Below are 72,089 nucleotides of genomic sequence, written 5' to 3'. Positions count from 1 at the left end.
TGTCAACATTCCTATTTTTGTTCCTTCTCCGAGGAAGGAAAAAAGATTTTGTAATATTTCAGGGCTTCCAAGTAAGAGCTTCCTATTCAGAAACAGAGCCCTTTCAAATCAGCAGGACTCCAAACTCATCATCGTCTGGAACCCTGTTGGCCCCTTTTATCTCAAGGACTTACTGGCCATCCAAGCTAAACTAGACAAAAGTAGGATATTTGAAAATGAAAGTTCTTAACTTAGTGCATGAAATGCAGGGTTGCTTATGATAAATAAATAAGTAAATAAATATTCGAGGAAAGAGTCTCTTTGTAGCTCAGTCTCCCCATAGCACAATGGAGTGCCCGCTGCTGTTCAGTCTGAATGCACAAAACCCTGCCGGAGGGTACAGAGAATTTTTATCTTGCTTCTTTTTGTTGTGTTTTACAAATTGTTCCAGGCCCTGTGGGCCTAATTTTTGATAGAAGAGGGGGACTTTGGAGTCCTCTCCAAATTTTCATTGTGGGGCACAGAAGGCAACCTGGAGACATTTCTTTCCTATGTGACTAAGGGAGGGCATTCAGTCCCCGGGCTCTGGCAATCCATGCTTATGAGGCTGCTTGTGGCATTGAAGGTTCAAATACAAAGATGTGGGTAGAAAAATATCCCAAAGTTTCAAAGGCGAAAGCTGCTGTCTGAAGTTCGCTAACGTTTCTGTGGGAAGTAGTGAGGGAGCAAAGCTGAACTCCCTGCAAATTACACAAAGGGGACTTGAGAAGCTGCCGTGTGGCAGCCCTCAGAAGTCCTCATCTATGTTGATTTATGCAGTGATTTTCTTTGACCCCAGGGAAAGCTGCTTTATGTTTGGACATCTATGCCTTCCTACCCATCTGTGAGATCCTCCAAGTGACAGTGCAGAGAAATGAGTGGAGAAAAGAAGACAGTCAGGAAAAATAAATAAATTACTCATTCACAAGTGAAGATGGATTTTTCTTTGTCTCTATTGGAACATTCTACACATACTGTGTCATAAATTCTACCCTAAACTTTATTTTAAGCTGGTTTTTATGTGTGGCCACTGTAGATAATTCCATCTTAAAACAAAGAAAAAAAGAAAAGCTAGAAAAAGTAATGGACATATTTTCATTAGGAATTAAGAAGGGCATTCTGCCTAAATGTGCACACACACACACACACACACACACACACACACACACACACACACACACACACACTTCTGGGCAGTATTTCCAGATTTAATACACCTGCTTTCTTGAATTATTTTCTAACCATAATGGTCCACAATTTGGCTGTGTTGAAAGTCTCTGTAAAACCTATTATCTGAAACACAGTTTGATAATTAGTCAAATTTGACTACTGCACTATATATTTGTTTCTGTTTATTTTAAACTTTTGGCTGTGATTTATAGTGACAATTATACTTTAATGCTTTTGGAAAAAAGAATTCAATAGTGTGTAATAAATAGCTTAATTTTGTTTTTTGATCGTTGACTAATGACAGCTTTTAAACCTCAGCCTCTTTCTTCTTTCTTCGATCCTACATCTGGGTAAACTGATAAGCATGACTTGGTGTTCTCTCTGTTGACACAGGAGAGATTTAAGCCGTCCAAACTGCTACCTCTATGTGGGGGTCTTCCCAGCTACTTAATTGCTAAAATTCACCCTTTTTTCTGTTGCTCACCCAGTCAGCTTTCCCACTAGCTTGGAACATCTACTCTCTCACAGAAGCCTTCCCATATAAAATAAACCTGCGCCTGACAGCCCAAAGACCTCAGTATTAACACTGAAAACTCATCAGGTTGAGAGTAGGCCATCTAACCAGTTGTCTACTGTGCCATACCGAAAGACCCCAGGAGTGGGGAGACCCTTACTCAAGGCTCGGGATGACGCAACCCCCCCAAGAACCCATGTAAGACCATCCTTGCTGTAAAAACATGAGGTTTATTGATAGGAACCAGTGCACTGGGGTCGAGACTCATATCCCACGCAGAGGCAGAGGAGTTCGACCCTGAGTGGCTGAGAGTAGAGGTATTTAAAGAAAAAAACAACAACCCAAGGGGGTAGGGAGGGTGTCATTGGAAAATGTCGATAATACCAGTGAAAAAATCACAAGGAGAAGATTCCTGTTTCTCAAGATTGTTTAACTTTATGGCCAGCCAGCTCCTGGGAGAAGCTTCCTGTTTCTCAAGATTGTTTTTTAAGATTTTAATCTAACTTTATGGTCAGTTAGTTCCTGGGAGAGAGTTTCCGAACCAGCTGGTATAATTGCAGTTCCAGGGCCCGACCAGTTTCTTTCTTCTGCTCTAAACTTTTGTCTAGGGGGGGCAACCTTAAAACTTCTATCTTTCAATACAAAGAGACTCTCACCTTCTCTCCACAATGAAGAAGTTCTTATTTTCAATTTTCTCTAACAAAATGAAATGCAAACCTGAGTTCGGGATGGATCAACTACTGTCTTATCAAGTCATAAGCTTCCCTATTGCTAAATTGGGAACATAGTATGCCTTGGTTTTATGTTTGAAAAGTCTACTTGGATTGATTGGACAATCTAAGTCTGCAGAGAAAATGGACATGGCAGGAGAGGGGAAGGAGGGAAAGAAAAGAGAACTGGGAGAAAAAGGGAGAAGGTGGAGAAGACAAAAGTGGAAAGGAGAGAGAAATGGAACAGAGTGAAGAAAAGAGTCGGGAAAGAGGAAGAAAATACAAGGGACAAGAGGAGAGATCCTGTTTCAAAACCAAATGCCACTGACTGAGTAAGAACGATGCAGATGGAAATACAGAGAGAAGAATAAAGATGGGCATCTTTATTTCCCATCAGATTTTACCAAACTATTTCCTCTTTAGTTATGTCTATGAATGATTCTCTTCAAGAACTAGTACCCTCTAAGCCAAAGCTTAAACAACAAACAAACCACTATAGCAAAGCACACAGGCATTTGTGATCCTGGACATTGCAGATATCTTTACAAATACAATTTAAATTGAGCAATGGATACTTAATTCATGTTATAGAGACACAGTTACCTTAATACCTAAATCACATAAAGACTCCACAAAGAAAGAGCATTACAGAGCAATTTCCCTTGTGAACATAGATGCCAAAAGTACTTGAAAACAAAGTTTAAAAATATATCAAAAAGATTATTTACCATGACCAAGTTTGCATCATCCCAGGAATGCAGAGATGATTCATTATACATAAATTAATAAATGTAATTTATGCTAAAAGCAAACTGAAAGGCCAAAACCACATGATTATCTCAGTGTTAAACATATTTAGTTATCAGTGAAATGCAAATAAAAACTACTTTGGGTTTTTATCTTACACCCATGAGAATGTCTACATACAATAAAATAAGTAACAGTTCTTGTGGAGTAAGGAAACATTTGTTCATTGAAGATGGGGCTGCAAACTCATGCAGCCACTAAGAAAACCTTAAAAAGATGGGAATCAATCTACCTGAAGATCCAGCCAAACTTCTCTTAGGCATATCCTCAAAATATGCATCCCACAAGGAGATGACCAACAGAAAATGGAATCAAGGGCATCTTTGGAAATTTACAATGCCGTGTCAGGGAATTTCCTTTAAAAAAAAAATCTCACTTCAATTTAAATTTAATTTTATTTATATATGTCTTCTTCTCTCCTTTGACCTTACAGGTCCTTTTTCTACATATTATGGCTTCCAGTTTAGTAGTTTTAGGGATTTCTTGGGTATACAATTGAGTGAGTTCTCAGTGTATATCTGGATCTTGTATCTCTTCATAGGCTTTTTTTCTTTTGTTTGTTTTGTCTTATTTTTAACTTTTATCTTTGTCTTTGTTATTATTATCACTTAAGAGGCTGTTTCCTAGTGATGAGTCCAAATGAGAGGGGAGTTGGGCAGACACTGGAAGAAGAGGGAGTGGATATAATTAGGATATATTATGTAATTTTAAAACTATTTTCAAAAAAGGAGGGACAAAAAATACATTGAGCAATGAAGACATGTACCTTCTTTATTTAAGGAGTAAGAACTCATTTGATTGGTGTATTTTTTGGCATGCTACAACTATCCTAGGACAGATAAATCAACTTCAAATGATTGATATTTTCTCACAATTAACTAACACAAAGTTTGGGTAGATAATATTCTTAAATGTGTGCCAAGTCCTTAGGAGTACAAACTAAAGACGCAGATGCCTCCCCGTCTTGGCTCACAGCTGTCTTGCCCTTCTTTTCGTGGAGCTCATCTGGCTACTGGCCACCACCCATGACTAGCAGCTATTCACGGTTCATTGTCTGCACTGGACTAGTTCAGACTTTGAGCAGTTGGTTAATGATGATGATTATGGTTTAGATTCTAGTGGGTAGTAAATATAAAATATTAGATCATTATGTGGCTTCATGAATGTAAGTGATTGTTTACAAACCCTGTAGGGAGGATCAAGTGATTGAAGCATGCTAAAAAGTACAAGCAAGAACACAATGATGTAAGATAAAGATAAGGCAAGGAGTGCTTCGATTTACGGTGTGATAAAAGTGAACCAATAGATAAAAATATTCAAAAACTATTTAAAGGAAATCTTCATTACACAAGGGTAAGTTACATGTGCACATAAATACGAGAAAACTGACATGCTTTCAATATGCTCTGAAACTCAAACAACCAATGCTTTTTTTGGATACTCTTTTCCACAGTAATATTAAGGCATCAAGTTAGCTGAGTAGATTAGCCACACATTATGTTTTATTTTTATAAAGAAAAATATACAGCTTTAAATGTTACTACAATATCTTTCTTTACTGTGTGACAGGGAGATGAAGAGATGTGTGTGTGCCCCAGTGTGAGTATTGAGGTCAAAGGACCACTTACTGGAATCTCTTGTCTCCTTCCATCGTGTGGATTCAGGGGCACAAACTCAGATAATCAGACTTGGCAGCAGGTGTCTTTATCATCTGAGCAATCTCACAGACCAGGAGAAAGATCAGTGTGTTACCGCAGTTATATGAGTTCCATAGGTGAGAGGATGTTTAATCAAGTGAGAGGTCAAGTATGGTTCATGCAAAACGAATATAATAGTGGGATAAGCAAGTTTCTTAACATTTGTTTCTATATCTGAAATGGGAAAACAGAAAGTTAGAAATGTTACATTTTCATATTTATTGATTTGGGCTTTGTTTTTCAGTATGACTAATATATTTTAGGACACAATTGTGTTTCATACACATGGTATGTGCTAGTCATTCTCCAAGAGCTACATCTAGGCTCTACAAAACACACATTTGTAAGTTACAGTGGAGCAGACACAGCTCTAAGCTTGGAGACACAGGTACTATGTGTCTGACAGAGAATTTATTCATTATGTATTAAAGATACTGCAGCATTAGGAAAAATTTTTTGTAGCTAAGGAAATCAGACTTTGCTAAGGACATGACCTCCATACCTAGTGTTACCATCACAGGTTCACAGAGTACAACTTTATGATAACATGTTTATTTTTCACATTTTTTTGGTTACTTTTGAAATAGACTGGTCTCAAACTGAAGATCCTCCTGCGAGGATCTTGTGATCCCCCTGCCTTTATTTCCACACACAACAAGTGTAGCTTATACAGTACTGGTGATTAAATCTAGTGTGCTGTACACTCTAGGCTAGCACTCTATCAAATAAGTAATTTGGAAAGCATGTTATTTTGTGGATAAATCCCTTACCTGACTGAGTACCACCTATGAAATTCATGTCCACCTTCAGTAGTTTTCAGAACAGAGTACTTTTCAGAAATGTAGATTTTTGTGCTCTCCTCGGATCCTGAGTAATTTGCCTTCCTGACCAATTTCAGTGTAAAAAGGATGAGAAAAGTTCCAGGTAGAGAATATGAACCTAGATTCTTTGTGTACACTTTGAATCACCAGCATAATTTAAAAAAAAAAATAGTATGACGTCATCTCAAGTCCAAGACTCTGATTTCATGGTTTAGGAAAGATTAACCAGGCTTTGCTCTAAATCTCTGAAGAGATATGGAGGTGTAGTTAGGGAGGAGAATAAATTTGATTCCCCAGAATCCTCAGTACTGTGGCACTAAGATCTGTCTCTAGGAAAGATTTTTACTAGCTTTAGTTTCCCGTATCTATTTCTGTGGACTCAACATCTTCAATTAAATCTGTGCTTGACTAATGGTCAACAATGTCAAAAAGAGGGGTGGGAAAGCTGAATTTAGAAGCCAGTTTCTACTGACACAAATTAAGACTGGACATGTATGTGATAGTTATATCTAACTATGTCCTAACCCCCTTTCTGATATCACTGAATTTTTCTGGCCTTGGCCCTTCACCTAGGATTTTGTATTTCCTGTTCTTGGAAGCATGGCATATAGCTCAGAGATCTTTTTGTCCTTTAGTTCTGGAGAGTTCTCTTAGACAATAGACTTTTTCTGACTCTCATTTTCAACCTTAGATATGGAATTCCTTTGATATGGAATTCTGACCTCATAACAGCATTCAGTAAGGCTAATAAGTCTTAGTTCAAGTTCTACTGAGAGAGGCATAGTCTGGATGTGTTCTGCATTCCAGTTATTTGATGATATCTCTAACTATACTCTTTTCCCATCTATTAGACTCTGTGTACTCATATCAAACCACTATCCAAGTGACCAGCAGTGTTTTGACTTTTAACTCCTTCCTGCCCAATTAATCAAGCTTACTTGACCACTACCCTTTTAAACTTGTTAATTTTTCTGAAAAATAATGAGGGACACTATATATAAAGACACACATTTTGTGTTGTGACTGCCAACATTCCTTTCAGGGAGCTTCATTTAATATTTCTATGCAGGACTTCCCTAGTAGAATTGCATAATTCCAAGAGAAACTCATGGTTTTCATCACTTAAATTAAGGTTGTCTTACTTCCATGTAACCAAGCAAGTAAAAGATCTGTATGATAAGAACTTCAAGCCTCTGAAGAAAGAAATTGAAGAAGACCTCAGAACATGGAAAGATCTCCCATGCTAATGGATTGGCAGGATTAATATAGTAAAAATGGCCATTTTACCAAAAGTGATCTACAGATTCAATGCAATCCCCATCAAAATACCAATCCAATTCTTCAAAGAGTGAGACAGAACAATTTGCAAATTCATCTAGAATAACAAAAAACCCAGGATAGCTAAAACTATCCTCAACAATAAAAGGACTTCTGGGGGAAATCACTATCCCTGAACTCAAGCAGTATTACAGAGCAATAGTGATAAAAACTGCATGGTATTGGTACAGAGACAGACAGATAGACCAGTGGAATAGAATTGAAGACCCAGAAATGAACCCACACAACTATGGTCATTGATTTTTGATAAAGGAGCCAAAACCATCCAATGGAAAAAAGATAGCATTTTCAGCAAATGGTGCTGGTTCAACTGGAGGTCAGCATGTAGAAGAATGCAGATCAATCCATGCTTATCACCCTGTACAAAGCTTAAGTCCAAGTGGATCAAGGACCTCCAATTCAAACCAGATACACTCAAACTAATATAAGAAAAAGTGGTGAAGCATCTTGAACACATGGACACTGAAGAAAATTTCCTGAACAAAACACCAATGGGTTATGCTCTAAGATCAAGAATTGACAAATGGGATCTCATAAAACTGCAAAGCTTCTGTAAGGCAAAGGACACTGTTGTTAGGACAAAGCAACAAGCAACAGATTGGGAAAAGATCTTTACCAATCCTACAACAGATAGAGCCCTTATTTCCAAAATATACAAAGAACTCAAGAAGTTAGACCGCAGGGAGACAAATAACCCTATTAAAAAATGGGGTTCAGAGCTAAACAAAGAATTCACAGCTGAGGAATGCTGAATGGCTGAGAAACACCTAAAGAAATGTTCAACATCTTTAGTCATAAAAATGCAAATCAAAACAACCCTGAGATTTCACCTCACACCAGCAGAATGGCTAAGAACAAAAACTCAGGTGACAGCAAATGCTGGTGAGGATATGGAGAAAGAGGAACACCATCCTTTGTTGGTGGGATTGAGACTTTACAACCATTCCAGAAATCAGTCTGAGGTTCCTCAGAAAATTGGACATTGAACTACCTGAGGATCCAGCTATACCTCTCTGGGCATATACCAAAGATGCCCCAACATATAAAAAGACACGTGCTCACTATATTTCATAGCAGCCTTATTTATAATTGCCAGAAGCTGGAAAGAACCCAGATGCCCTTCAACAGAGGAATGGATACAGAAAATGTGGTACATCTACACAATGGAATATTACTCAGCTATCAAAAACAATGACGATTAAATTCATAGGCAAATGGATAGAACTGGAAAATATCATCCTGAGTGAGGTAACCCAATCACAGAAAAACACACATAGTATGCACTCATTGATAAGTGGCTATTAGCCCAAATGCTTGAATTGCCCTAGATGCACAGAACACATGAAACTCAAGAAGGGTGACCAAAATTCGAATGCTTCACTCCTTTAAAGGGAAACAAGTATACCCTTGGCTGGGAATAGGGAGGTAAAGTTTAGAACAGAGGCAGAAGAAACACCCATTCAGCGCCTGTCCCACATGTGGCCCATATATATATATATATATATATATATATATATATATATATATATATATATATAGCCACCAAACTAGATAAGATGGATGAAGCAAAGACGTGCAGGCCGACAGGAACTGGATGTAAATTTCTCCTGAGAGACACAGCCAGAATACAACAAATACATAGGCAAATGCCATCAGCAAACCACTGAACGGAGAACTGGACCCCTGTTGAAGGAATCAGAGAAAGGACTGGAAGAGCTTGAAGGGGCTCGAAACCCCATATGAACAACAATGCCAACCAACCAGAGCTTCCAGGGACTAAGCCACTACCCAAAGAATATACATGGACTAACCCTGGGCTCCAACCTCATAGGTAGCAATGAATAGACTAGTAAGACAACCAGTGGAAGGGGAAGCCCTTGGTCCTGCCCAGACTGAACCCCCAGTGAACGGGATTGTTGGGGGGAGGGTGGGAATGGGGGGAGGATGGGGAGGAGAAGCCCATAAAGAAGGGGGGGGGGAGGGGTTAGGGGGATGTTGTCCTGGAAACCAGGAAGGGGAATAACAATCGAAATGTAAATAAGAAATACTCAAGTTAATAAAGATGGGGAAAAAAATAGAGAAGGAACTAGCTGGAAATGGAAGAGAGAGGGAGGCAGAGGAGAGTCCTGGTCTACTTAGGGAATACGATCAAAGTACCATATGTCCTTGTATAAAAAAATGGCAAAAATTATATTTGTACTAAACCTGTAAAAAATTGAGAGAGGATATTATAAAATTTATATTGTTACCTATTGTACAATATGTATATTTCTAAGATATTAATGTTCAAATATTGTCCTACAAGATCTTCTCAGATTCCTTTGAAATAGAATAAACTGAGTTTTCCACTAAAAAACAAAAGAAAGAAAAGAAAATCGGCCTGCCAGAGAGTCAGCTGTCTCCTTTGTGTCTGGTAGAGTGATACTTGCACTTTTTGACTCTGTACCTGACTACTTTGTCTGTCTACAATGTTGTTAATCTTATTGTTCTAATAGACCTTATCTCTTACAATGTCTATTTAGGATTGTGTTTGTTTGTTTGTTTGTGTTCTGTGCTCAAGTTTTAGGATGTGTCTTCGGTCATTTGCTGAATACTGAGCTGTGTTCACATCAATATATCTTCATACAACCCTGGCTCCTCCAAAGGAGCTCTCCAGCATGCTACAGAAAAGACATTCTCTCTGTGAAACCTTACTTCTTATCTGTATAATAGCAAGATCATAATTTCTAGATTTAATTTTCAAAATTGAAAACTAGGCATACCACATAGGACTTTATGACTATAAGAAGTGACAGATATGACTGCTCCATGCACTGATTGTTTATTGTGAAATGAAATGTGCTGATTTCCCAGATCCACATACAGAAAGGCAATGCTTAAGTTTACTTCCTTTCATGAAGACCAACAAGAGGAGGAAGAGGGCACCTTGACAAACCTGTCTGCCATCAAAGCTCTTTGCACAAGGCACAGTGCTCTCTTTGGTCACTATTATACTATGACGAATGACCAGACTGTCACTCTCTGAAACACAAAATGCATGTGATTAGAACTTTCCTGATGCTGTCAGAAAATATCTGGGATTGAACACGACAGTAAAGACATATATTCAGAATGGAAGAAGTACACGTGAAGAAAATGAGGATGTATCTGTGACATTTTTCCTAAATCGACTTGGACGACCTTTAGATTCTTAAAGTAGTCCTTTCATTAAAAAAAAAATCGTTGAGTGTATTTGTATGTGTATATGAAGTGCATATGTGTATTTGATATGAATCAGTGTCATATAGACATGCTTATGACATACATGTTCATGACCTGTGTGTACAATATATTTATGAGAACCATCTTGTGTATGAATATGCAGGCATACTCATGCCAAATGCATGTTTACGGGTCTGAGGCCAACCTGAATATCAATCATTACCCTCTATCTTCAGGGAAAGCAAGACTTCTTGTTGGTGATCACTGTATACACCAGGCTAGCTAGTCCAAGAGCTCCCAAGGAGCAGCCTTCCCCCACCTCCTGTCTAGGCTTAGCCACACTAGAGTTGCAAGTGTATTCACTACCACGTCAGTGTTTCCACGGGGTTTGGGGGTACTGAGTCAACTCCCTAGCCAAAGATACTATTTCTGATCTAAAATAAATGCTAAGTGACCCGTTTTTCATAAAAATATAATTAAAAATATTAAGCAGCCAATATGCAATGTAGATTCTAAATGTGGACTGTAAAAGAGGAGGCTTAAATTTATCTTCAGTAAATAAGCAGAATTAAGTCAGCAGATTGGAGTCTTGCACAGGACGTAATCAAGACATGCACATGCACAGCATGGCACTGCAGTGATGGAGTCAACACACATATCAATATAAGCTGAAGCTGCCTGTGCAAACTTTGCATTCCTAATTGTATGGCTTTGTCTATATAAAGTACCACACTACTGTACAATATTAATAATTTTCTGTTTGTCTCAGAAACATGCTTATTACTGATGAATAGTGCCAGAAACTTCATATTTGAATTCTTAATGAAAAGCTTTCTACAAACATGAAGCTTAACTCTTGCCACTATCTCTCTTTGCACATAGGGAACTCACCACGGGAGTCATATTTTCCACGCATCTACCTTTTAGATTTTGACTTCCAAGCTTCTAATTCCCAGGACCAGGAAGCAAGTGGCAAGGCCCTTTTCCATGTTTCTAAAATAAAGTCATCCACAATGAAAATGGCTTACTGGTAACAGATGGACTTCCTGCAGAGATTAACCCAATTATCTTTGTTTTAAGAGCCAGAAAAAGCCATAAGATCATTATCTTACAAGACAAGAATTTTATCAGGATGCCAATCTCATTATATGAGTGAATGGAGGTGTTTAGTGATAGCTCTCCTGCATAAATATCCTTAATAGATTTAGTTTTTCAAACTCTTCACTGCTCATTATTTTCAAATGAAAGAGTTTGACAGATGAACAGTGCTGTGTGGCAGAGGCCACAGGCTCCTGCTCCACGCTGTTCCTCAGCAATGCCAGCGGGAAGCTTTTCACGTTTACACACTCCTGGATGAGTGGCCTGCTGTCGTCCATGTTGAACTCAGAAATGAAACACAAAGAGTTCAGATAGTTTACAAAAACAAGGTTTATCTAAAGATTCAACATGTTTATAAGTCAAACACAGAGTTTTCCCAGCTTCAAATGACCTGTGATTTTTTTTCCATCGATGAATGTTTTTTAGAATCATGAAGGGTTTTTTTTTTTTAAGAAGTTTTGCTTCCATTTTTTCATATGTGTGTGTGTGGGGGGCAGTGGATAGAGAAATGAAATTCAAATGAGATATTCAGAAAAAAATGGTTAACACTCTGTTAGTTGTGATTGCTTTTCATTTATTCAACATGATACTTGTGTTTATTAAAATGTCTGCATGTGCAAGAGAAATAATTGATTTTTTTTCTTCATGGTGGTACACTGAGATAGTCAAACATTAAACAGAAACAAGCCTGAACCTAACACTGATCTAAAAATGGGATAAAACAAGTGGATTTCCAAATAAGAGACTGATTTCTGGTCACATCAAGCCATTCCTGTACAGCTACGTCAGTACCCCAGGTGGTAGGGTTATAATCTCAGTCTCTAAGCATAGTGTTGTGCATCTCTATTAAATAGAATTTTAAATAGTACTGAATGGAATGATACCTAAGTATTTCACAAAATTTATGTTATTGGTACAAATAATAGGTGTTGTTTATGTCTATAAATGGCTCACCAACCTCTCCCCCTAACCTTGCTGACTTGGTAATTAAAGTATTGGAGGGACCGAACACTGACAACATTCTTACCGGGAAAAATATTTTATTGTTTTTATAAAATCACAAGTTTGTAACCATAATACATGTATTATAAAGTATCCAGACTAGATTACATTACATTGCCTTTTGCCATAGACAGGGAAAGTACAATGCATATGGTAGGTTAGTCATTATTTAATCGGAGAAGAAGTTGATTCAGAGAAAAAGGTCCTAAGGGACAGAAAAGTTGTAGGGACAGTTCTCTGTTGTAAACTGAGGTGAGAAAAATGCATTTACTTAAAGCAAATTCACTCTGATATTATCAGATCTGTGGTATTTGTTTCAGCCAAGTGGAGTGGGGCTCTTCAGAAATGAACACTACCATCTCTCTATGAAGAACAATCAAACACATGCCTGTCTGCATGAAAGCACAGAGGAGAAGGTTCTGGGCTGGCAGTGATGCTCATCATTACTAAGAGTGGGTCCAGAGAATAGCAGAATAGCATGCTCAGTGCTTCATGACAGTTTTAACTCAATGACCTTTGTAGACAAAGGTTATCTATTTACTATTTGTCTGTTTGAAGTTTAAGATGAGAACTGCACATCTGAAAGAGAGTTCTTGGATTAATTGATTTCTTCTCCCATGCTGGCTCGACTGCAGCTTTGAAAATGAATCTGGGGATCACAGTTTGCTGATATGGTTTCTTCGCTCATAGTTGGGATACAGTGTATATTTTTCTAATGGCTTAATGTACGGTATTGTGTAGGAAATATACTACGAAGTATTGTGCAATATTTTATGCAACTAAAAATAAATCTCATATATCTACAGATAACATTTTATAATTTAGCAGATGCATACATTTTACGTCTATAGGGCCATGCAGAGCATAACATTGGGTAATTATGGGGAAGATGAAAGAGAAAAGAGAAATGGAAATAAAAACAAGTAAAATATAACAAGGTCAGGTCTGCATCTTGAGCTATAAATAAGTCAACCTGGCATAATAAGTTTCAGCGTCTACATGAGGTATTGAGAATAATAGACAGCAGTTCAAAGGGAGGCAAAGCCTGAGCCAGGCTGGGTGAGGCTTCCTTCAGAGAGAATGGGCAATTTGAAGTATGTCTGAAGAACTAAAATATGTGAAGATGAAAGGAGGGACCAAGTCTTATTTATGAAAGGGAAACCTGGAGGAGATCTTGGGGGTGGAACAGTACAAGGAGATCCAAGTCCCATAAGTACATGTTACCCTTCCATAGATGAACACAGCACCTGGGTACACGGCAGATAGGAAGCGTAATACCGATCTGGACTCAGTCACCAGTGCTGAGTCAATCAGCCTTACAAACACAGCTTCCGTGCGCATTACCCACATCATAGGAAGTGTAAATATGCCAAGTTCCCTCTCTGAATTGTTCCTTTTCTCCTGTAAAAATCAAACAAAAGATATTTATCATGAATCTTATCTCAAGAATAAAAGATAGGAAATGTTGTTTTTATCACCAGCAACAAACCCCCCCAGAGAGAGAGAGAGAGAGAGAGAGAGAGAGAGAGAAGAGAGAGAGAACAGGAGAGAGAGAGAGAGAGAGAGAGACAGAGAGGACAGAGACAGAGAGAGGAGAGACAGACAGACAGAAAGCTATGGCCTGTAATCTACTCCCCTTAAGGCAGTGTGGCTTGTCTTAGTGAGTCCCTGACTGCTCATCAAGCTTAAGGCAGTGCTGTATTATTACTGCTTATTCTAATCCATGGAATATAGTTGATACTAAAGTTAAATGGCATTAAGTCAGTGTAGTAGGAAGTACTAACAGCTATTGAGACAGCTATACAATCTTTGTCCATGCTACCGTTCCTGGCACAAGAGCAGCATGCCACAAAAGCGACTCTCAGTGCCTTCATGTTAGTGTTAGGAAATAAGTAGATTTTCCTGTTTGCTCATAAGTACACTTAAATATGTATAGCAGGAGTACAATAGAATATCTGAAAGTTACTCGTCTGTTCAGCTTAAATAAACATAGAGTATTATAAAGTTAAAACAATCACAGGGAGGGGAAGTCTACGGTCTGAGACTAGTCTAGACCATAGACTAAACTTGAAATGTGGTGGATCTTGATTAATATTCCTCTGTTTATGGTTCTTCAAAACGGCATACACTAATCTCTGTTGACTGTCACATCATTGAGGTTTCAGATTCAAATTGCCATGTATGTATCAAGTTATTTTAGAGAATTTCCAAGTATTATCTAATACATATGTGTCTTTTCTCCAAGCAATTCTCTAAATATAAATATATTTTTATATTTTTTATTTACTAAATTCCCAGCGAAGGGCATAAGAAACAATAGAGCTTTCACAGTACACAGTAGATTGCCCACTCATTCACACTTTGGGCAAACCCCCCACCCCAAGGATGCATATAATCGAAGTCTGTGCAAACATGTCTCCTTGAGCAACACACACTACAATGCCTCCAGGATAAACAAAAGAGAACTGAATTACAGGAAAGGTCCCAGGCTGCACTGTAGACTGAAAAACATGCACATAACTATCAGGCTAATGAGAGAATGGTATGATCAGCCTGCTCAGATAATGTCCACCAACAGAATGGGTGTGTTTCTCTACAGACCATCCACAAAGGGTTGCTGATCAAAGGGATGTATCAAAAATTCAAAGGTGCAAGGAATGTCATCTTTTGATGTGAGCACACGGTTGGCTCAGTGAAGAGCAGAGTTGGGAATTGGTGTTAGAATTACTAACACTCCATCCCAATTGGAGCTGCAGGGGAAGAGATTCAGGTTTGTGGGGTTTTTTTATGACTCTGATCAGCCATAGTCTTATAGAGGAAAAAGACTCGTTAGACCTGAAAATAACCAAACAGTAGTTGAAATAAGTAAGAAAAAAAATTAACAAAAAATCCAAACAAAATGAAATCATCCAAAGAAGTTCAGTCAATATGAGGAACTCCAAAAGTATAAATTATAACAGGAATGGTAGGGAAATATAGCTACTTGAAAATATATCTAAGAGTAAGAGCTATCTCTTGCAACTTTTTGTAATGCTGGAGAAGTCACATAGGTGCTGAGTGTTGTGGGTTAACTTAGAGGTAATTTGCTGGAATAGTGGCCCCTGTGTTTGTGGTTGCATGGCTTTGCTGGTAGTAGTGTTAGTGGTGCCTTTGAATATTTGTAGTCATCTTATATTCTATTCACTGCTTATAATTCTTCATTGCTACAGGAACATGAGAATAGAAAACTTGTACCCAACTTGTAAAGATTTACAAAGACAGTTAATCATGCTCAGAAAGATGCACGAATATATCCTGAATGCTCTATGTAAAATTTTACTAAGGATTACATATAAGATATGGCAGTCTAGAGTGAAGGGGACTTACTAGATTGAGACATGCAGCTTCTTTCTTAGAAAATTTTACCTCACTGAATCTTTATTGAACCCAACTTTGAGGTAAAAGTGGTGGAGGCAAGACCTAGTCAGTAATGGGAGAGTCTTAGAAGGCCATTTTAAGGACCACAACATGGATATTTTTCTATCTGAGCCTAATTATGTTGTTATAGAAGAAGAGAGAGGGAGTCAGTAAATCAAGGCCACATCATTAGAGTATAGACATTTTCTAACATCTGGTTAACTTCTTGTATCATACCTCATGCTTCTTGTAAAAGGGTAGACACATGGTCCTGGAGCAAATGACAAGACAGAAGTAGATATTTAAAGAACAGGGTCTTGCTTTCACCAGAGATGTACTCTACTTTCTTAACAAGTTACATAGTTGACTGGCCTCCATTCTTGACATGGTGATATGAACAATAATACATACTTAGAAAACTACCGTAAATGTTTGAAAAACTTATTAGCTAATATTTGCTGAGAGCTTTGAGCATGGGAACAGCTATACAGTACTACTGCAGTGTCATGCTTGTTTTCAAGCTAATGAACTCAAAGGGAGATCTATCTACCAAGTACAGGTTTTCTTGAAATGATATAGCATCCTTCCTCTTCTCAAAGTAAATAAGATATATAAGTTTAATACCCTCTATGTCTGGTAGAGGAGCAGATAGGGGATCTGCCAAGGTTACAGTTTTCACCAGCTTCTCACCATTGTCTTCACTACTGTTCTGCATTCCATGTCCTGCCCAGGCTGTCATTCAATTAGACTAATTGCTAAACATCCTCTATGGGTTTTGGTCTGGTGCTATGTATACAAATGCTAGATTCTGAACCTCAAGATCTGGTTGCCCTCTACAAGAAGATTCTCAGGCACACCGGCCTTCATTGTATAAGGCTTGCTCTCCAAAGCTTTTCATTAAATAAATGGGACTACAGCCAATTGCTAGGGATAATAAAGGTAGGTATATTTTCTTTTACCAGGCTGGGGGTTGCATGTAGGGACCATAAGGAGAAAAAGAGAGAAAGAGATAGCAGATTTGAAGGAAGAAGAAAGAGGAAGAGGAGGTACTAAAGCAGATGCACCAGGAGCACGTGGCTAAGTGAAATACCCCTTAAGGACAGACTGATGGAGCAGAAATGACCCAGGTGAAACGCAGCCATCAAGTACTTGGTGAGTGCAGCTGGGGATTTAACAATATAGTGTATAGAAAAATAGATGAACTAATTTGCTCAGTAATTGTGCTAAAGCTGACTTAAAAATGTGTATGACTTTGCCTCAAATATTGGGACAAGACATATTAATAACTAATACAGCTATTAAGTAACATTTGAAATACCATTCATAGTGCATCATACATGGTTTGTTTGCACATGTTATTCTCATCTTATACTTTTGAATAAAAGAGAATGGGAGCATGAAATCAATGGAACTGCATTGAGCTAGTGGATCAACTTGTCCTATATCCCTTGACTTTCCTGTCTCCACACCATCTTTCCTGTGCAGTGGGGATCCCATGTTCACTGTCCCTGCACTTTCCAGTCTCCACAGTCTTTCCTGTCCAGATGCAATGCCATGCAGTCATTTGGTTATAACTTTCTCAATCTCAATATGCAACTTCTGCTCCTATGATTCTATTCACATAGGTTATAATTCAGAAGGGTATTATAGATGTAAAAATACATCTATTCTTTTCTGATTCTATGATAGCCAATATTGATTCTTTACCTATCCTCCATACATATTCTATATCCCCCTGCTTATCCTCTGTTATCTATCTATCTACCCATTTATCATCTACCAGTTACTCCACATATCTATTTGTCCATTCTTACATCTACCTATTTTCATTTTATCTATTAATTCATTTTTTCTCCTACCCATATTTCTCTGCCTCCATTCATCTATGTATTTCATCAGTCAACTATTGTCTTCACATGTATCAATCTGTCAATGCCCATAATTTTCCTTCTATCTATTACTACTCTATGTTTCACCTATCTAACATCTATCTACATATATCCATCCATCACCTATCAATGATCTATCTATTTTGTTTTCTAATATCTATATATTCTTTTGCCATTTATTATTTATCATTTATTCTCTATCAATTTATCATTTTTTATATCTGTCTCTAATCATTATCATCAATTTTTATCCATTTCTCCAATGCTCTGAGTTCTTTTCTCTGGCTCCCTTTTCTTCTCTTAATCTTCCTGGAATAAAAGGTGTTTGTTTCTTAGATATGAATACTCCCATTTCAGTCCATGCTTCATAACTACACAAAAATGCAATTCACTCTTATACTAGAACTCACATCTGAAGGAAAATACATTAAATTACCTGCACTCTTTAACTATATTTCTACTTTTCTCATATCTTGTAAGAGATCTTAAATGAAGTGTTTTACATACTTTTCCATTGTACTTAAAAGTGAATATAAAATTTTCTTCTACAACCCCTTCTTTCATTGACTTCCCCTTGCTAAATTAAAACACAACACTCCTTGCAGGATATCAGATTCAAACCCAATTTCTCTTCATGTCACTCTCTCCCTTTTCCTTGTCCACCATGTTGATTTAGCTTAGTGCCTCACAAATAAAAAGAAATGCTGTATGTACTTGTATGTTCTTCCTTACTGGTTTGAATAACATTTATCATTTCTGTCTACTGCATCTCTCCCCTGGTTTCCTTACTTTATCTACTTCTGGTCACTGCCCAGTGATGTTCATTTTACACATTGCCCCTGTATCCTCCTTGATACTGAAAATAATAGCATTGTTCTTTCTAACTCGGAAATATGACAGGCTCCAATAATTGATCTTTGACTCCCCATTAATATAATCTTCATTTAGTTAAGCTTAACTGTCGTTGATGTGCCACAAACCTTTCAAGACACTCACTATTCTTTCCCTCTCTCTTGTCATTCATTCTGCTTAGTATACTTGGTCACCTACTCTATGACGATCTAATTCTTATTCATTCTTCAGGACTCTGTACAACAGTCAATAGCTCTCAAAATCTCGTCCATCTACCAACTAGAAAAGAAGCATTTTTTGTCAAAAAAGCCTTTTCAGCAGTTACAGGGACATATAACAATATATACATTCACTAGTAAACTCACTCTTTACATTTGTTGTGTTTCCCCCATAAATATTTTGAAGGTAAGTGTTAACTGTTAACTTGGAACAATCTAGAGTCATTTGTTAGAGAATGTCAATGAGGAATTGTCATACCCAGATTGGCCTGTGGTTGGACCTAAGGGGAACACATTATTGCTATGAATTGAGATATGAAAACAAGCTTATTGTAAAAGATACCATTCCTTAGGCAGGGGATTCCGTACTATGTAGGAGTAGAGAAAATGAGAAGAGTCTTAATATGAATGCATCAAATCACTACTCTCTGTTTTTGACTGTAGGTTTTGTGTGACTGGCTGTTTACATTTTCTGATGCCTTGATTTTCTGCCCTGAAGGATTATAACCTATGATAGTGAGTTGTATAAATCCTTTCTCCTATAAGTTGTTTGTTTATTTATTCAGGATTTCCATAGCATCAGCAGAAAATAAAAGTAATGTATGTTTGTATGTAATTTTCTTCCAATTCAATAACACAATTTCAAATGCAGATCTATCTTTTGGTTGGAATTGTAGAGTAAACTCAAAAGCATGCCCTTATTAACATGTCCACCTTTAAGTTGTTCTAGTTTTACCAAAGATAGCCTCTTAGTGAGAAAATGCAGAGGCCCAACCACAGACAGCAATAGACACACTAGTGCTTGGGTTTGGGATTGTAGTTGGTTTTGTTTTGTTTTGTTTTTCTGGGAGACTGGTTCCTAATTGCCTCCAGATTCCAGAGGTGATACTGGTACCAGTAATGGTTAAAAGGAAAAATGTAAGAGAAGAATGAGAGAGGATACAGTTCGAAATAAGATTTTTCTTTTCTTGCTCTTCCTCAATCACAGTATCATTCTATCATGAGCAAAAGACTCCCCATGGGCTCAGCTATTTTTCCTGGATAAACTCAACTGAGAAATAAACTGTGATAGGAAATGATGAGTTTGATATTAACCTCTCAACAAATAACAGCCACATTGGTGAGTAAATTTTGTTATCTATTTTCACACTATTACTGGAACAAAGACAAGTAGGACCATGATACTCATATCAATTAATAAGCTACTCAAAGGATCTCTCTCAATATTTCATGTGGTCTTTTGATTCAATGACTCTCTACTACTAAATTTTTTGGTGAATAGATGCTTGGCTTGTCATTTTTCCTAACTATTGGATACTGTTCGTCATCTTCATTTATTACGATTTTTTGTTTTGTTTCATTTTGTTTTGTATACCTTTTGGACTCTGCCCTTCTCCAGTTAACTTTGCATCAGAGCCTGATGACCCATTCACCCTGTGACAGCACATCAAGAAATGTCTCCATAAATTACGTTATGTGATTGACTCTTTATAAAAGGACTGCCAAGTACCCCAGTAGCTATTTCTTGAAAAGAAAAATAAGATGAAGTGAAACCTATGTATGTCATAGATTAACTCAGACTACTGAATTTTGGGAGAAGACAATGTCCCTTAAATGGTATGGCCTTGAACTAAGATATTTGATGTAATATTTCACCCATATGTCTTGACGGTCATTAAAAATATACATTTGTAAGACAGAATGGAAAAAGAAAAACAAGCATATAAGAAAAAGAGGAGAAAAATATAGATTAGAAAAGAAATACATTGCCATGATGAGAAAAAAGTATACTGGCAATCCTTCATGCAATCTACATGAGTTCCTTAATCATTTACTTATCGTTCTATTAACAAAAATAATTTGAATTCTTTTTCTTAAGATACCTTGAACTGGGCTACATTTTAAATAGGGAGCATAAGAAACAAAGTCAAAGAAATTCTCCAATGTTCTTCTACGTACCATTGCAGACAGTCCTGATTGTGCTTTAAAATATCGCTTTTCCACCAGAAGACAGAAATCAGTTTCTAAATTTATAATCGATTTGCCTTTAAAGTTTGATAAAACGTTCTTGTCGGAAAGACCTACAACAATGGAAGTTGGTCAGTGGATGGGTTATTTCTTCAACCTCTATGAGAAAGGCAGCCTGTCACACAGGTGGAGGCCATGGCACATTCAGTATTCATTTAATTTATCACAATTATTCCAACACCTGGACTGAGCGATCACGTAGTCACCCTTAGTATCCAGAGAAGAAAACAGCTTCTGCGGATTGGAAGGTTAGATACTGATATTAAGAGATATATGAGAACATAGATGAACATTCATTTTTTTACTCAATTAAAATTATAAAGCAAGATTTTTAAAACAATGTGATAAAAAAATAAAATAAAGATTCTGTGCATAATTAATGCCGAGGAAGGAACATATAATTGGGCATTGCTCCAACAAGTTTCATACTCTTTCCAAATAATTTCTCCTGCAATGAATAATACTGACTGATTGCGTGGCTGCAGAGTACACATCACTGATGCCTTTCTTAAAAGATAGGTAGCCATATATCAATGCAACAGCATGCACAGACTTACTTTGCCCATGTAGAGCACTTCCATTTCTCTTCATCTCTCTTGTTCAATTAATCACTGGTCCTCAACCATGCCCAAAATATACCCCTCCCCCTTTAAAGTCTCCATGGAATTATTGGACATTTATTTATTGTCATTAGTGGTTTCCTTGTCCTAGTCTACACTTCTGTTACAGTAGAGTGACATTGCAATTAGCTACTTTATACTATACTCTTAAATGCTCAAATTATATTAAGGGCTGTTTCCATAATATCTATTGATTTCTGCAAAAATAAAATAATTTCTGCAGGGAACAGAGTATCCAAAGCATCATTAAAATGAAGTAGAATTTTAAACTTTGCAATGACTTCTATCATTCTACCATGTTTTTCTTATCATATCAATATGTACAGATTTTAAGGTTCAACAATTAGTTGGAAGACAAAACTGGAGATGCGTGGACAACAGATATAGATAGGTTTGCTTTTATTGGAAACGTACACAAATATATGTTAAGACCCTGTGGAGAATCATCAGATGGGCTCATAGGTTGGATCTCTTTTCTTTCCTGTCATGTACGACATGCAATTGACAGTCTCAAAATATGTAGTAAAAGAGGAATTAATGTTGTACATTAAGTCATTAAAAGATACGAACAGCATGCCACTGATTGGGTTACTGTTTAGAAGATGGTGAGGATGGGAAAGGTGAAGGTGATGGTGCTAACAGTTGTCTTCCAGAAGATCAGAAGACTGTTCAGCATCTGAGCAGCTGTGCTTTCCTATTTATCCTGCATCAGAGTTCACAGGACCCTTTACAGGATGCCACAGCTAAATGAAGTCTCTGTATCTGTATTCAGTGATTCTATCTACCATTTTGCATTTAATCGTCTATATACTATTTGCATTTGTTGTAAGTTGACAAACCTTGTACAATCCCTGTGTATCCCTAATGATAATGATACTATTTCTTCTGCTTTTCCTTTCTTTAGCTATGTCTTACTACTCAAAAAAACAACAAAACAAAAAAAAAAAAAAAAAAAACCAAAAAAACAAAAAACTTCAGGGATTCTGCCATTTTCTACCTCTTCTATCTTCTGCCCTCAAAACTACCTTTGAAGGCTGCTCTTCTTCCACTCATTCTCTAAGGAAAACCCCATTGATCATTGTCATCTTCTAGGACAGAGGCTGCCAGCAAGGCATTACTCTCCTCTGATTTCACGAAAAATCCATCTGTTTCCTTGGTTCTTAGGACACACGTGTTGGAGTGCACAGCCTGAAAACCACTCTCTTAATCTCTTATGCTTGCTCCCTCACACATTCGCTCGCTCACTCACTCTCACACTCACTTGCTCACTCACTCTTTCTTTATTCTACTCGGTCCCTCTCTTTGTTCTCACCCTCTTCTTTCTTGCCTCATTGTGCTCATCTAGAAACCTTAAGGAACTTACTTTTAGTTCTTTGTCTAGAATAGAGACCCTAATATTCTTCCTTTATGTTAGCATGTATGTCGGTGTCATCTTTGTTCAGGTCTTGTTTATCCAGCCAGGTTGTTGTTACTTTATGTTTGTAACCACTCTGTCATCTCAAGAAGATATTATATCACAGCGGACAGGTTATTCCTCTAGCTAAAATATTCTCATTTCTTTGTCTATTACCTTTAGTGCATGGGCTTGGCCAAAAATGTATCATTTGTGGCTAGGCATCAGAAGATCATTTGTTTTCTGATTTTAATGTGTTGCTTTCTGTGATAATATCTTTTTTTTTTTAAAAATAAGAGTTCCTTTGATAAGGGCTGAGAGCTAAATTTATCTTAGGAACAGGAAGAGAGGAAAAACAATCACACTCAGAGAAGATATTCACTATTGTGGTTTGCCCTGGAGGTATCTGTATTTTGATGCTAATTCCACTACCCCAAGTACTCAAGACTCAGATGATTTTACCAGAACCTTCTCCCCATTTAATTTGCAAAATACAGGTGAGGGCAGGTACAGGATAGAAGGAGGCCTGTAATTGGACGAGAAGGAAGGATGGGTGGGAGAAAAGTTTGAAGGAAGAAGAGGAGACTAGAATGGAAAGGAGGAGAGACAGGAGGGACAGAGAGGGTAGTCATGGCAGAGTAAATGGAAGCTGCTGTTAAGATTTCACTCTGTGTATTTACAGGTTGTTATTAATGTTCTTAAGAGATGGATGTGTACTGGGCTTTGTATATTTAGGTGGGCAATTATATCTTATCAATTGGGTCAAAGGTTATTGTGTTGTGTGTTCTTTTATGTGACGGTTAGAGTGTAGGAAAGTATGTGGAGGCTGGAGACTTTGGGTCACCATGGATTTAGGATGTGTGTTTCTGTTTCTGGCATGGAAACCTGCCTTGGGAACTAGATAGGTAGAGAGATTGCTGCCAGGCTCAGAGAGAGGCCTTCGGCAGTGTGATATGAGATGGAACAAAGAGAGTGAGAGGCTTTGCTGAGTGGGAATTAAGATATCTAGAAGCTATCTTGGGGCACTGCAGTGTAGACCTAGTGGGAGATAAAAGACAGCATTTTTATTTTTTATAACTTTACAACAAAAATTCACTATTGGTTATCCAATACCAAGTGGTCACCCCTAAAATTATATACATATAAGTAAAATTATAGAGACTGAAAAATGTAAAAATATTAATTACATATACAGAATATATTCATATATACTATATATTACATATGTATGAATACACATATTATATATGTATGAATACACACACAAACACACACACATATATATGTATATAGGAAAGAGGGAAAGATGTAATTATATATTAATTTGAAAAAACTAAAATATATATTAAAGATAAAACAGAAAAGGAAGCAAGGGGCACACATTGTTTTTCTCTCTGGAGCAACTGACACTCCAGATGGAGGAGAAATCTAATCCAGGGGAAAAGCAAAGTCTACATGGCAAATCGTTGAGTGTCAAATCACTTTGTCCCTATATAAGTGCAACTGCCCCTCTTTTGTGGTATTTAGCGATTTTCTTCTAATAGCCTACGGTTATATTCTTTTGGACACATATGGAAAGATCTAACCTCAACTTGATATTTTATTTATGTTTTGAAAATCTCAACTCTTCCATTTTTACTTTCTCAGCTATCTTCACAGAACTGTAAATATTTACTCTCATGTGGACCTTTCTTTGTTTGTTTTGTACTTAGGTAAAGAGCAAACAAATAGGCGACAAGAAAAGCAAAACTGAAAAAGCCCATGATGGGACTGAGGTTGGAGGCTCCTAACCACCATCAGATTGCCAGAGCTCTGTATAGTTATGATATTCCACCCTGCATGTTTGCAGTCAATGAAAAATGATAGTGATGTTGTTATTTGCCCACAGAAACTTTTAGAAGAAATCCACAGAGTGAAAAAAAATGAGTATTGTATTCCTTCCATATTCTTCCTTGTGCTTTCTTTAACAATAAACACTGGAATAGACATTGCTTAGCTTTTTTGTTTGTTTGTTTGTTTGTTTTGTTTTGTTTTTTGTCATGGATACCATTAGTTAATGTTTCCATTGAGGCTAGAACACAGTCTGTCACAGCAGGTACTCTCTAAGTGTTGATTAACCGACAGCAACCAGGACAGGAAAATGTGTCAATGGTGGCCAAGATCCAAGAGGCATGTTAATTACCCAAGGGTATGAGTTAAAGCAAAAGCCAGAAGAGTGTCTGAGTCTTTCAGGCATTATTAGTGTCCATTACCTTATCCTAATCCACATTGATGCAAAATTAGGGCAGCGACAGCTTGGAGAGCCAGCCTCACATCTCACCTTCACATCCTTGATCTAGGAAGAGTTATGTTTTCGTAAAAGATTTTACAACTTGTTACATGTTAACTATTTCTTACTCTACTGACTTTCCAGTACCAGAATGTGATAGAAAGGCTTTCTTTAAATGAATATAACAAAAACAACAAAAGTTTAAAAGAAACTCTAGGGATAGTAAACATAGTGTAAATTTCCCAGACACAGTGTGACCTCCAGCTTGGAAGACATTCATAGAATACTGGCCAACCTTGTAGAGGGTTGAGGTATATTGGACTAATTGTAGAATAGCTCAAAGCTACATGTTCCAAGCATATGAGTTTAACAAGGCCAAAATGAAACAGAGACTAATTATGACATCATTTCCCACCCTGATATAATCCATAGCACATATGCGATCTACAAAAATCTTTTTTAAGGTCTTATTTATATTCATTTTCCTGTCAATGAGAAGAAAAATAAATCAAATGTGTTTGCTTGAATCACAAGGAAATGGTCTAGAGGACAAGAAATAAACAAGATGTAATGAGGAAGGCAAAGGATCGAAAGTTTGTTTATGTACTTAAGACAGTCCATTGAAGGCACAAATGAACAAATGTACGAATGAATGAACAGATGAACAAATGAATGAATGAATGAATGAATGAATGGTTAGTAACTCAGTGAGTGTGTAAAAAGAGAGTGGTTTGCTCTTAGAAGGAAGATGAGATCACTGTGCTCAGAATTAAGGCTATAAAAATAAACCCGTTCAAATAACTTGTAACTAAGGGAGATAGCAAATGAGTCATCAAATCATGAAACTTTGCGAGTTCCTTAGACTCATAAAGTAGAAGCCTTTACATAGGGGCCCACTGTGTAGTAAGAAAATGTTATAAGAAAATAAATCAGTCTTAAACGGGTTCTACATGACGTGTTAAACTACAAAGACCTACAGTGCCTAGTGCTTGTTAGTCACCGAACACTTGTTAGTCAAACATTCAAGTGGGGCACCCGGGGGAACATTTTTGTGGTAAACTGACTTAAAAGAGACAGGAACACTATGTGAGACAGAACTCATGTTTGTTTGACCAGAATCCCGATAGGTGGGAGATTTAGGCAACAGATAAGGAAGGGAGAAAAAGAAAGGATCAGGAACCAAAACATCACACATGAAGGTAACGTACAGAGATGTCCTCAGCGTGGATATGAACCTGTGACCTGAACCAAACCAGCTCTGACACCTCTTACTGCCATGGTTCTCCATCTTCCTAATTCTGCCACCCTTTACTACAGTTAGTTCCTCCTGTTAATGGTGACCCCCAAACAAAACTACTTTGTTGCTACTTCAAAACTAGTTTTGCTACTGTTAAGAGTTGTAATGGAAATATCTGTTTTCTCATAGTGGCCCATCTGAAGAGAATGTTTGCCCACTAGAGACCTTGCTGGTTGAGAAGAAGCTTCATTGATCACTGAGGGAAAGCGAGGAGATGAGACTCACAAGAGCCAGCAGAGCTCCAATAGAACCGCACAAATCTCTCCCTTCCCAGAGATTATATAAATTGACCTTGGACAGAAGTGGAGTTCTGGATGGTGTAGCTGCCTTTCCCTCACATGGTCCTGTATGTAACCCCAATAAACACATTACTTCACCTGGCTGGACTTGGTTGGAAACTTTTCTTTATCAATGCCCTTTTCATCTGGTGTGAATGGATGCTGCTTTAGAAATCACTGGGGAAAGTCACACAACTGCACAGAAGTTTGAAAGCACAAATACTTGAAAATGGCTCGAAAGATTTATTCGAATGGGACCATCGAACAGAAAGTGGGGCAGGGATGCTTGCAGAGACAGAAAACAATGGATGACGTTACCAAGAGAGCAATCTAGAGTAACATGGCTTTAGAATTGAGGCCAAAATTCAGTGCTGCTTGGCTCTTCGAGTTTAGATTGGTTTGTCACAGTGGCTAGAGGTTAAATCTGCCTCACTCTAAAACCGTTTTTGTTATAACTACATTTGTCATTATGTGAGGTTTTTATAGGCTTCTGAGCTCTTATGAAATTCCAATCAGCACAAAGATTTCATTGATATTAATAACATGTAAGTTTGCTCAGGCCCATCACAGTGGAGTCTACTCAGATATCATCATTGTCAGGAAAATAAAAATAGGAGCATGGTTACTGTTCTTCTGGAACTGCGAATGGGTTCCTTCTGCCTCCCAAGGGCATTGTAAACCCCTTGTCATACCTAATCCCCAACAAACACTTTATATGTTATTGTCTTTGCAGGATTCTCTGTATCCTAAATCTGTGTACCACTGCTTTCTCTCCTGGTAAACAATACCCTCCAAAATAAAATATGTTTTTCAAATAAAAAATTTTCTGTGTATTTCACATCTTACAAAATGAATACTTTGTTTTTCTGCCCTCATCCAGAGATTTTTTTTTCATATATGTACCATTGAGCAATCCAGAGTCATGTTCTAACTACCTTAAGTACTTCAGTAAGATTTACTAAGGAGAAATGATGCCCATTCTCTCCTGGATTCTGGACAGTCCCTTTGGATTACAAGTCTGGCCAGTATGAAGAGAAAGTCCATGGTGATTTTAGGAGAAGCAAACTAAGCCTTGAACATGATAGAATCGTTTTTAAAGAACCAAACACTGCTCTGTGAGCAGAAAATATACACCCACAACTCCTCTGGGCCTAGGGTCTTTCTTTTGTAAGAAGAAAAGTACATTTCTTATTTAATATCTAATTAATTAATGAATCTTTTCCCATCTCTGAAGATGGTTACCTGATAAATCAATAAAGCTCATGGCACTTTTCCTCAAAAATCTCCATAGTTACACATATCCAGGGTTACATGTCATGGGATATACCCTTGAGGTCTGAATTTTATAGTAGATGGCGGAGCTTTGTCCTGTGAAATTGACAGATACATTATGTATTACATTGAACAGTGACATACGCTTTTCCAACATGAAACACTTCTCCTTCCCATTGTAGCCCCATGAAATGATCAAAGGATTAAGGAATAGTCATGTCCTGTCCCATAATGGTGCTAGAATTCTTTTTTTTTTAAGAAAGTGCTGTGAAGAAAGGTTGGTCTGTCAAAATTTGGTAATGCTTGCCTCTTGAATGATGTTCCTAAAGAAAGGTTAAGATTTGCACAGTTTTCAGGCAGTAATCCTGGACCTTTATTTTAAGTTTCCTCATGAACAATACTTGTCAATTGCTTTCTGTCTTCAGAGAACAGTGGTCTCATCTATGCGATCTTACCTAGGCTGCTTGGTGATGTGTAAAGCTTGTACAGGTAGACACTTTCTTTGTCTTGTCGGGAACAGTACTGGACACGGTACATGAATATATTAATAGTTTATTTAATTTAACAGATGAACTACCAAATTAATTTGTAGAAATCTTATGAATTCTTCAGTTGTCAATCTGCTTCCAGTGTGACTAGAGACAGCAAGCACAATTCTAGGTGTCTCGTTTTCATTTAGGATGATAAAACAGGTCCTTGCTTCTGTATAATGAAATGAAACTTCTACATCTTAAAGGAAAATTCCACAAAATGTAGAGAGGAATTAGAAGATGGCCTACTCAGTAAGCGACAAGGAAATGTCTTTATTTCTGACCTATCATAATCAACATGAATATGATCTGTGGGGTCTCTTTGCCATACTTCATTTTTTAGTCACTAATGGTTTCTTCATGACTAGTTCACTATAATGATATTTGCTGGAAATATATTCAACTTCATTACTATCCAACTGATGATGAAATATCAACCACCACTGGAAGGAAGCCAGCTCTGCTACTTAAAAAAGACATTCCAAAAGCCCAGTTGTCCATCTGAACTACTCTAAACCCTTAAACCTGGCATGCTATCTCCAGCCTTTCACTCCCCTGCAGGTCTGAGTTTATCTGTAGTGTCAAACACATGATTTGGACACTAAAAAGAATTGCTGAAAGGAACCACTGCTGGGTATTTTTTCTTTTTTTTTTTTTGTAAAATTGTATTTAAAAATTTACAGATATTTTATGGATGAGTAAGCTACTGTGGGAATTACCATCAATTGTTTTCTAGTTTACTACAGTTCTTCTTTAATGCCACATGGAGAAATTTAATTTGCCGGTACTGATTTAAGAAAGAAAAACAAACAAAAAGAAACCCTAGACATCAAGTCAGTGATTCTGTATCCTACGTCATGCCACTGAACCCAGTTCCCTGCACACTTCATTTTCTCACTATTATGATGAAATATATGACATAGTAACTCAAATACAAGATGGGTATGTTGTTGAAAGTGATCAGATGCAGTCCTTCCCAGTGGAGGAGGCATGATGTCAGGAACAAGAGAAGTTGGTCCCACTGAATCTGCTATCAGAAGGTAGAGTGAGGTAGGCACTCATGCTCAGCTTGCTGTCTCCCTGTTTCCCATTTGTTGTCTGGAACTCCAACCCACATCCAAGGTGAGGCTCTCCTTCAGGCAATACCCAGAAGTGTATACACTAGATGATTCCAAATCTCGTCAACAATGGAGATCAACACTGACTTTGTAACTTTAATATTCACTTAGATAATCAGAAAGGTAACATGGAAATAACTGAGGGGAAATTTAATATAGAATATCTTATGCTGGAGACGAGGAACGTGAGGACTAAAGTTGTTACCTGATTTACTAAAGTTCACAGGGTGATCTTGTAACTGAGATGAGAAGGGCACAGATGCCATCTTCCATGGCATCCAGAGATTATAAGAATGCCAAAGTGACTCAAAGGCCTCCATGCCTGTCCTTGTTAAAATGTTTTCTGATGAACTGAGATGTCTTTAATGGGGTCTCTACAGCGCCTGTATCTTCAGAATGTCGCCTTCTTCCTTCTTTTTCCTGGTCTACTTCTCTCTGCTCTGCAGTTCCTTCCCTATAGCTGGCGTTTCATACTCCGTGGAAAACCTCAAACCACTAGGTGAGCATATTTCTTGTTCTCACCTCCTTACAGCGGACACATGACATAGACTTTAGTATAACATCATACTTTATAGTTCTTAACCTTTTTGATCGCAAATTTTTAACATCATGAGGACAAGAGGTCTGCTGGAATGAAATGATGCTGTTTCTAACAGGGTAGCTTTCTGTCTATAACAAGCAAAATCAATATTCAACTTTAAAGAGAGGAAAGCAGAATGTTGTGGTTACAGCCATAAGGCTGTGATAGGCCACAGCCCACATAGGGAAGCAATATTGGAGACCACAAACTCCTCTCCAGAAGTTCGAACCCAGTTATCATGTCTGAAACTTTGGTCTTTTCAGCATTTGTAGAGATGGTTTCACATTTGAAGATCCTACTTAGATTGATGGAGGGAGAGGCCATGTTAGTCCCTGTCTTCTGCTGTAACCCTACAAACCATATAGCATGTTTTTTTTTTTCTCGGACCTGAGGACCGAACCCAGAGCCTTGCGCTTGCTAGGCAAGTGCTCTACCACTGAGCTAAATCCCCAACTCCGCGTTTGTATTTCTTGAATGAATTAATGAAAGCTTAACAAACCCAGAGTCTCATCAGCATGCCAGAGTTATGAGTCATGTGTTATTTAGATTTAAAGATTGCATTCCAAAAACTAAATCATTTTTCCTCCAAGATATTTTAAACATATTATGAGGAAGCATTATATATTTCTAATATTCCTTTATAAAATCTGGCTATTTTTCTAGTATCCTGGAATTTTGAATGACGAATAACTCTCACCTGTGAATATTCTCAGTCATCAATATTTCCCTAGCATTCTGCAAGTAAGTGTAGCTGTACCCGTGTAGATCACTTCTTACTGACTCCACAATGATGACAATTACTAGGAAGTCAGTGGGGATGTGGTCAGAGCAAATATGGCCTGTATAATGTTGTCCTCAACTCTGCATATAGGTTGTAGGAAGACTTCCTTAGGCTAGCTGTAAATATGAAAGATTTTCTTATGTCCACCTTTCCCTTCCCTCTTCATCATTGCCTATTGAGGAAAGATCATAAATGATGATGTATTTAACTTCATCTGTCCCATTCATTCAGCCGAGTTCTTCTCCAAATCCAGTCCTCCCAAGACAACAGAAAAGTATTATCTATGTAAAAAGATAGATGAATAATTAACCTTAAGATGCACCATTTGCAAAGGAGAAAAGATTATACCTAATATAAAAATTATTACAATCTACTATGGACTGGAATCTTGTAGAGGCCAGTTGAGGGTCTTAATTCTAAGTGGGTGGCTGCCTCCTTTGTGGCCCCTGAGCCAAACCATATCAATGACTAACTGCCAGCAGCCATGCCAGCATAGACTGCCTATCCTATAGACAATACCAGAGCCACATTATGTTCCCTGGTGCTTTCTGTAAAGCACATTTCCATTGGATTTCTTCTCTGTCTATTGCTTATTTTAAAAATTCCCTTTTACACTTTAATTAAGCTCCTTTTGCACTCTAAGGAGTTAAAGAGCTTTACTGGAGAATAATGAAAGAAAGGGGGAAAGGGGAGAATTATTCCTTTTGGGGAGAATTTTCTTTCTTTGTTTATTTTTGTCTTGCATGGTATTATCAGCTGTAGGTATATTCATACCTATATATGAATGGCCAAAAGAGAACAGGAAATAACGTTGCCTAGGACCTGACATAACTAATCAAAGGCCCTTATCTCTGGGGATAAACACACATAGATGAGCGAGAACAAATAGAGACAGAAAAACCAAAAAGGAAAGATGAAAAAGATTCATCAACATGAAACAAAGAAAGGAAGGGAAAGAGGGACAGGTGGAGGGAAGAGAGGATCAGGAGGGAAAGGATGGGGAGAGGTTAGTGTAGCTCTCCTGAGACGGCCCTCAGGGTAAGTTTTTAATAAGGGGATGAGTTTCAATATGATTTACTGCTAATCCCGCAGTGAGAGCAGGAGGCAGGGAAGGAACAAAGGTTTACGGTCCCTTTGGAGGTTTGTTTCATCTGCACATCAGCCCACAATTAATGGCCATTTAGCTGTTGTTCTCCTGCTGGACACTGGTGGATTGATTCAGTAAATAAAAGTGACAGAGAGATGTCCCATGGAGGCAGACAGTAGAAGCTCTGCACCTGTTATTTGTGAATCTCGCCTTGCCAGGTCATTGACCTTTAGAAGCTGGCGAAAATTAATAAGCGGAAGCACAAAGAAGGTTGCTGTTTTTAAAATGCAGAGGACCCAGGCAGCGGTTGTAGTTGTGCTGATTTTCTCAGCGACTCATCCGAAGGCTGGCCAGGGTTCTCTACCCTCTGTCCTTCGTGCAGCGGCATCTACAGGAGGGAAGGCTACTGGTGTAGCACCTATCAACCTGTCAGCCTATCTCCCCATGTGATGCTAAAACCAAGAGAAGATGGGGTTGTGGGAAGCCTGCAGTTGTGGAAAGCCACACATATTCTGCTACTTTGGGGTTCAGTAGCCTGGTTCTTCCTGAGGCAATTGGGGAAGTTGCAGATGTGTGGGGAGCTGCCCAGCTAGACTGGGCTGGTGCATCTGAGCAGCTGTGCTCGGCATGGCCATCGGGCTAGCAAACAGCTGCAGTGAGTAAGCGATCATTTGCAAATAGTTAATGACAGACTTGTCCGCTGCGCTCACTGCCATCGGAGGGGAGTGAAATAAAAGGGAGGGAAGGCAGGCCGGGGTGGGGGACGTTTATAGCTGTGGTTACTGCAACTGCTGTTGTCACTGTGGTTATTTCGAAAGTGATGAAGGTCAACTGAAGTTAACAAGGTTTGATTCTTTCTGGGCAAGTTGATGGCCGACTGGGTACATCCATGGTCATAGGCTGGTCACAGTGGAGGAGGAGGAAAGAAAGACCCATAAGGCCAACAAGAGTTTGTCCTAGCACTAGCCTTGTGTACCAAACAAAACGCAAAACAAAATTTGTCCCTGGTTTTATAGCGTGATTTTGAAAAGCTCTCTCTGTCCCATCGTTTTTGTAATCTGGCATTCTGCTATTTATTTCTCAGTGAATAAGCAGTCATCCACGAGCATAATTAGCCTCTGTCTGCCACACACAGAAGAGGAACAGTCTGGATTTGGTTAAGTGAGTTACTGAGCATTAAATGGTGCCGTGGTCCACGCTGAGTTGTTATTTGAGGGATTATGAAGGACACCTGTCCTAATATGCCCTAAATAGAATTGCACCATTAGCAATGCGTCCAGCTGAGTTAAGACAGTTCAGTGGTAAAGAGTCTTCCTCCAAACAGCTAATTCTATGGGAACATAACTCACCCACCCGTTTTACTGTAGAGCAGCGAACCCATCGCCCAGGTTTCTAGAGCCAGTTTCTGATATGAAGGGAATAAACATCTCCACTGCCCCCAGAGCTCTGCCCAGCCATGTTTGTGGTACTTTTTGCTTCATCTGCACTCTTGTTTCAAACTTCTAACAGGTCTCAAGCTTCTGCCCATCTTTTGCCAGAAGTTCAAAGAACCTTTCAGTCCAACTGTGCCAGAGCTTTAAGCACTCCAGCAGTTTCCTCAAGCACATCCTGGGAGATTAGCACTCTGGACTCTGGCCTGCATTTGGAACCCCCATCCACAGCTCTCTGTGCTGTTTCCTCTCTGCGGTGAAACACTCGCCCTCTCACACCCAACTGTCTTACTTGACTTGCTGCCCCACAGTTCTGACCTCACTCTTAGTGTTTGACTCCATCTGTCCCTACAGCTGACACTTTCTCAGTGATCACATCCTAGGACAAAGGTCACCTTCTGGAAAGAGAAGTAATCTTTGCTCGGAATAGGATTAACCATGCAATGACTCTCAGACACTCTAGTTCTCTGGATAGCCCCATATTTGCGGAGTATTACCATGGTGTCTTTCTTGCACAGCTGGCTTGCTCTCAGTCCTCGGATCCCAGGTCAAAGGTCACCTTCTTGAAGGAGAACCCCTGCAGCGACAATCAGACACTCTGACTAGTTCTGTGGATAGTCCCATATTTGCAGACTATTACCATAATAAGTGGATTCTATAAGTGTACATATGTCTTAATGTATGAAAGGTTAACAAAATGGCTATGGGAACAAAGGAAAACACTTCTCCATCTGAGAAGAAGTGAGAGAGAATCCCGAACTAACTATGCTACAGTTGAAGTAAAAGAACTGGAAAGCAGGGCCTTTCAGAGGTCCACGTGGCTTGTAAGAGAGCATGAGAGGTGAAGAGCATACTGAACTAGCACGCGGCAGAGAACTAAGCACTCCCTTTAAAAGTTGTGTTAAATGTATATAAATATGTCATCTCATCTTCTATATTCCAACATACCCATTCCTTGCAACCCTTTCAGGCCTGCTCTGTCTGGATGCCACCTTCCTTCCCTGTGACAATGCACTCTCCTACCTTTGTGGCATGTGTAGTTCATTACCCTCTCTTACTAGAGTCTTTTAAACTACAGGTTTGTGGTTATTTTTTCTTTTTATTTTTGCGAGAAACAAATGAGTACACATATACTCCACCTTGGCATTGGAAAATGAACTTTTGTGGCTTTGAAATAGCTAGATATCCCTTCTTCCTTCATGAAGGTGAGCAGATAATAGATCTGTGAAAAGCTCCTGGTTCCTGTAGAAAGCTGTAGAAACCTTTCTTCAGCTGCCAATTTCTAGGGTCTCTGAAGCTATTATCAAGCAGCAATCTGAATGGAGCCAGGCACATAAAAACTGTCCCCAGACAAAAGGATGGGGCCGTTCATGGCCTACGGACAGCTCAAGTGCATCAGCCACCCTGAAGTGCCCTTAAAGGTAGCTGTGAGATTCTGCCTCGCTAGTTCAGTAATGCCAGATGGTTTATAGAACCCTAGAGTAAGTTAGAAGTGTCTCGGTGAGCCTCAGAGCCCAATGTCTAGTCATTATCTAGGAACTCAAAAAAAAAAATAGGTAAAAATGTAGACTTTTAAAATTCAAATTGATTGAGGGCTAAATTCATAAAAAATCAGAATAGCTGAATTCTAATTACGTGTAATATATTCAGTGTAATAAATTCAATGTCACCATGGCTATAGAAACACAGAAAGGCCTCATGCAACATACATACCTTACTTACAAACACCTTTACCCTGGTTTCTCTTGGGATAAGGAACATCTGGTAGTGCTGGCTGGACAGGAACAGTATTTTGAAGTTCTTCTCAACTTGGAAGTTACCCAAGGTGTCAACACAGTAGGTGGACAAAGGAAGGTAGATTGTAATGTTTTGCAGATTCTGATTGGATTCTGAGCTAAGGTTATAAAGGAGCAGCCCCAGTGTTTCTGCCTTAACTGGTCAGATGGCAGCAACTGCTGTAGGTATGTGTGCTTGGGGAATTCACCAAGGAGCCAGAAGGACAATCTCAGCTGTTGTTATTTAGGTGCTATGCATCTTTCTATTTTGAGGCAAGGTCTTTCATTGGCATGAATATGAAGTGGGATAGCTTGTTAGGAAACTCAAGGGTTCCTTCGATCTATGACTTCTCGGCACTAGGATTGCAGAAATGTGTTATGACCTCTAACTTTTCTTTCATGGGTTCAGGTTTTCAGAGATATTTTTGCAGGCAAAACCATTACTAATTAAACTATCTCTCCATTCCTGGGGTGATTTTGTAACATGCTTAATGGTGATCAACATGATAATTCTGTGTGGTAAGACAGAATTTCGTACATCTTCAAAATTTGTGAAATGAAGGCACCGGATCTTGCAATGGTGCAAACTCTCTAGAAAGACACAAATGTGTTTACAGAGCAAACATTTGTGCACCACTCTGGAATGGCAAAGGACTTCACTTGCACTGTCCATGCAGAATGCAGTGGACAGACTCAGAGCATTTAAGAAGATACGATGCTTTCACTAACTCCTTTGTGTGAACACTTTGAAAGTAATTTTGCATGTCTTTGGAGTTTAAAAAGGAAAGAGGCACCCGCTATGGACTAGAGTTATCTGGCCTCCCGCTGTTGATCTGGCAGACTACAGACATCACAAGCTCTACCACTGGCTCTGCAGTGTTTATTTCTTTTCAGTTCAGCCACTACTTTAGACAGGAATCCTGAAAGCCATAGATGACATTGTTTTTAAATTATTGTCTTTCTTCTTGAATACAGAAAGCTTGGTCAGCGGTTTAGTTCAGGATTCTTAATGTCTGATTTTCTCTGCTGTAGAAAATGTTCAGAAAGCTTATGGAGTAAGTAGTTGGGCAGTTTGTGTGCTTGGATTTGCCTTTATGGGGTAGGACATTAAGAAAGCATTTGATCGAGGTAGCTAACACGGAACTAGGGAGACCGCTTCCAAGAGAGCTATGGAATTTCTTATTAGGATGGTTCTGGACAATGGGTCAATTATTTTTGTCTGTGATACTGAAGCCAGTGGTGGGGAAGATCAAAGGGTTATGAAAAAGGTTAATGACCTAAATAAGTTTAACAAATAAAGGAAAATAATATTCTCTGCGTACAGCATGTGGACAACCCCTAAGAGTCATTTTAAGAACAGGTCATAGAGTCAAACACTATAGGGCTACACTGAAGAAAGGTTCGGCAATTTTATATTGAGTAATAGTGTTTACCCATCAAGCCAGGCTTGGGATAGAAGCCAAAGGCTGCAAAGATCAACAGGAACACTGACCTCTCTCCCTCGAACAGACTTTTACTGTTTTGTTGATCAGTGTAGGGCACTTTGTGGCCTTTCGGGCTTGGCCAGCATTTGCATTTATCTCTTCTCATTACCCAAGCTTCTTCCTGAGACTGAGGTCAGAGAATTCCAATTCATACATGGTGCCTGTGTAGACTACTGATATGGGCAGTGGGCCAGGCAACCTTCAGATGAGAGATAGAGAATATTCCTAGCATTGGCTTTGTGGGCTTTCCTTTATGGATAGATGACAAAGGGAGATCTTGTGACTGAAGTGAGCGTGAGTCCTGCTATATATTACTGTGATAAATGCCATGACCTAAAACAACCTGGGGAGGAAACAATTATTTAATATTATGATTTATAAGTCCATCCTGGTGGCAAGTCTGGGTAGGAACCTGGAAGCAGGAACAAAAGCAGAGGCCAGGGAGGAATGCTGTTTACTGGCGTGCTAGTCATGACGTGCTCAGTCAGACAACCTAGAAGCTCACTGCCCATAAAGGGCTGGGCCCTCCTTCACCAATCATTAATCAAGAATATTCCTCCAAAGATTTGTCTATAGTCCGATCAAAGGAATCAGTCCCTCAGTTAATGTTCTCTCTTCCCAGATAACTCTACCTGGTATCAAGTTAGGAAAAAATAATCCGGTACATAGTTTGAATAAAGGTCTAAAGCAATATGTCCATAAGAATAAGATAAAAGCACTCAGTGAAAACCATTCCGCCTTTGTTGTCTGCCTTATTTTCTTTGATGGTCTTGTCTGCTTTACAAATCTTTTCTGTGCTGTGAGATTCCATTTATTAATTGTTGATCCTAGTATCAGAACTGAGGGTGTTCAGAACTTGTCTCCTGTGCCAATGTGTTCAAAGCTATTTCCCTCTTTCTCTCTTTCTTTCTTTCTTTCTTTCTTTCTTTCTTTCTTTCTTTCTTTCTTTCTTTCCTTTCTTTTTCTTTCTTTCCTTCTTTCTTTCTTTCTTTCTTTCTCCCTTCCTTCCTTCCTTCCTTCCTTCCTTTTTTTTTGAAGTATTTAGTATTGGATTATGAATTTTATTACATTTCAAATGTTATCACTTTCCCAGTTTCCCTCCAAAAAGTCCTATCCCATCCCCCTTCCCCCTACTCACACACCCATTCCTGCCTCCCTGACCTGGCTTTCTGGCAGTCAGCATGTAGAAGAATGCAAATCGGTCCATTCTTATCTCCTTGTACAAAGCTTAAGTCCAAGTAGATTAAGGACTTCACATAAATGCAGATACACTCAAATTAATAGAAGAGAAAGGGGGGAAGAGCCTTGAAGACATGGACACAGGGGAACATTTCCTGAACAGAACACCAATGGGTTATGCTCTAAGATCAACATTCAACAAATGGGACGCCACTTTCTTTTCTATCAAATGTAGTGTATCCACTTTTATGTTGAAGCCATTCATCCACTTGGACTTGAGTTTTGTGCAGTGTGATAGATGTGGATCTATTTGCACTCTTCTATGTACACACATCAATTAGACCAGCACCACTTGGTGAAAATTCTTTGTTTTCTTTCCAGTGTATAGTGTTTGACTTGTTTGTCAATTGTGAAATGTAGAAATTTACTTCTGGTTCTTCAATTCAACTCTGTTGATCAACATGTCTAGTTTTATTCTAGTACCTTGCAGTTTTTAATTACATTGCTCTGTAGTACAGCTTGAAATCAGGAATTATGATGCAGTCGTAAGTTCTTTTATTATGTAAGATTATTTTAACTATTCTGAATATTTTTCCATATAAATTCAAGAGTTGTCCTATTAAGGTCTCTAAAGAAACATGTTGAATCATTGAAACGGTCCTTATGATCAAAATACTTCGACTTTGTAAAAGGTGATCTGAGGACTGAAGAGAAGGCTCAGTAGTTAAGAACACACACAAACACGCACACTCACAAGCACACACACATGCACACCCACACACATGCACTGCTCTTATAAAGGACACAATTTTAATTCTCAGTACCCACATAGGATGGCTCAGGATCATTATAACTCTGGTTTCAGTTGCCCCAATGTCCTCTTCTGCACTCACATAACTTTCTCCCTACCCCACCATACAATGTGTGTGTATACATGTGTGCATGTGTGTGTGTGTATATACATATATATATGTATATATGTGTGTATACATATGTGTGTATATATGTATGCATAAAATATTCATAAATGTATATATGTACAATATATACATGTATGTACCTAACGTGTATGTGCATACAATATATATGTATATATACATATACAATTGAACGTACAAGAAAAATAAAATCATAATAAAATGAGGCAACTTAAAAAGTTTGTATTTGTACTGTATGTATCTTAAGATTCCAATGACCTACTTCCTGTGACCTCAAGTCTCTTGAGGGTTAGGCTCATCTTCTTTCACTGAGTCAAGACCCAGCTGTCCTCTGCTATATATGCGCTTGGGGCCTCATATCAGCTGTGTATGCTGCCTGGTTAGTGACTTAGTGTCTAAGCAATCACAGGGGTGCAGGTCAGTTGAGACTGCTGGTCTTTGTACAGGGTCACCTCCCCTCAGGTCCTTCCACCTTTCCCCTAATTCAACCACAGGTGGGGTGGGGGTGGGGGTTGTGAGGTTGGGTACATTCTCTGGGAGCCTGGGGGGCTGGGGGTTGGGAAGAGGGGTAGGTATGGTATATGGAACAGTCAGAGGGTAGATGGGGAAGGGGATAAAGACTGGACTGTAAAAAAAAGATTAAAGAAATTTAAAAAAGGAAAACAAAACAAAAAGACCACAATGACCCCGACCTGGTTATTTGTAACTGTTCCTCTCTGTCAAAGGCATAGTTTCTGGACTTCTTAGGAATTTGTGAATTCGTGAAGGTTTGGTTGTCCTCAGGAGAAACAGTACTTTCTGTTTTGAACTCTGACTTTGTCCTCAGACACCGTTTCTGTAAGGTTGGCCAAGGCACAGAGTTGTTACCCTTCCTAAGACGACAGAGTTCCCAAGCTACACTGGACTTAGTGTCTCACTTAGGGGTTTTTAATGTGCTTTCAACTTAAGAGTTTTCAGCTTCCTAAAGGTTTATTAGGATGCAGAATATCCAGGTGGGTGGCAGCATCTGCTGACTGAAGTATTAGAATCACTGAGGACCTTGAATTTATTTATGGAAATAGAATATGTCCAGGACTGCCTTCAAAGTGAGGTAAAGAAAATTGTAGTGCTGGCATTATAACTAAACTCTTGTGAAAGATAGATAAATTAAATAAAATGAAGAACACTGATTCCTCAAATTTTAAATTTATAAGTGTTACTTCCTCCCCAAATTAGTTAAAATACAACCCAATCTTAATTCCAGAATACGGGAGGTTTTTTTCCTTTTGCCAAGTATAATTAAAATTCAGCAGATATCCGAAGTATTTTTAAAAAGTATTTTCTCTTCAAAGTTACTGTGTGCTAAACCTTCCCAATATTTAAGATTTATTTACCATGTAATGGGGAGTCAGTGTCATAATGCCCTATGTGTGCAGGGATGTCAAACAATGCCCTCCAGCTTCAATAAACTGTGACTAGGACAGAACTTAAATCACAGAGATAAGATTTCCAGGCTACTAAGAAGCTGTAACCAGTAGTCACAGTTTATAAGCTGTGTGAAATCCGCCATGCAGCCTACTGTGTAATGCATATGCATATACACAGTTTAAGAAGAGATGTGAAAGTCAGCAGACCACAGGGAATTTGGCTGTCCTTGCAGGGCACTCTGGCCTCATCCCATCCCCTAATAACTTCAGACCCAACACAATAAAGTTTCATAGATGACAGCACTGTGCCCAGCCAACAATGGCCTCCACTAAACAAGCTGCAGTCTCTTCTCTCAAGTTCAGGCCACTCCTTTCGATTATCCACATTCCAGTGAATTAAGCTCATTTGATTTTTATGTCCACGCTTGGTTTCCTGTCACTTTGTTGTTTTGCTTTCTCCTGGAAAGCATGGAAGTTATAAAATGGTGATCTGTTCCCATAGCTAGGACAGATGTCTTCTTCCTCTTGACAAGCTTTAAGGGCGAGATATAGGGAGAAATCATTCCTTAGGTGTTAAAAGGGATGTTATTGTCTTTGCTAAGTCTCACCCTTTACTTTTTAAAGACTAGTGTGTACCTTGGAATTTGGTAAGCAATACTTTTATAAAGTTAGGAAAAATTGGTCATAAAACTCATGGGATAGGAATTTGTTAGTGGTTTTTTCCCTAAGATTCCCATCCTACTACCAAGCAGAGAATCCCTGGATTGCAGAACAACACAGTAAAAACAAACAGGCAATACACTTTTCCATATTTAAAAAAAGAAATGACACATCAACAACATTCCACCTATATTGATAGTTTGATGGTTGCTGAAGTCCCTATCTTTGTTTCTAACATTTGAGCAAACCTGTGATCTTAAGACATCTGCAAATGGCCAAATATTAAAAGGTTCCTGTCTTTAGACAGCTCAGAAATTGTGCTGGTAGAATGAAAAAAAAAAAGAGAATGAAAAAAGAGAGAGAGAGAGAGAGAGAGAGAGAGAGAGAGAGAGAGAGAGAGAGGGGGAGAGAGAGAGAGAGAGAGAGAGAGGGAGAGAGAGAGAGAGAGAGAGAGAGAGAGAGAGAGAGAGAGAGGAAGAAAACGCACACACACAGATCTACATTGACATTTAATGGCAAGATTAGATATTCTCTAAAAATAATTACTGCAAACTTTAAGTCATGTATTCCTAAATAACTTTTATGAAACTACAGCATTGAACCAATACTTAGATGAAGTAATGTGATCCTGGCACCAAAAGGAAAACTAAATACAGTATGCTACTGAGCTGAATTTCAAGTCTCCCTCTCCCTTGTAGCTTATAGCCATGTCTTGTGTTACACCTGGTTTTGCTTTGCTTTGTTTTGTTCTGTTTTGTTTCCTTTCTCCTTTTTATGGTTAATTCCCATGCTTAAACTATGCTAAAAATCTTTTATCAACTACAGCTTTCCTTTAGGAAAATTAAAAAAACCAACAACAAAACAAACAACAAAACAGAAAAACAAAGTAAAACAAAGGTCACTGTTGCGATTTGAAAGCCAACTATCCCCTGTAGGTGTATGAGTTTGTTCCTCAGACTGTGGTGATGTTTGGGAAAGCATTAGGTAGGGAAGCCTTACTTGGGAAAAAAGATCATGTGGGGTGGTTTTACAAACCAACAAGCCTAATCCCACTTTCTGTTCTGTCTAGGCTTCCTGAGTGGAAACATGGACCATGACCAACTGTCCCTGCTCATGCTACTATGCCTAGCCTGCCTCCTGTCCTGTCTTCCCCACAATGATGGCCTGTACCCTTCTAGAGCAGTAAGCTAAGTAACCCCTTCTGGATTTCTCCTGTCAGGACTCTGAGGACAGTGATGAGAACATAGCTAGGATAGATTTCTTCCAGCACTTTCCATATCCCAACTTTTCACGGCATTAACTATTTTGCGTTAAAGTTGTTCTTAAGCATTGCATTTTCATAGCAAATGCTTGAGTTTATTCTTCTAGGCTCCTGTGAACCATTTACTTTAGTCAGCTACTTTTATGGATCAGATCAACATATGCAAATGGGAAAAGGTATAACAGAATACAATATTCTCTGGTGCTTATGCAGTTCCTAATATACAATTTCTAAATAACAATTGTTCCTAAAGAACATTTACTCTAGTGGAAAATAAATGAGTATAAAAAGGACTACATGTGCGTTCTGACTGTGTTAACTGCTTATAGAAGTGTAAATGAGGAATACGAGTTTTCAGAATCTTCATTTATCTGTGCTCAGACTGAAGTAGACCTTAGAATGATTACTTTTCACATTATACTCATAATGTACTTTAGTAATGTAGAAGAGTATCAAATTATATTGTAGTCAAACATTTCTATCCATGCTTTATCTGTATATGTGTTTATGTTACTATGTGCATGCCTATGAGTAAAATTGTCCATAGGAACTAGAAGAGGCCATTAGATCACCCAGGGCTGGAGTTATAGGTTAGTCACCTGATGCACATTCGAGTAATTGAATTCAGATCCCCCATATGAACATGAATACTTTTAACTAATGAGCCAAGATTTCCAGCATATATATATATATATATATATATATATATATGTATATCAAGTATTTTGTCATATTTAAGTCAAGTCATCTTATAAGAAATAATTTGAGAATCATGTAATCAATTGAATGTATTTACCACTCAAGTGTATTTTATAAACATGAAATAATCATTAGTCTCAAAATGCCCTGGCTTATCATTTTGTTACCAACCCTGTTCCTAGAGGATTCTTTTCTCTTGTCTTCTTATGTGGAGTGCCCTATGTTATATCAAATATATTCATCTTTTCGAATTATCCCATATATTTTATTTTGTTTTGTTGTTGTTGTTGTTGTTGATGTAGTCCTTTCTTGGACATTGGTTCATTTGATCCGAATTGTGAGTTCTCCTAGTTACTGAACGTCTTCTAATCTGTTTGGTTTCCTTTGAATTCTTAATGAAGTCAATGCTTTCATTCCCAGTCCACTCAATTCAAATCTTCTTTTATTCTCTTCATTGACTTTGTTCATCTTCTCAAAGGCAAAATGTCATGTGGAAAAGTTGTTCCCTATGGTTTATTATTCCTTCTCATTGGTGGTGTTTCCCACAACTTACACTCTGTAAGTGATAAACATCCTTCGCTCTATTTTTCTCCCTTCCTTCTTGAGATTTGAAAAGTACTATTTTAGTTCATGAAATTGTTTTGTTTTGAAAGAAAGTGTACAGTGCTTTCTCCATCTTTGTTCTTGTTTGGGTTCATGTTTTTGTCTGTCATAGATTATTATATAATTCTCCCATTACTCTCTAACACTATTGTAATTTCATTTTTAGATTTAGATCTATGATTCACAGTTACGTTAAATTCAAACTATGGTGTGAGGGGAAGTCAGGGAGAATTTTATATTTCAAATCTTAATTCAGTTGTTTAACTTTAAGTCCTTAATATATAAAATTCCAGTTTATGGCAAATTATCAGATTTAACCATGAACTGTTTCTAGGTCTAAATTACTCATTTGTTTTCTTGTTTTTTGCCTATCAATTGATTTCCAAACACTACACATTTTAAAAAGACCCCATAAGCATAATTTCTACTTGAATATGGTTCTGTTTGCTAGAAACAGTCAGGCTACTGTAAGCCTACGTCACTAATTAGTTAAACACATATAGAAGCATCAAAACCAATTCCTCCTAATGCCATATAAATGTTGGCATTTCATAGAAATGCAGCTAATTATCGTACATTGTCAATGTGAACTTTTAACACTTACAGATGACATTTTATTTTTTTCTTCAAATCCAAATTTTAAAATCAGTATTTCTTTATTTCTGGTAAGTTTTACATATTTATATATACTTTAGTGATTACAACACATTATTATTATATAAAATACAGTATTACCAGATTAGGAATGCTGGAATACCTGTTGAAGTCAGGGAATGTTACACAACTACAGTGAATGGTAAGGTCTTGGTTTTTTGTTGTTTTTTTTTAATTTTTTATTTTTTTGGTTTTGCTTTGTTTTTGTTTTTGTTTGGTGTTGTTTCTTTTTTTACACACATGAAGAGGGTCACCAAAGCTGGTCTCTATGTTCTGTATCTTACACAGGCTTTTGTGACATCAACATGTCAGGAAAGCCATTGCTCCTTGCTCATGTCAGCTTACTTAGTATTTCTCCTTTTTCATAACTCAACTTTAAATTTACATTATAGTCACTATTATTTTAAGTATCTTTCAGACTGTGTTAGAGTTTTGAGTTATTTGAATTCTAACATACTAGTTTACAGGACAGACGTTGAGTCCCTGACTGATGCGTGGATAAACGTATTAGTTGTGTCATACGTACTTGTTCTCATGGTACACTTAGCTTACCTAAGTGACAGTTACAGAAGGTTCACCTGAACTGTTGTACTTTGAGTTGCTTAATGGTGCTGAAGTCACTCTCTCAAGAGAGTCTGTCAACTAGTACATGCCTCATAACATTTAGGTATTTCTGATTTTGTGTATAATAATCAGAATCAAGAACACGTGTTCCTTACACTGCCCCATACTACTGCTGTGAGAGTGAGGAAATATCTTTGCAACATTAATATTAATTTTAAGAAAACATAGAATTTTACTTATTTTATGACCAAGCTACTCCCATTGCATTTAGCTGTAGTGTCCTTTGTTATTTATAAATACCATTGTGTCTGTCGCTGAGCTTTGCCACTAAAACTCAAAATCCTGGAAAGCAGGAAATGTGTTTTCAATTTTTCTTTTAACCCCATCCATATTGTTTGGGAGAAAGCCCAAAATTTTATGGAATCTTAGACCTGATGGAAGCTCAAAGGATACAGAGAGGTGAGGGGAGGATGCCAAAGAAATAGGAAGCCAGGCTCACTGGCAAGCAGCTTGGCATCACCTCAGCCCAGGAACCAGCAGGATCCAGTAGGGAGTGATGGTTTGACTCAGGTGGACTTGGGTTTTCATCCCAGTCCTGCTGTGAAATCACTCTGTAACCTTGGGCAAGTGCTCTACACTTCTCCACCTGAGGCTCTGCACCTGATACACGCAGTTAATAATGATAACCTGACTCTCTAGAGTACTGTGCATAGTAAATGCCACAAAAAATTAAATAATCTTTTAGTATCCTGAAAGAATTAGTCACTGTAAAAACAAAATGCGAGAACCAGGTTTGGTCTGTAAATCTCAGGGAACTCTTAAAAGGAATGGGAAATAATCTCTTGGCCACTGGCCAGGGCAACAAACTTTTGGCTATCAGACACAAATAACAAGCAATGGAGACAAAAAATAAAGAGGAGTTTAAAGAAACATGAAACCTTCTACACAGTCAAGCAGTCACTGGAAAGAAAACGGAACTTCCCTGCTGTCAAAAGATTGCAAGTCATACCAATGATAAGGTCCAATTTCTAAAGTAGATGCAGGACTCATGTCACTCAAGAGTAAATAATAATAACCTAATTAAAAATGAGCAAAGAACCAAATAGACGTTTTACCAGTCATGATATTCAGATTTTAATTAGGTTTACATAAAAATGTTCAGTATCCTGTGACTAAAGAAATGGCTTAACAGGTAATTGCACATATGTGCACATACATGAAAATGCACACCCAAGCACCCCAGATCGAATGAGAGAGGAAGGCTGAGATGATCAACAGAGAGATAAAGTTATCTACTTCCTCACAGGTACTTGAACTGCCACTCTGAAAAAGGTAATAGATGGCAAGTGCTGGGCGATTGTGGAGAGAAAGAATTCTTAGCATATCGAGAGGAGAAATTACATTTTTGCAAGTGGTTTGATAGCCAGAGTCAAAGTCCTCAAGAAAGTACCTCTTATCCCTGCCACATGCTCTAGTAACCTCTGCTTTTACTATGTTGAAATAGGATGAAACAAGCATGCCCCGAAGTACGTTAAGCATTAATCATGAACAGAAAGCTATGTCCATCGACAGGTGGAGAATGTTGAAACAGTGTGAACACTAATTTTTTTTTCTCTCTTTACTTTTCAATTCTCTGTTTCTGGCATGACGTTACTCATCTTTGAAAAGAAAGCCCTTATCATTTGCAGTGGTGTGAATAAACCTGGGGGACCATGTACGGAAAGGAATAAGCCAAACAACAGAAATAAAAATATTCTATGATATCACATTTCTGGGAAATCTAAAGAAGTAAGTTACGCAATGTAGAGAGTAGAACCCCAAGTTCAAAGGGCAAAAGGAAGGGGAAGAAAAGAGAAATGCATGTCAAATGTTCATGTTTTCAGTTACCAATGGGTAAGTCAAGGGACCTGATCTTAGGGATAGGAACTAGCTGGTGTTACTGTATCTCATGACATCATCCTGCTGGGATAAATTGTACTTTCACACACAAGGTAAAAATGTGCTAGCATGCTTGATGTTCTCACAGTGAAAGTGTTCATCTGAACATCATGTAGTATATTTAAACATGTATAATCACCTTGATGGTTTTCATGAAAACAAGTCTGTCAGCATGTCTGTGAAAGAGTTTTTCGAGATTAGGCTAGCAGAAGTAGGAAGACATATTCTGAATGTAGGCTATAGCACTCTCTGAGCTTGAGGTATCAGGCGAATCCCAAGATGTAAGCAAAGCGGAGTGCAGGTGTTGAGGATTCCCTCCTTCCAAATGCCTGTGAGAGGATGGAATGTGACCAACTGGCTCTTGGCTACTATCACCACTACTTTGGGTCCAGGATGAACTTTATCACTTTAAACTGTGAGGCAAAATAAACCTTTCCCTATCTAATCACTTTTTGGCAGATATATTGGTCAGTGACATGGAAAAAGTAAGAACACAATAATTAATAAACAAATCTATTTTTTCATATAGAAACACTGATCTGGTGTTTTACACCATTGCCAAACCCGATGATGTCGAACCTTTGACCACAGTGCCTTCATCTGTAGCCTTGTTGATTGACCTAAGGAGACTTGCTGATTTTAGCAACATGAAACCTCTCTTTAATTTCCATCAAAATACGTGATATTTACAGGAAAAATGTTATCTTCTTCCCTGGATTACTAATAAAATAATAAAAAGATAGAACCAGAGAATTTGCGGTAATACTCAGGCTTAGACAGTAGCAGAGGCAAATGGAAGGCTCAGGACCAGCGAACATTTCTGCAGGGATAGAATATTTAACCCCTGTCACTATTGACTATTCCTTTCTAAGGCATCAACCTACTCCCCATGGCCACAGAAATGACTTGAGAATTGTTAGAATTGACACTCAATTAAATATAGAAAGATTTCATTCCTTTTTTAAAAAAAGAAATCAGTTGAAAATTTTATGGAGAACATGAGAGGGAATAAGAGACGTGTCTAAAGAGAAAGGACTGACCTCTTTCTTATCTGGGAAGTAAGGTAAGTTTCTCTGCTTTTAGTAAATAATGTGAAAAGCCCTGAGTATGATACTGCTTTCTCCCTGTACCATTAGTGATGTCCAGGGAAATACTGACACTCACGGAGTAACCCCTATGCTGATCTTCTTCATACTTGTAGCTCATATTATATCCTATCCTCTGCTGCAGGCTTCCTCTATTTTACAAGTCAAAGAAGTAGCTATAGAATCATACCAGTTACTGAGCTTGGGGAGATCAATATTTAGTCAAGTAACCATTGATAAGTAGCCCATGTTTTAGTAGTAAGATCCATCATTCTCATGCAAAATAATCATATATCACATACCACAAACACTCAGAGTGAGAGAGAGAAATATACATAACACACACACACACACACACAGACACACACACAGGAGTGTAGATTGTTAGGAAGAAGAAGGATAAAGCTGCAGTGTGGGAGAGGTGAAAGGACAGTAGGAATGAATAATAAGATCAACATGCACTATAGAAGTGTATGAGATGTTCAGACATTACTCAAGATATTATGCCAACGGCTTTCAGACCTAAGGAACACCAGCCTGGCTGAGCCTGTAGCCTGCCCCTAGGACAAAGAAAACTTATTTCTGAGAACTCTCTGTGGAAAAACTGACTTTCCATTTTTAACATGTTAAACTTTTCAATTTTAGTTTCTGGGTAATTACATATAAAGCATCAGTTAAGTAACTAAAAGCCAGGTTGGGTTCACTGTTATCAAAGTTAGCTTGCGTTCTTATCTATACATGACCCAATCTGTGGGCTGAAATATAGAACAAAATAAATGGAGAAGGGGCAGAAAGTGGTAACAAGCAGCCTAGCTCATTCCTAGGTGATTAATCAGCATGGAGTTGGCCCTAACTGGTGATCACTAGGAACCTGAAAACAGCATGGATCAGCCTAGTGCATGCAGATCAAGGCCTTCCTCAGGAGGCTGATTATTTCTCAGCCAGGAAACCATGACCCAGAGTGGGGCTGACCCATGCTGAGCATGTGTCTGCTGCCCAGTCCCTATCCCACTTTTCAAATGTGTTTAGATTGCTAATGAAAATGAGTCCAGAGGCTTCCCCAGGTCAACATTTACACAGTAGAAGAACAATTCAGATAGGGCCCAATTCTCCTCTAGCTCTCTCCCAGTGCTCTGGAAGAGAAGTAGAAGCTGGCAGGTCAATGGAGGCATGAATTCTTAATGACCTGCAAATGCAAGAACATAATGCCTGGACCACTTCCATGTTCAATTATTTATCAAATTCATTTATAAAAATAAACCCAATACCTTGGTCCCTTGGTGAATATGAGAGAGTCACACACATATCAATAAATAATATGGACAAGTCCGCTCTCCCCACATGTTCCTCTTCTTATGTCTCAAGGATAAAATATGACTAGGGAAGCTTACAATACCCAGCACCACGTATTTCTGTATTATGAAAAGCGACTCAATCCACAAATCTATGTGGAATATCGGTTTGCCATCCAGAATGAGGAAACCTTCCTAGGAGTTCTCCAATACATGTTTTAATGACAACAGTACAAGTTGTAGTTGAATGGATGCCTATATGCAATAGTTCAAATAATACAAAATGAAAAATCTTCTAAAATAATTCCCTGTATATACCCACCCACCGGTACATACGCTTTGATCTTAATAACATTGTAATCTAGGTCTTAATGCTCCCCACAGAAATGAAGCAAAAAGTGAATAAACCATACAGTTTGTGTTAGGTCTCAGTACTTTATATTATTAAACCAGAACCTGGGATTTACTATCATGTGCGATATTTGTAAAGAGATGGATGTTACTTTTAATAAGAAGACACGATATTGTGTTATGCTAATATATATATATATATATATATATATTGTAGGCAGTAATGACATTGGTTTAAGTGTTAAAGGCTTTCATACTTTAAAATATCCACCTTAATATTTTACAGAAATATAATTTATTCCAAATTTATTGGCAACAAATCTCTGAGCAGGTAACAGTCCACATGAAGTGAATGAGTTAGTAGGAAAAGAAAACTTCTTTGAGTATCTTATAGAGGAGAGGCGGGGGAGGGAGGGAAGGATGAAGGGAGAGAGAGAGAGAGAGAGAGAGAGAGAGAGAGAGAGAGAGAGAAAGAAGGAGGCAACAATGCTATTTATACTGTAAGATAATGGAGAAACAATTAGCTTCCAGATAAAGGATTACAATACAAATTTTACACACAAGCAAACACAAACTGTTTCAACCAGAAAGAAGCAAACAATCAAAAGAAAAAGAAAGAAAGAAAAAGAAAAACGTACTTTATCCTTTAAGATTTCACACAATGTAATGGTACTTTCTGAAAAACAAACAAACAAACAAACAAAAAAAACAACTTCTATACTTCAAGTTGAGCCATTCAACAAGCAATAGTTCCAGGCTGCCAAGATGATCAAAGCGCTTGCAGGCTGACTGAGCCAGATGCAGAGCCCATAGCAAACACGGACCAAAGGTTGGGGACCACCTATGGAAGAGTTAGGGGGAGGGTTGAAGGTTCTGAAGAGGATGGCAACCCTACAGAAAGACAAACAGTGTCAACTAACTCCAGGGAGTTCTCACAGGCTGCGCCACCAAGAAAAGAGCATACACAGGCTGGTCTGAGACCTCCCTACCCCCACCTCATCGCATATGTAGTAGAGAGCTGTCTGGTCTGACCTCAGTGGGAGCAAGCAGATGAGCCTAATCCTGCACACATACCTGATGCACCAGGTTGTGGTGGGGGGTACTGCCCCCCCCCAGAGATGAAGGGGAGTGGAAATAGAGTGTGGGAGAACCAGGAGGGGGTGTGGCATTTGGGGATAAAATATATATATATACACAGATACACTAAAGTAAGTGATAGAAGCGGTAAGACAAAACCCATCTCAACAAAGGCATAATGACTCCAGAAACAGAAATGTGCTCATACCTCCACACAGGAGCTATGGTATGTGCCTGTCCTCCACCCTCACACACACTTAGTCCCCAAGCTGCACATAGCTGAATTCCTTTATTTAGACTTGTGCTTTGTTTTATGTAGACTTCATGTGCTTTTAGTTTTATGTATACTTGACAAAAGCTAGAGTCATCAGAGAGGAGGCAACCTCAATTAAGAGAATGCTTTTACAAAAACTTCAACCCAAAATTTATCCTGTCTGCAAGAAATGCAGGGACTGGGGATGGAACAGAGATGGAGGGAACAGGTAATGAACAACTGGTCCAACTTAAGACCCATCCCATGTTCAAATACTAACCTCTAACATGATTAGTGTTATGTTGTTGTGCTTTCAGACAGAAGTCTAGCATGGCTGTCCTCTAAGAGGCCCCATTAAAAAAAAGAAAAGGATTCTAAAAGATTGGACTGTAGGCAAGCCTGTAAGGTATTTTCTTAAATTGCAATTGATGGTTATAGACCCAAATCTTTGTTAGTGATGCCATCCTTTGACTGACGGACCATGGCTCTCTAAGAAGAAAGGTTTACCAAGAGTGTATGAAGCATCCCTCTGCACCAGCTTCTGCCTTCAGGTTCCTACCCTGCTTGAGTTCCTGTCCTACCTCTTTGAATGATGGAGAGTGCTGTGGAAGTACAAGTCAAATAAAGCCTTTCTCCCCCAAGTTGCTTGGGTCATCATATACTGTCTTTGCGATAGCAACCGAAAATAAGATAGAACAGAACATAGAAAAGGTGCTAAGCTTATAAAGTAAACATAGACTTTGAGAAATAATCAGAAACACTTTCAAAGCTAAGATATGTGCGTATGTTGTCTTCCAAGGTGACCTTTAGTCAAAGTACAATACTTCATTTTTTCAGGCTCAGAACACTAGGAGACAATGAGGAGAACAAAGACAAAATAATCCACAAAGAAAGGCCATCATTAGAGCTGTCACCATGGAGAGGAAACTTAAGGTCATCTGAGAATGGCTCCAAAGTACACACTGGGCATCAGCCCACTCACTGCATAAAGGACCCGGGGCACGCACACAAGCCTCTGCCCACCTAAGGTCAGCAGCTGGTCATTAGCTGCCTGGCATTGCCTGGCTGCATTGCACGCTCAAAGGCCCCATGCAAAGAGTGAAGTTGATGACTTCAGTATTCCTGAGGGGCCTGGCAGGGAAAAGTCTGACGCTCTGCTCTCAGCCGCTTTCACAGACCTGTTGGAAAAAATGTTCATAAAATAGATCGTTTTCATGATAAATATAAAATTATTAAAGCTGAACCCAGAAAATAAAACCTAAACAGTCCAATTCAATCAAAGTAAAGGAGCAAACAGCCTGGTGATATAGTACTCCATTCTCATCGCCTACGCTCAAAACAAAGCAAAACAAATAAGAAAAATAGGCCCAAATTTCAAGAAAACAAAAGGGCTTGTAACAAATCTTTAAAAAGTGCTATGTGATATGAAAAGAGAACATAGGAAAATGAAGAATGCTGAGACCCAAGCATGTGAAGGAAAATGGAAATCACAGTCAATATTGCACACTTACTAGTTTTTCTAAATATCAGAGTAGAGATCATTAAATAAAATAAAAAATCTAATTTTAAAATGTTACCAAGTGAAATTTTTCTGAAATAAGAAAACTGTTCAGTGGCTCCAGAAATACTGAAACAACATATAATACCTTCAAAGTTAAAAATAAGCCAAGAAATAAGAATACCATTTCATGTGTAAAAACTCATAGATGTGTGCATGTCGACACATACACATAAATATCTCTGTGCGTTCACACATTCACAAAAGCAGCATGATAAATATTCATGCACAGAGGGAATGAATGTACAGACAGAGATGTGAGTGTGTCTGGATTAAAACAGCATGCACAGTTGATGGGAGGTCCACACAGGACAGTAAAGTTCTGGCTTCTAGTGTTTACCGTTTTCTTCTTGTTCCCAAAGTAGTAGATACTAAGCTAGGAGTTGTTTTTCCAGATTCTGGGTATGGAAACCCAGAACCTCACAGATGCCCAGCAAGTGCTGTACCACAGAAACACAGCACATCCCACTTTTCACTTCGGCTATGCACAGTCTCACCAAGGTTACAAGGCTGATACTGAACTCAAGTCATACCCCTGACATGCTTCGAACTTGTGATCTTTCTGCTTCAGCCTCTTGACTATATTGGATTAATAGCATCTACCGCCAGGCCTTGCTAAAAGTTGGAAAATAAAAGTGGGTTACGCGTAGTCTCTCATTGTATAGTTTTGATCATGGAGGCCAAAGCAAAAGCAATCAAAATAATTAGAAATAGACGATTTTAAAATATAAATCATTTTGGCATGGTTAATATTTTCTTATGATAACAAATTAAAATACACTTCAAATTTTCATCTCTAACATACAGAAGTACTTATTTATGACATTGTATGCTTTCATTCCAACCAACAGTGGGCTGCATGGATAGTCAGTCCTGTGAGATTATAATGAGAATGAGAAAAATCCCCATTAAGTAATGATACTGAATCTGTCATAAGGTAGCTGTGCACCATTACCTGTGTTTTCTGATGATGTTCTTATAAACAATTGATGTCAGCCAGATATAATGTACAGCAATACAGTCATGAAAAGGGCACTCTATTGGGGAGGGATTATAAAGGGGCTCATTTTAATTAAGGATAAAATTATAACAAGACCTCATCACCATTGAGTTGACTAAGGGAAAAACTGATCACTGAATAACACCTTGTATCTAAATATGCTCCCTTTATTTCACTCCAAGATTCCACAGTTTCTATGCCTTCTTCCACTTAACAATATGAAGTTAGATTTTTCAATTAACAGAATACCGGACTTTAAAATACCAGATACAATGAAAACGGGCAAAGATGGCTACTGTTATTAATAATATTAATAACAGCATTTGATTTCTCATGGGCTCGTTTTTCTTCATTTTTGCTAAATGAATTTTTAAAAATACAAATTTGATTTTCTGAGGTCGTATTCTATCAAAACGACACATTGCTATACAGAGTTAATGAAAGGCAATAGTTTTAACAAATGAATAGGGAAAGTCCAACAAATGGGAATGGACAAGCTAGTTTAAGCAGAAATAAGAATTGTCCCAGTCTCATTTTTATCCCTAAGGATCTTAATTGGACTTCTGGTAAGCTATATTAGTGTTAATAAGGATTAATGTCATAGTGATAAACAGGGCTGGGGAATCAATAAACATGGCTGTATCAATATATGAACAGGGACGTGGATAACTGGAATTCTTAACAGAGAACTTGCTGTGGGGTTAAATATTTACTATCTGAATTTAACGCACATCTTGCCATTTTACCTAAAGACCAGTGCAGTAACACCGCACAGATTAAATGCAATGTAAACGAGTTACAGACCTACCCACAGGGCTGTGGCACGATTTTCAAAATTATTGCCGGAAGTTTGTGGAACAAGAGGGAAATGATTATTGTATGGTAGAATTGAGGGTTTGAGTTTTGTTCACTATAAGGGATAAAAATGATATGAGGGCACTTATGCAGGGTATTATTCAAGAAGAAAGAAAATAAAAATTGTAAAGAAAATACTTAAGAAGAAAAATCTAAAAATCATTTTGTTAGATTTTATTTTGCAATAAAGGACAAAAGACTAAGACAGCATTGGTCTTAACAAGAGATATTCTTCTTCCAAAATCAAGTAATATGAGAACTATTGTAATTTCATGTGATTTTTTAAAAAGCATCAGAGTCTGTTCATTTGTCCCTTCATGTGGCCTCAAAGTTCATGGTCAATTGTAGTTTCTATACAGGTTGCAGGGTGTGGAAACGGTCTGAGCATTACCACTCTCCAAGAGAGCATGACCCTGGAAGCACACCCACACGTCTGAAACATTGACGACCCCACAGTCACATGGTTGCAAACAGCAGCAAGAAAGTTGGAAATATAATCTTTAGTTGCCAATGTAGCCTGCTACGAACTTGTTTGATTAAAACACAGAAGTGAATATATACTAGAATATTAGCAACTTCTGCTAAGCCAGAAAGAAATGAAATAAACCATTAGTCCTGTGGACTGGTAGCTCTTGGATGACATTCTCCCCTGGTTGTTTTTTTAGCTGCAGAGTCTAGGTCTGCAGACTACAGGCGATTGAGTTGTGTCCACTTACTTGCCTTTAAACTGTGATAGGTCTTTGGTGTGTCCATTTTCACTTGAACTTTACAATGTCAAAGAAAACCGATTAACTAATTTGCAGAGTGATTCACAGTTCATATTTTCTTAATGTCTACTGGAGTTATACATTCTTATGTATTATATTAAAGAAGGGAAGTATTTTTTTTTCTGACTGTATGCTGTCAGAGAGACTTGGTGTCACAATGCTTCCTTGACTCTGGTGACATTTTCCTTACTGTTGCTTTGCTGGGTGATTATTTAATCTTTGCAAGTGGGACTTTCTGTCTAATCTGCTGAAGAGTGAGGAGAAAGTAAGCCCCACCTTCTAGAGAAAGAAGAGTTCATTTGTGAGCATGAGAAACAGCAAATCAGCTAATACCATAGAGGAAAACACTTTAAGTATATGCATTTTTCTATCTCTTTTAACATTTGCTCACTAATTTTACCAGATGTTTTATGTCTGTCTTTCCATCTACATTTATTTATTAAGACAGTTCCATAGAAATTATGGTTTACTTATTTAATTATTTAATCATTGACTTTTATCACTATAATATGTTCATGTATAATTGTAATTCTTTATACAGCAAAGTACACAAGTCTTTAGTTTTTACTGAGCTTCTTTTTGTCTTTCTCTTCCTCCTTATTTTTTTAAATTGTTTTCTGAGATAATAATATAATTTCATTATGTTCCCTCACTACAGTCCTCTCCCCAATAAACCTTTCCTTGCTCTAGTTTAAATTCATGACTAATTTTTTTATTGTTACTACCTGTGCATAGATTCAGTTGTAAATATATGCTTGTACATGTGTGTATGTATTCCTAAATATAAACCATTCAGTCTGGAAAATGTCATTCATATATATGCTTTTAGGAATGACCATTTGGTGCTGGACAACCAACTGGTGTGTGTGCTCTTCCCTGGAGAAGACGGCCCCTCCCACCTCCAGCATTTCCCAGTTGTCTACCATGCTTCTTGTAGACCTGAGGCCTTGAGGTTTTCCCATTTCCATGTTCTCATTATACCTAGGACCTCAGAGAGTGTAGCCTCTGACATCACTAGGAAACACAGTATCAGAGTGACCTTCCTAATCCTCTGGCTCTTAGAATTTTCCACCCCTTCTTCTTCAGTGTCCTCTGATCCTTACATGCAGGAGTGTTTTAGAGATATTTCCCCTGGTACTGGGCTCTACAGCTCTATTTCGATTGATGTAGTCTTATGTAATAATGATCATCTATTGCAAAAAAAAGTTCTGTAGGCTCAGTGTGGTCTTGCATCTGCTCCTCCACAGGGCTAGGGCCGTTTGCTCTGGGATGTAGGAGGGAAGTCGATCGCATTTATCCCACGCCTCCACTCTGCTGGTGTCTGGCCAAAGGGCAGCCATGGAACACTACTCCGGGGTGGGGAAATGAAGTCTAAGGCATGTGGTGGGGGATCCGTGGGCCTGCAAGGTATCCGGGGCGTCTGGTTCTCAGGATTTTGGGCATCCCGGCACCTCTGGGATGCTGCAGAAGAGCTGAAAACTGAGTGGGGGGCATGCAGAGGCCGAGGAAGAAAAGAGGGGAGCTCCTGCTGGTCCCAAGGAGTAGTCCTTGCCTTGATGGTGTCGCGCTGAAGGCTTGGTAGTGGAGGTGGCTAGAAGGACAGGGACGTCTTCTGTGGGAGATAAGACAATGGCTCTGTGGCTCTCGATGGCAGATCCTGATGAAAAGAGACAGTTTGTGGTTTTAAGGCATTTATTGTCAAGGTGGATGAATAAAACTGTACCCCACTTCTCAGGGTGGACCTGAGATGAAATATTTTTGCAAGGAGGGATGTCTAGGAAGGAAAGGTTATTGGCTAAACCTCAAGGCCTTTAGGTACTTCATTATATTGGTGAGCTGTCTTGAGCCTAAGCGACTTCACATCTTCTACCTACGGAGGGGTTAGGGGTGTTGCCCTTATGTGACTGATGGCCTCAAATCTATGGAGGGCTGTTGTTAGTGACCGGCCTGGTTCCTTGGGAGACAGGCAAAATGCCTACCACCCCTTCAGAGTCACCAGGGTTTCAAGCCTCCTTAACCTGGAATTGGGGTGCCTCTCACGGCTCTACAAAGTTCCATTGATTAAAAGTGAGGACTATACTTATCTAGGGGAACAAGGACAAATGTTTATAATATAGCTAGGGTTAATGCTACTTCAATAAAATAGTAGTTGCAGTCCCCCCCCTCATATCAGTGACATCACTAGCCCTGAATTGTTTGCTAGGTTTCTAGAAATTAGTATGGTTTCCCTCTTGTTAAACATGTCTTAATGTCAATTAGAGAAATATTGGTATCATCAAGGTATGCGCGCCATTACTCTGTAACTTTAGGGTAATCACCTCAGGCTTGTTTTGGATGTGGTGCATAGGCTTCATCATTTGGGGGAGACTTTATTGTTTCCATCATTTGGAAGTGAAGAAGGGAGGTATTTATGTCTGTTCTAGCTTAGGAGCCTCTGGGCCCTGTGTCTGAAATGCACTGCATCTTTATCAATGGGGACAATATAGGGGTAAACATGTGGGGCAATGAAGACAATATCAATAAGCTTCACGAGTCTCCTGGACAACCGTGACTCAAAAGCCTGTTTCTCATACTTACTGTTTTTGTTGCTCATGGACAGAGCATTGTCAGTCAAGATAATTTTTATTTAAATTATACATTTTTTATACAGAATCACATGTATTAGTTTTCTTAAGAAGACATTATACATAACCCCCACCTTTTTTTTTTTTTTTACTTTTCTGGTTTTGGCAATTACTGTAGGCTATGTAGTCATATCTGAAGATTTGGACCTAGAAACCTAAGATGATTGAGAACAAATGATTTTGTCTTGTCTCTATGAGTCTGGGTTCTTTCACTTTACTTTATACTTTCTAATTCCTTGAAATTGTCTGCAAAGTTCAAAGGTTTAATTTTTATAACTAAATAGTATTTCATAGTTATATGTGCCACATTTTATCCATTACTTGGTGAAGGACATTTAGGTTGTTTCTGTTCCTTAGCTATTATGAGCAGAGCAGCAGTGAACATGGCTGGGGAAGATTCTATGAAGTAGAAGGTTGGGCATATGCCAAAGTGACATGATACAGCTAAATCCTATGGTAGATTTATTTTGAGCTTTTCAAGAATTCTTCACACTGATTTATATAATGGGGGCAAATAGCTTATAATCACATAAGCACCAAATGAGGACTCCCTTCCCTCCATATTCTTTCTAGCATTGGTTGCCAAAAATTTTGTTGACCTTTGCTCTACTGATGGGTAAGATGAAATCTCAACATTTTTATTTGCATTTCTCTATTAGAGGGGACAATAAATATTTCTGAAGATATTTCTTAGTTTGATTTCTTTTTTAATAACTCTGCTGAGATCTATATTTAATGGATTACTTTAGACTATTTTTGTTTGTTAATGTTTGCTTCTTTGTTTATATTTTAGGAAATACCATTTGTCAATTGTTGGCCTTCTTTCTTTTAAAAGAGTTATTTATTTATTATGGAAGTACACTGTAGCTGTCTTCAGACACCCAAGAAGAGGGCATCAGATCTCATTACAAATGGTTTTGAGCCATCATGTGGTTTCTGGGATTTGAACTCAGGACCTCTGGAAGAGCAGTCAGTGCTCTTAACCAATAAGCCATCTCTCCATTCCTGGCCTTAATTATTGAACAAATGTTCTATTCAAGAAGTGCTTTCCTAAACCTACACCATGTAGGGTACTACCCAAGTTTCTTTCTAGCTGTTTCCAGTTTCATTTTTAGACATTTGGTCCATTTGGATTTTTTTGTTTGCTATTGTTCAAATTGCTAGATGTGGGTCTAGCTTCATTCCTCTGGTTGAGCACATCCACTGTTCTCAGCACCACTTTTTAAAATACTTATTCTAACTTAAGTCTTTGGCCACTTTGGCAAATATCAAATGTTTTTAAGTAATATATGTTGATGTTTGAGCCTTCAAATTTGTTCCATTAATCTGTATGTCTGCTTTTGTGTCAGTATCACATTGTTTTTGATACTATGGCTCTCTAATATATCTCAAGATCTGTAATTGTTATTCCACCGAGCACTATTTTGGTTTAGTTTAGTTTGGGTTAGGATCATATGGTTGTCTGGAGTCTATTGTGTTTTCATATGAAATTTAGTGTTTATGTTCTGTGAAGAATCACATGGATATTTTAAGTAGGATTGCATTGAATTTGTAAAAACAAAATTCTTTTGGTAAAGTTACTTCCACCGTATTAAATCTACCAATCCATGAACTTGGAATGTCCTTTCATTTTCTAATATCTTCCGTTAAATCTATCTTATCTCCAGAGATTTACAGTATGATTGTAAAAATATTTTCCTTCCTTTAGTAGGTTTATTTCTAGATTTTTTGAGAATACTGTGAATGAGATTATATCAGTGATCTTTTTTCATATGTTTGGTATATAGAAAAGATACTAAGTTATGAAAATTGATTCAGGTCTCTGCCATTTAACTGAATTTGCTTATCATTTCTACAAATTTTCAGGATGGATTTTTGGGGATCTGTAATGAATAATATCATGTCATCTGGAAGTAAGGATAGTTTGACTTCCTTTCTCTGTGTTTCTATTTAGTATTTAAAAAATATGTATTGAATTGTCATGGGGATAGTGGATGTTCCTGTCTCATCCCCTACTTGAGTGGGATTGCTTTAAGCTATTCTCTATTTGAGATTTTGTTGATATGGGTTTCATTCATATAGATTTTGTGTTGAAGTCTGTTTTCTCTACCCCTACATTCTCTAGTACTTTTATCATTAAGGCATGTAGAATTATTTCAAAAGCCTTTTCTTCACCACTGAGATTGTAATGCATCTTTATCTTTAAGTTTACAGATATATTATTTGATAATTATATTTTGTGTATGTTGAACAATCTCTATCCATAAGAAATAAAACCAACTTGGTCATAGTGGATATTCTTTTTGAGATATGCCCATATTCTAATTATACCTATTTCCTTGAGTACTTTTGGGTCTGTATTCATCAGTGATTGGCCTGTAGTTTTCTTTTTGTTGTAATATCTTTTTACCTGACATTGGTATTAAAGTGTTACTGGCTTTGAAAAGGAATTTAAGGATGTTCCTTCTGTTTCTCTTTTCTTAAAAAAGTTTAAGGAGGGTTAGCACTAGTTCTTCTTTGAAAATCTCGTGGACTGATTTCATCTGACCTTGGATATTTTTAGCTGGGAAGGATTTATTGCTATTTCAATATCCTCTTGCTTTGGGTCCATTCAGGTTGTTGACTTCCTCATTCTGTTTCTTTTTGTGCACTGCCTGGGCATTTCTATGAGGATTTATTTCTAGTGTTTCCCTCCATTTTGCTCCATCCAAATTCAGACTAGGATAGCCTGTTGTCTTGGGAAGAAATTAACACTAATAAAAAGAAGTATGCTATTTTTAATATCTCTGTTTTGATGTTCCTTGGGACAGTGTCTCACTTCTGTTCTTTCAGTTTGCTTCCCTGAACATTTCTCAAAGGAAGTCTGATAAAAATGATTGCATCAGTTTTGACTGCACAGAAAGTCTTATTTCATAGCTCTTAAAGGATATGGTCATTCTGTGTAGAATTCTGGACTTGTACTTTAGGTTTTTCTTTTGGTATTTTAAATTGTTACTCCATTATTGTGTTGTTTGAGTGGTTTCTGCTGGTGTTTCTGCTAGAATTCTGGCCTGTTTTGGACAGAAACATGGAACCATTCCCACTGACTATATTAATAATGATACTTTTAGTCTTCAAGTTTTCTCTGAATCAAAGACTTCAGGTTGCATGGTTTTTCCATTCATTTTATTTACACCTTCAACTTCTTGTTGTCTTTTTGCATTGTCCATCAGCTCTGGGAAGTTACTAGTCACCTTTTGCCATTTCTCCATTAAGAAAAGCAGTCCATGTATGTTAGATCAGTGCTCTGACAAACATGATATTATTTTGTATTCTTTACTCCATTCATATTTATATTTACCTTAGAGCCCATTTCTGATGAACTACCTTCAGTCTCACTAAATTGTCCTCTTATTCTCTAGGATCATCTGATAAGCCCACACGAGACCATTTTCATCATTGCTTGAATTCATCTCTAGCAATTCCAACTGCTTCTCACTGCACCCGTTCCTATGCTAAAATCACTTGTGATTTCTTCCTTACCAACATTTGCTTAACGTCCCTTTGTGATTCCAACTCCCATGTTACATATTAATATAGATCTGATGATTGATATGTCCCAATTAGTAGGGTTTTCTTTGTATCTTAAATGTCTCTTAAGTTCCGGATACATACATATATACATATATATGTATATATGTATATATATATATACATGTGTGTGTGTGTGTGTGTGTGTGTATAACTAGTATATACATAGTATAAGCTAGATAACATTGGGTTTACAGATAGGATTATACACTTTCTCAGGCATTAGTAAGAGCAAACATGCTAATTTAGTTAGGAGTTTATCCATAATTAAAGTCTACTTTCTATTAGAACTTAAGAGTCTACACTTAGCATTGGTTTAAGATTACTAGAAATTGTTTTAAGTTGTTGCAATGTAAAGTCTGTTTCTCCTTAATATTGTTAGCATGCTACCTTGGGAAAAGACTGAGGAATAGACTCAAAAGCTGTGCGCCCTGGCATTCCACTACACTGGGAAATCAAGCCTTCACAGTACCAAAGGCCTCTCCTCCCATTGATGTCTGACAAGGTCATTCTCTGCTACATATGTGACTGGAACCATGAGTCCCTCCATGTGTACTCTTTGATTGATGGTTTAGTCCCTGGGACCTCTGGAGGTTCTGGTTGGTTGATAGTTTTTTCTTCCTATGGTGTTGCAAACTCCTTCAGCTCCTTCAGGCCTTTCTCTAACTCCTCTATTGGGGTCCTTGTGCTCAGTCCAGTGGTTGGCTGTGAGCATACAACTCTGTATTTGTCAGGCTCTGGCAAAGCCTCTGAGGAGACAGTTATAACAGGTTCCTCTCGGCAAGTACTTCTTGGCATCTGCAATAGTGTCCGGGTTTGGTATCTGTATATAGGATGAATCCCCAGTTGGAGCAGTCTGTGTGGCCCACCCACTCATCTCAAAATTTTAAACCCAGAATAGCTCCTGTCTAAGGACAATATAGGGACAAATTATGGAGTAGAGACTGAAGGAAAGGCCATCCAGATTGTTTCTCTTTTAAAAACTGAGAGTAAAGGTATTTTTTTACTGTTCCCTTTCATTGACTCATAGACGTTTTCATTTACTTGTTTCAACAGTCCTTTGTTGGATATGCAGGCTGAAATTAGTCTTCCCTCTGTGTGTTTCCTTTTCATTTTTTTCCTAATACAAAGAATTCCCTAGCTTCAGTGTAGTTTAATTTATATCTCTCCCAGATGTTCATGCTTGATGGGTACTGCTGAGAAAATTTTATCCATGTCAATATCAGAACGAAACCCTGGATTATCTCCTAGAAGAACTATTGATTTGTGTTTCAGAACCAGAATTCATCTAGAATGGGCTTATGGTGTCAAATAGAGGTCAGATTTTATGCTTGTCGTACATGAACACTTGATTTATCCACCATCATTGTTTTAAAAGATAATAGTTTATTTACTGAAATTTTTGTCAAACACTAACTTTTAATATAGAATGTGTCTTTTTGAACCTTATTCTATTACAGTTATCTATATTTCACACACACACACACACACACACACAAACACACACACACTTAAATTGTTCCTTGATAGTATTTAAATAATTGCTTACGCTTCAAAAAGCTCTTTTTAAAAAACATTTATAATTATTTTTTTTGGTGATGGTGGTGGTGGTGGTGTGTGTGTGTGTTGTGTTGTGTGTGTGTGTGTGTGTGTGTTTGTGTGTGTGTGCATCCTGTGGATCAGAAGTTTGTTGTGTGTGTGTGTGTGTATGTATGTCTTTTATGTGCATCTGAGGATCAGAAGATTGCTGGTAGGAGTGGAATATTTCCTTCTATCCTGTGAGTCGAAAAAAAAAAAAAAAAAAAAAAAAAGAAATCAAACTTATGTTCCTGAACATAGCAGCAAATACTGATTGAAACAACTTACCAGCCCAATTATTCACTTATTAATGTATATTTGTTAAATTAGCTTTGGAAAAAACCATATAGCTTTCATTTAAAAACTTCTACCTGAATTTTTACATCTGCGTTGTACATTGTTCTCCTTTTCCACTTATTTTATACTTATTATTATTGTGTCATTAAACTATTATGTCGCTTAAATTAATTCATTGCTATTTCTTGTGCCCTATAACCCATTTGAGCAGATTTTTCTTTTTGATGTCAATGAAATCTTTAAATTATAAAGTTCTCTCTGATGATACTTTGTTATCTATAAAAAGCAAACAAAAGGTGCTCATTTTATTTTTTGGGGTGTGTGTACCTGTAAAGGGGTAAGTACATATGAAGACAGTGTTTGTGGAGGCCAGAGTATCAAGTAACTGGTAGCAGTTTACCTATAGGTAGTCATGAGCTGTGCCACATGGGTGATAGGAACCAAATATGCTGGACTCCTTTATGTCATCTGAAAGGGGTCATCCTGTATTAAGAAAATGTCTCCTTGAGATCCAGCTGTAGAGCATTTTCTTAATTAGTGATTGATGGGGAAGGAACCAGCCCATTGTCTGTGGTCCAGTAACTGGGCTAGTGTCCTGGATTCTACAAAAAAAAAAAAACAAAAGCACATGGAGAGCAAGTCAGTGAGTATTAGCCCTTCATGTTCTCTGCATCAACTCCTGCTTCTGGGTGGCGGGCTTAGTCATATGTCTAGCCTATTTCCTATAAGGAATGGTGCTATAGAACTATAAGCCAGATAAAACTTGCCCTCCTCAGCTTGTGTTTTGGTCATGACGTTTCATCATAACAATAAAAAGCCTAAGACATCAAATAAGTCTGGTAAAAACACTTAGGACTCTTACTTCTTGAGCTGTCTTTACAGCCCCTAGCTGTTCTTGATCTGTTTGTTTGTCAATTCTGTTACATGCTTTGCTTAATACATTTATCCATGTCCTTTCCCTGGGTCTAAGTCTTTATCTTTTGTTCTGCCACTGCTCTGGTAATTTTTAGATAGTGTCTGCTTTTTCTGTGAGCTCCTAACTTCTCTGAAGTATCCGTCAGGAACTTCAGCTTGTAAGCACTGTGCAATCTCTTTGATTTTTACATCCAGTGGAGAGCATGAGGACTTAGTAGGGTTTCAGACTCTGAGGAGAAAAAGCTGAACAAGGTGGAAACTAGGTTGTTTTCTCCTATGCAGCTGAATTGCAGCCATGTTACTTTAAAATGTTGTACCTTCTTTCTTATTATAAGAATTTGATTTATGTCTTCATAATTACATGAAATAAATATTTGTGAAGTGTTTGCTTAATGTATAGGTTAAATTGATGGATAGATCTGGTTAGTCTGACATGTTAATATTTTTATAGACAATCTTGTCTTCCTGAAAGGGAGGAGAATTTCAGGGGAACTGGGCCCTTGATTTTAGAGGCCTCAGTTGGTAGAATATGAAAGCCAGAAATTGGAAAAAAGTAGAAAGGAATCCTCCAGAAGATAATAAAAGGAGAAAATGGCTTTCACTCTTAATATACCAAGACAAAATGAAATAGTTCAAATAAAATGCATATAATTGAAGATTATTTTAATTTGACAAAAGACAACAAAGTATGTTGAATATTCTATGACTTGTTGAGAAATTTTAAAAAGTATAATGAGAAGGAATTTGGGCATTTTGGGAAAAGAAGCAATGATTGTTAAACAGGATTTTCTCTAAATATGATGTCTGTATCAATCCCTTCCCCTCTTGGTTCAGAGCTGTGTATGGAAGAGGAGGCAGAAAGACTGTGTTAGCCAGAGGTCATGGATGATTCCAAGAACCAAGATTTTCCAGATAAAGTGTGCTGATGTGTACTCCACAGACTGGTACAGACCTGAACAAACTCAAGACTGACAGAACTCCAACACTGAGAAGGAGTAGTAGACACAGTCACACTGATAACCAAAAATATATTTGTGATTGATGCCTACTAGGAATGGGAAAATTAATTTTCTCCAATGGAGGCTTCATGCCCAAGAATAGTTGACCAAATTAAATGAATTCAATGTTTTGAGTATGTATTTTCATTTTGACTATTTTTCATTTTATCAGGGTTTTTGTTTATGTGTTTGTTTTTGCACTTTTATTTGTTTATTTTGTTTGGGGGCATAGGGTTTGGAGAGAAAGGGGAAAAGAACATGAATTTTGAAGGCCAGGGAGGAGTTTGGGTAGGAAAGAATATGATCAAACTATCCCATATGATAAAGTGATTTAAGGGATATAAAAAATTCCATGGCCTCCAAATCCAGATTATAGAAACATATGTAGAAGGAGGCAATGTTGAAATTAGTCATCAATCACAAAAGAACACATAAATATGTAAAATTAATTAGGAAATAAGTATGATTTATTTGTATAACACATAGCAGCAAGCAGATTAAACGAAACCATGAATATGAAAAAGAAGAAGATAAATGTACAGAAAAGGCTTGTGGAAGAGGGGGAAACTGACATAACTATAATGCTAAAAATCATTTTAATAAAGCTTTTTGTAAGCAGAATTTTGACTGACAATTTAGCTATTCTAGGCATGCATATCATTTTATTACCACCTCAACATTTTTGTTATGTTTTGAACTAATGTATTTTATTAAATGATGGCCCACTTACCACTAGTGAGATATTAATTCATATTTCATTATATATTTTCAATATATGGGTTCTGGGTAGTGTTCCTTCTTATGAGATGAATGTGTGTACAGAGTTGGTGCTCAGAGCTAGTGTGTCTTCTTCCAAGTTGCAGTATGACTTCCTCTTGCCTGTAGTGTACTGTGGTGAGTGATACTTCAGTGCTCAACTAAATTCATTTAAGCATGGGTCTGACTTTTCAGTTTCAGTCATTAGCTGAACAACAATGGCTGAAAGCTCTTGGGGACTGTTTCTTTTATTACCTTAGCTGTGCTTTTGTGTTGTCTAAGAATACCAAAAGAGAGGAGCACCCTTATAATGCTGGAGACCCTCTGCTGTCTATCGGAAGATCAAGGAACAACTCCATTGTATTGATTGAGTAGAATTGTCCTGTAATCTTCCCCTACATTACAAATACTCAGAATGACAAAGGGAAGGGAAGGTCTACTTCCCCAGTGACCTTCTGCTCATACAGTGTGAAGTAAGTCTCCTTTGTTGTCATTTTTTGCATTTTTTTTTGCTGGAAATTTTTATAAGTCAAGGATTTGAAGATAGACTTCATGCATGGCATGATTCTTTCTCTCTTGCCTGATTAAAATAAGAGAAAGGGAACCCTGAGGAGTATTTTTAATACGTTTCCCCCTGACACTGCATAAATCTAGGAAAATTTATATGCTAATCAAATCAAAATAGGAATTATTAGTGACTAGAGAGCCCCAACATGGCTGTTATTTTCCCACTAACATATGATAACAGCCCTAACACTGAATTAAGAAACTGAATATTATATAAACCCCAAAAGGTTATAATACATGACAGGTTTAAGCAATATTAAATTCTGGAAACCCTGACCTACCTATTACATATTTATTCAGTATTACAAATTGTAAATATTTAAAAATACACAAAGATACAGTGTGGGTAAATCCTTAATGTTTAATGAAATTATTCATGATATACAAAGAGTCGAATACCTCAACAAATACCATGAAGGTTAATGCATGCGGATGAGTCTGAGGAGTCCAGAGAGAAGAGAAACCGTCCACGTCCTTCCTGATGATGATCATGAAATAGAATTAACATAACCTGATTTTGTGGTTAGGGTTATCTCTAGGGACTGAAACCGGAGGCTCTCAGTGCATACCTCATAGCAAGTGCTTCCTCCCCAAAGTCAGGTTTCCATGGAGAGCACTAAGACTCATCATTGCAATGCCTTTCAAAGGCAAAATCATGATTACTGTCAGAAGTCAACAACTGAGCTTCTCCCTTGATATTTTCTCCTTTCTGTTCTTTAACCGAGGACTGCTCTTTTAGAATAAACTTCAGGAGCGCACTAAACCAACAAGCTTCAGAAAAGAACTGTGAGGGTTGCTTAAGAAGGGGTTTAGGGAGGACACTGCATGTTCAGCACATGTTGAGTTTCCATCACAGATTTGCATTCATGCTTCTCATATTTAATGCTGCAGGGTCCCTGTACACGCCTTGTGTGTGGTGCTCAACCAAACAAGCCTTCTCCTTGAAAAACTTATTTTGGTCCCACACTCCTAAGGCTATTTACAGGTTCCTGTCCTCAGTAAAATACAATGATGTTTATAAAGTCACAACAAACAGACAACTATGATTATGATATCTGCCAGTATTCTCCAGATGTTAATTCTTTTAACAAGACAATATTTCTCTAGAAGTGTTTTTATAATAAAATGTTGAAACGTTATTTGATTACTTTAACTGATAAAGATTTAGTTTTGTGAAGTTATCATCCATTTCTCTATCATATACCATCTAGCTACACACCATCCCTTATCTATTTATCAATGTATCTACCTACTGTATCAATCAGTCAAATCATAATTCATATGTTTATCCATCTAATTTCTATTTAATTATTCTTATTTATAATCTGTGTTAAACTTATATAAATAATGCATATATCTGAATGCATCTAATTTATACTATATATTATGCTATATAAATACCATGTTAGGATATATATATACATATGTGATTATTTGTATATATAATCATAACTACACATACCTGATATAATAAAATAACAATAAAATGTAGACTAAATCTGGATATTTGAATGGAATCCCAACTTTTAAATTGAGAGCTTATATTCTGAAGTAATTTAGAACTTTTGTGTTTGCTAAGATCCTTCTCCTCAATATAATTTTTCAATTAACTGAGTGTATAAAAAATAACTTGATGCAATGAGATTGGTGTCTTCACTTTTAGAAGTGATTATTCATTGTTAACATTTTACCTAATAGGCAAAATGAACTTAAATTTTGAGTATTTTAATCAAATACAAATGGTTTTGAATCCATCATATACATATACAGTTTTCTAGCTAAAGAAAAAAAAGAGGCTTTCTGTAACGTGTTTGGAAAAGGAAAACTGTAATTTTCCAAAGAAGAAAATCTTATACCACTTAGATTCTATCTAATCTACATTGAGGGGATAAATTACTAATAGTCTACTTATGATTAATAATCTTTTGATTATTTTTAAAAACGTAGTAACACTCTCACCATGCCATATACAGATTCGGGATGATCAATTGAAAATAAATTTGGTGTTAAGGTCCACAGAAATTGGAATTGAATCTACTCATCGTGCTGGACATTAGACATGTGGTTAGAAGTACCCTAACCACTCAGAACCTGAGATCTCTAATACCCCATCAGAGGCAGTAAAAAATGCCCTTTGCATGTATATCCATGTCTTTAGCTATGCATTAACCTCCAGTATCCACTTTGAGCAGCCCAGTAGCCCCACTTTTAAACATTTCTGACCTGGTCCATGGATCATCTCTTAATTCATATGATAAAATGTATTTACAAGACAATGTCCAGGCATAGTATCACTAGTTATTTAAAGACTTCCTATTTTTAATGAAAATAAGTTGTTTCCTCTTCTCTTTTTTTGGAAGTCATTGGTTGAATGTATCTGTAATTTTATTTAATTATTAAAAATGTACCTCTCTTGAGAAATGACTTCCTGTGGTATGCCATTCACTTGATAAAGGCAGGAGCTCATTGGAATTGTTTTTATTTGATTATCTTTCCTTACTTTTATTCATTAATTATATTAATTTATCATATTAGATTTTAAAGAGACATGTCAAACAGAAGAAAAAGAGCACTTAAGTTCTTAGCCATCCATAGTACTCAGCCAAGCTTTCACCTGCTGGCTGGCTGCTCTGTATTAAGCTCTTTTCAACCAAACCCTATGTTTTATTGGTTACCCAGCACTGTGTCCCAGTCTTTGGTGACAACCTGACAGTATTAAATGTATACCGTGGTATCCTTCACACTCTCTGCTACTGGTATGTAAAAGCCCTGGCCCTCTGGATTTCTCAGAGTTAGAGGAGTGCCCTTATCTTTCACTTTAACTAAGGAACGTGTATATTTTCTATGAAGTATATGCTTACCAGATGAATGTCATTAAATGTAAAAGTAATGATGGAAGAAGTGAGCAGAAATAAGCAATAAGCAATCACGCTCTTGCAACAGTGACATAAGGAGGAAGAAAATGGAAATGAAGGAAGTCCGCAATGATGACTGGATGACAGATGGCCATTATCTTATTCTCACGGGTTCTGTCACCACCTTCAGCAGGAAGATAACACTGAACATCTGGGGGACAAGCAGTGCGGAACCTCAGTGAAGCTGAGCATGTGTAGGAGGAGCTGGGGGCTGGGGCTCATCTCCTTGCTCACTTCTAAGAGATAATTTGAGCCAAGAATCAGATTCCAGAGGATGAGTTGCCTTCTAGGGAAATGTTTTAATGCTAAGGAATCTTACTTGTTTACACACACTCACACACACACACACACACACACACACACACACACACACACATTATGGATTTTTATTTTAGTATTTTTTTAGCTTTATAAATACTTGAGTTAGGTCCATTCTGCCAGAATATAGCATTCTTTTCTCTTTTGTGGTTCTCGAATTGAAGGAACAGCTTTTATGTAAAATATTAAAAGAAATAATATGAATAGTAGTTTTCATTTTATTGATTAGTTTATTAACTTAAATTTCTTAAAGATATATATATATATATATATGGAGAGAGAGAGAGAGAGAGAGAGAGAGAGAGAGAGATTGACTATTCACCTGAAATTTTAGTATGACCTTTTTTTCTATCAACGATTTTAGTTTTATCTCAGGCTTCTAATTGCCTTTAATTGTCCCAAAATTTGTACGCTTGCAAATGATGATGATGATGATTATGGTGGTGGTGGTGGTGATGATGATGATGAAATACAATGACCATCATATAATATGGAAAAATCATGAATAATAACTGCCATAATTTTATTAATCTCAATTTACCAACACTATAAGACAATTATGTTGATCATAATAAATTCTACTAAGCTTTTAAGAGCTAGCTGGCAACCACTACTATCTAACATTCAAGAGAGGCTAACTTCTTCAAAAAGTAAATGAACATTGGAAGCTTGCAAACCTTTTTGTTAACATTTTTCTTAAAACATACAAAACACTTGTCTCCTAATGTTTTTTCCCAGGAGTATTGAGAGAAAGTAACAGGACTTGATGCTAATGATGGGACTTGGAGGCAATGGGATGACTGGTGACCTTTGGGGGATAATAGATATGCCTAGTTTGCACTCTTTCTCACCTAAAAACAAATTAAAGCATGCACACCTTCCTGTTATTCCTGTGACTGGGTTTCTGTGGCATGTTCCACAGACAAAAGTCAGATAAACACAAACTGACAGTGTAGTAGTGGAAGGAGAGTAATATCTTTAGCATTCAGTCATCACAGTCTGCGTACAACAGGGAATCTGTCCATTTCTGCTCCAGGATTCGCTTTTTTCTATAGAGTTGGAATAGCAGCCAAAACAATTGTGCTTCCTGAAATTCTGTGTTGAATTATTAGAACATTGAGTAAACAATAAAAGCTAAGAAGAAAAACAAAATTGTCTTTTGCCTTGTTTGTGTGCTTGTATTTGTGTGGGGGGGGGCAGTTGTGTGTGCTGTGTGTGTCAGTATGTGGGTGGGGTGGCTAGGTGTGATGTGTGTGTGTGTGTGTGTTATATAACAGAAGAAGAAGTATTTGGGTGTTCTTCTCTATCACTGTCCTTACTCCTTTAAGACAAGGTCTGACTGAACAGAGAGACCTTATCACCAGTAAGTAGCCAAGATGCTTCCCTTTCAAGCCCCCCACCATCAGCACTGGTACTATAGACATGTATGGACATACCTGACTTTTCACATGGGTGCTAGAATTTAGTCTTCTCTCTCTCTCCATTCCTCCCATCCCCTTCCTCCCTTTCATTCTCTCTCTTCCTCCCCTGCCCCCTCCATTTTGTCATGAGAAACCTACCTAGCTTTGACATTCTTTGACATAACCCAGAGATTGTGCTACTCAGTACGGTACCAAGAGGCTCAAGAGATGGAAACTCACAGGAAAACCACCCGTTGTGTCTGGAATGGTGCTGAGACTCTTCTGGCTTGCTATTCTCAATATTTGGAAGTTTCACAGGACAACCTAATAGTGATTCTTCCTTTCTCATGTATCATAGAGAGTTCCTGTCCTAACACAAAATATTACTACTCTGGAATTTAAACGGCTTACCTGGTTGTGGCAAATTTGACTTTCATCCCAAATTTACTTACTCTACTTCCTGAAACGCTGTCATCTACTGCTTCTTGTATTCTTGTGCTCCATTGTTGTAAAATTTGAAGAACTATTTCCCTTTAAACATACTCAAAAAATGAATTATTGTTGCTGATTCTAGCTTAGGTATATTTTCCCAGTACCATTGTTTTGGCAGGCATCATCAATTCTATGGTCTTTGCATGATATAATTTTCCCTAGGCAATCTGTAGCAGATGGTAATCCTTAATTTCCTAGACACACTGAAACTTTTTTTTTGCCAGTCCACATTAATGTCTTCCTCTATTTCATTTTCAAAATAAATATAAACCGTGTTCCACTTGGTAGGTAATGCTTGTCTGTTTTTGCTTCACATTCCTTTCTTTTGTAAGATGTGCAGTGCAACATTTCTATGATACCTACCTCTTGGAGTCTTCAGAGCACTGTCAGGTTCAGAATAAAGTAAACCTGGCCTACACTTCCTTCTCCAGAGGAAGTGGAGGTTTGTTTTATGCAGATGAGAGTACTTGAGAATACATGACCAATACATTACCCAAAGTATCATGTTAACTGCCCCTTCAGGGAAGGGAACAGAGGGTTAATATACCTTATCCTGAGTCACAAAGACTGAACATTTGTAGACTTTTCTGAAATTATCTGCTCTGGGTTCAACCTTCATGTTGTACTTAGGAATGTAGTAGTTAGACAAAACTGTACTCTGCTTCCTTGAGAACTTAGGTATCCTTGTTTCCTTTTGTAGATCTGAAAGAAATTAACAATGTTAAAGGATATGAATATAATAACCTGCAAGTCTCATTGAAAAATATGAGGCATGCCATTGGAATTTTATAAGACACACTAAGAAATATGAAGAGAAATGAATTATCATGAGAAAGAGCAATATTG

The sequence above is a fragment of the Rattus rattus genome, chromosome 15 (genome assembly GCF_011064425.1).
Source record: "Rattus rattus isolate New Zealand chromosome 15, Rrattus_CSIRO_v1, whole genome shotgun sequence".
Taxonomy (NCBI): domain Eukaryota; kingdom Metazoa; phylum Chordata; class Mammalia; order Rodentia; family Muridae; genus Rattus; species Rattus rattus.
The sequence above is the reverse complement of the archived record's forward strand: the minus strand, read 5'-3'. Positions refer to the sequence as shown.